This window comes from Eptesicus fuscus, chromosome 1, assembly GCF_027574615.1.
Source record: "Eptesicus fuscus isolate TK198812 chromosome 1, DD_ASM_mEF_20220401, whole genome shotgun sequence".
In the NCBI taxonomy this organism is placed as follows: domain Eukaryota; kingdom Metazoa; phylum Chordata; class Mammalia; order Chiroptera; family Vespertilionidae; genus Eptesicus; species Eptesicus fuscus.
Genome location: NC_072473.1, coordinates 71,623,590 through 71,695,678, shown reverse-complemented (window position 1 = coordinate 71,695,678; position 72,089 = coordinate 71,623,590). Strand labels below are relative to the sequence as shown.

Below are 72,089 nucleotides of genomic sequence, written 5' to 3'. Positions count from 1 at the left end.
TCGACGGCGGGGCGCGGGCGCCAGGAGAGCTGGCTGGGGGGCAGCCGGCGTGCTCGCCTCGGCAGACGCCCGGGGAGCCCCGCGGCCACCCTGCGCCTTGGGCCGGCCCGCGCCGCCTCCTCGCCAGGGTCCCCGGCGCTGCGCGCCTCTCGGGGACCGGCGCCGACAGCCCGGGCGGCCTCCTCCTCGCCAGGACGCCAGGGTCGGGGCGCGGGCTGCAAGCTGGTGGAGAGCGGGGGCCCCCCGCCGCCAGCCCCCACTTGCCTCACAGGCTCAGGGCCCGGGTGGTCGTCCTCCCCGCCTCTCACAGCTCCTCACTCAGATCCCCACCGCCTTCCGCGCGCCCCGAACCGCAGAGAGGCGTCCCGCCCCCGCGCCGCTGCACCAAAGCCGGCAGGGCAGGGGCTGCGCAGGATGCGACAGAAGCGCTGGCAGCGAGGGTGTCGGGAAGGGGGCGGAGGGATACGGCACGAATGGGCTCGACGCCCCCCCAGGCCCACCGTAGTTCCGACCCGAGGGGGCGGGGCCGGGCCAGAGGAGACCCAGCCGGGGGGGGGGGGGGGGGGGCAGGTTGGCGCCAGGCCGCCCCAGAGGACCAACGCGGCCCCCTGCCTGGCGACCACCCCCCCTGTAGTGCCCTTCCTGGCACTGCAATCTAGGGGGCAGACGGGCGGGGGTCTGGGCGCCGGATCGGGAGGTCCAACGGAGCTGCGCTGGACGCGGCAGCGGAAGGATACAAACCGCCCTTGTTCTGTGTGAATCCCCAGACTGCTCTGTCTGCCTGCCTCCCCCTCCATCCCACCAGCCGTCCTTCCTGACGCTGAGGGGAGAGGAGGGGCTGTGGGGACTGCAGGCTGAGAGGGGGAGAGGAGAGCCAAGGCCAGACCACCCCAGACATCCTGGGGTGGCCCCCAGGGTTTCTTTTATTGTTCACAAGGGAGGAGAGGGGAGGAAGGTGGGAGAGGGCTGACATGGAGGCCTCACCATTTGTTCCTCTTCTATAGGATGGCAGATCTAGACCTCTAACCCTGGCAAACAGTCCAGTGCTCTGCGCCCAGAGTCGTTCTTTCTGCCACACTGCTTTTTCTCTCATTCGAAATGATTATACGTGTTGCCATTTTGCGGTCCCCACAGTTGCCCAAGAGTTCACTTCCCTGCCAGGACCCACGATGGCCATGCAATCCCCCCTGCCTGTAGCCCCATAGCCAAGTGTCAAGCACCAGGTAGGGCAGGTCCTGGCTCCTCTTTCTCTGGTTCTGTCTGTCAAGTCTTCTGTGGCAGTCACATCCACGCTATCAGGATCTTTGGCAGTGTGGCAATGTGGCAGGGATTAGAACCAGCTTGGATCTCAGCCACTTCCCATCTACACCTGTCTAGTTTGCCCAGTCATTCTTTGGATAAGGCCCTCCTATGCATGTACCCAATTATCAAGACAGAACCTGGGCATTCCTTCACTCCTACATCCTTCCTCTAGTCTTGAGCCCCTCCTTTTTGTGCCACATCCAAACAGCAATAATGGTTAAGCACAATTCAGGTTGAACACAAACTTGCTGGCACTGATCCCCCTTTTTATTTTTTTAAAATATATTTTATTGATTTTTTTACAGAGAAGAAGAGAGAGGGATAGAGAGTTAGAAACATTGATCAGCTGCTTCATGCACGCCCCTACTGGGGATGTGCCCACAACCAAGGTACACACCCTTGACCAGAATCGAACCTGGGACCCTTCAGTCCGCAGGCTGATGCTCTAGCCACTGAGCCAAACCAGTCAGGGCATTGATCCCCTTTTGAAAACCGAATTAAATGGCACCCCTCACTGCAGTAGGTTGTATGAAGGTCCCCAAGCATGACATGTCTAATTCTCCCGAACCTATAAATGTGTGATGTTAAATGGCAAAGGAGAATTAAGGCTATTGATGGAATTAAGAATGCTAATCAGCTGAATTTAAAGATTAAAGATATGCTGCATTATCCTGGCCAATGTAATCTCAAAGGTACTTTAAATGTGTAAGAGCCAGGTAGAAGAATCAGTGTTACAGTGAAGTTGCACGACAAAGACTGGACATGCTGACAGGCCATTGCTAGTTTTGAAGATGAAAGGAAGACATGGGTCAAGGAATGCAGGCAGCCCCCAGAATCTGGAAAAGGCCAGGAGACAGATTTTTCCCTACAACCCCTTGGTGGAACGAATTCCTGCCATCGCTTTTATTTTAGATCAGTGAGACCTTTTAATGTTTCCAATCTCCAGACCTGTAAGATATTAAATTGTCATTATTTTAAGCCACCAAGGCTGTGGTAATTTGATACAGCTGTAGTAGGAACCACATTTACTGACCAGCCTGATAAAGTCCATTCCCCTTGACTTTTCTTTTTTGGGGGCTTGATCCCTGGGAGGATCAATTTTGGGGCTCATCTCTCACCACTATAACAACCCTCTCCAGCAATCCCCTTCTCTCTGTTTTCTAAAGAAGAGAGATTTTTGTAAGAATTTTTGAGGTTCATGTTGGAGAAAGATCCTATTTGCTGAAAATCACTGTTTCCCAGGATGAAAAGGGAAGCATATTCTTACCATGAAACTTCATAGCATTGTTTATTTGTTTTTAGATATTTTATTATAACTGTGCAATGTTTAGGTAATACCAAAAAAATGTTTGGGGATGACTGTATTTGGTATCTGGAGATAATGGATGCCAATTATCAGAGGACAGCCACTTTTACTATGCAGTTTAAATGGCGTTAGCTGAATTGTGGATTTTTTTTCTTTGTTCCACAGTATACTCTCTTGGGTAAATACTAGACTTGAAGAAGGGAATCTGAATGAGGCAGGTTAGTTAGAAGCTAGGAAAATTCCTTGGCAAGTGGAATAGGGAAACCGAGACATAGTTAAGTGGCCAAGCAATTTACAGCCAGATACTAAATCTTCAGTGCATGTCATTGTGAGTGGCCTTAGCATATCATTAGCATATTATGCTTTGATTGAACGGCCGACTGGTGGACAAGACACTTAGCATATTAGGCTTTTATTATATAGGATACCAGATAGGTGAAATGTCATCTTTAAAATCCAGAGAGCAAAGTAAAGATTGAAATAGGATGCTAGTGACTTATGTCTGTCTGACTGCTAATTAATATAATATTTAGTTCTTCCTAAAAATGATCCCAGTCTGACTGCAATATACATTGTTCCATTCCCCATTATCACTACTAGGCTCTACATCAGCAGGGTTGCCTAAGACCATCGGAAAACACAGATATTTACATTACGATTCATAACAGTAGCAAAATTACCGTTATGAAGTAGCAACGAAAATAATTTTATGGTTGGGGGTCACCACAACATGAGGAACTGTATTAAAGGGTCGCGGCACTAGAAAGGTTGAGAGCCACTGCTCTAAAGCATGCATGTGCATTCTCTCCATTCCCTCCTCAGGTGTGTATCTTTGTTGTTGTTTTTTTAATCCTAAACCCTAAAGGTTCCCAGGAGACTTGCAACCAGGGGAGCAGTAGGCAGTGGTAGCTTTTCCTGGGCTAACCCCCTGAACCTGTCTCCAAGGGCTCTCTTTTTGCCTAACTTTTCAGTGAGCCAAAAATCAGCTCTACCTAGGCTCACTCCTGTTGCTGTGATCTTGCCTCTTCTATTTAGAGCCCTTCCTTTGTCTTACTGTGCCCAGCTTTAATAAATGTACTCTCAAAATCACTTGGACTTGTATTGTGAAATCCTTCCTGCACAAAGTGAAGAACCCACATGTTCCAGACTGTGCAGGGCAGACCGCCTTGGTCCTGGTCTTTTCCAGCGACATGACTACTGCTGGGATCTGTGGGTGTGTGTGAATCTCTTTGACTCTAAATCTAAACTGCTCCTTCTCTTTCTTAAAGCTACTTGTGTCTTTCATTCATTCATTCAACAAGTATATAATGAGTACAGACTTCGTTCTAGGCACTAGGGATGCAGTGTAAACAACAACAAAAAAAGAATTTCCAGTTCTTATGGAGCTTACATTCACTTGTGGTTTCTATATTATTTAATTTCCTAACTAAAAGTTTATAATCATGCCAGCATAAGGTATCTGATAATACTCAAGGCGCTGGAATATTGATTCCAAGATATTTATTGACAGGGGAGTGGATCTGCAAAAGGTTGATTTTACTGTGAGATTTTGAAATATTCTTTTTGTGTAACTTGTTCTCAATTCATTGATAGAATAGGTGTTGCTGGTGGAAAATAGGGCTCTTCCAGGGAGTCAAGAGAAAAGCATTTTGGGGACCCACGTGTGGAAGGATGAGGTGTAGCGGTAAGATTTATTGGAGCTGGAGCAAACACAAAGGACTGTCCCCTAAGTGCCCAATGTCTCATCTATGATCAGATGGTTTAGCTCCATCCAGCTGTGTAAGAAGCCAAGCATTATCTTCACCAAGCCCAGAAAAAGGGCCAGAATCCAGAGATGTTATGCCATTACCTGGTATCAGCAGGGCATGTGAGGCTTTCGCAGTTCAGTTAAGACTATGCCAAAGCTTAGTCCAGCTCAGTCTCTATCTCCATTCAGCTAGCTTAGTCTGTTCCCTGCTGTGCTCCAGCTGGTGCAGTGCTACTTCACCAAACCTGCGCTTGGAGCGTTGCAGCTGCTATGGAGAGAGAACACACCCAAAGAGGTGAAGGAAGTGGCAAACGTGCTACCAAGAGGGGCCTTTGTTAGGCTTTGCTTATATTATCTTAGGCTTAGGAGAGGCTTTTCTTTCTTTCTTTTTAAAATCTTTATTGTTGAAAGTATTACAGATGTCTTCTTCGTGTTTTTTCCCTCTTCCACCCCATACCCGCCCCTCCCAGGCCTTCACCGCTCTATTGTCTGTGTCCATGGGTTATGCATATATGCATATAAGTTCCCTGGTTCATCACTCCCCTCCCACCTCCACCTTCTCTCTGAAATTCCTCAGTTTGTTCCATGCTTCCATGTCTCTGGTTCTATTTTATTCATTAGTTTATTTTGTTCATTAGACTTTACATATGAGTGAGATCATGTGGTACTTATCTTTCTTGGACTGGCTTATTTTGGTTAGCATAATACTCTCCAGGTCCATCCATGCTGTTGCAAGTGGTAAGAGTTCTTTCTTTTTTACAGTTGCATGGTATTCCATTGTGTAAATGTATCACAGTGTTTTTTTAATCCACTCATCTGCTGATGGGCACTTGGGCTGTTTCCAAATCTTAGCTATGGTGAACTGTGCTTCTATGAACATATGGGTGCATATATCCTTTCTGACTGGTGTTTCTGATTTCTTGGGATATATTCCTAGAAGTGGGATCACTGGGTCAAATGGGAGTTAATTTTTTAATTTTTTGAGGAAACTCCATACTGTTCTCCACAGTGGCTGCATCAGTCTGCATTCCCACCAGCAGTGTATTAGGGTTCCCTTTTCTCCACATCTTTGCCAACACTTGTCATTTGTTGATTTGTTTATGACAGCCATTCTGACAGGTTTGAGATGGTACCTCATTGTCATTTTGATGTGCATCTCTCGATGATCAGTGACTTTGAGCGTTTTTTCATATGTCTCTTGCACTTCTGTATGTCCACTTTGGAGAAGTGTCTATTTAGGTCTTTTGGCCATTTTAAAAATTGGATTGTTTGTTTACCTTTTGTTTAATTGTATGAGTTCCCTATATATTTTGAAAATTAATTCCCTATCAGATGTATCATTGCCAAATACATTCTCCCATGTAGTGGGCTCCCTTTTCATTTTGTTGACGGTTTCTTTTGCTGTGCAGAAGCTTTTTATTTTGATGTAGTCCTGTTTGTTTATTTTCTCCTGAGTTTCCTTTGTCCTAGATGTATCTGTAAACACACTGCTACGAAAGATGTCTGAGATTTTGCTGCCTACGGTTTTTTCTATGATTTTTATGATTCCACGACTTACATTTAAGTATTTTATCCACTTTGAGTTTATCCTTGTGTCTGGTGTAAGTTGGTGATCTAGTTTCATTTTTTTTTTTTTTTGGATGTATCTGTTCAATTTTCCCAGCACCATTTATGGAAGAGACTATCTTGACTCCATTGTATGCTCTTGGAGAGGCTTTTCTTTTAAACTAACCAATCTCTTGCCTGGCTTTTTGCAAGCTTGTGTTGGGTCCTCTTGTCTTTATTCCCAGGTTTTCCAGGCTAGACTCTGCTCCTTTATGGTGGCCATCTTGGTTCCTACTGCACATGTCTCAAAGTAGAAAGCCCACCCCTGCACCATCTTGGTTTCTACTGCACATGCCTCAGTAGAAAGACCTAACCCTGTGTCATGCAGGAATGGACAAGTGGTCCCCTTGGGAGATTGGAAAGCTGGTCCTTCCTCCCTACACGTGGGAAGGGGGGTGCAGAGAGATGTAATCCCCTTGACAGGATTCAGCTATCCTCTGGAGTGTCTGAAGCTATAACTTCCAGACCTATGTCTCATTAAGTATAACTTTCAGACTCAGCTAGGCCCAGCCAATCTAGCTCCCTTCTCTTTTGTTAACTCCCAGCTGCCTATGCTAACACAGGCACAATATGCAAATTAACATTTATTGAACTGAGGAAAGTCCTATTTTAAGCTCTTTATGTGTATACTAGAGGCCCGGTGCACGAATTTGTACACCAGTGGGGTCCCTCAGCCTGGCCTGCAGGATTGGGCCAAAACTGGCTCTCCGACATCCCCCAAGGGGTCCTGGATTGCGAGAGGGTGCAGGCCAGGCTGAGGGAACCCACTGGTGCACGATCAGGGCCAGGGAGGGACACAGGAGGGCTCCAGGACCCGTCTCGGTCAGTCCAGATTGGCCAGACCCCAGCAGCAAGCTAACCTACCAGTCGGAGCGTCTGCCCCCTGGTGGTCAGTGCACGTCATAGCGACTGGTCGACTGGTCAACTGTCTGCCCCCTGGCGGTCAGTACATGTTATTGTGAGTGGTTGAGTGGCCTTAGCATATCATTAGCATATTATGCTTTGATTGAACGGCCGACTGGTGGACAAGACACTTAGCATATTAGGCTTTTATTATATAGGATACCAGATAGGTGAAATGTCATCTTTAAAATCCAGAGAGCAAAGTAAAGATTGAAATAGGATGCTAGTGACTTATGTCTGTCTGACTGCTAATTAATATAATATTTAGTTCTTCCTAAAAATGATCCCAGTCTGACTGCAATATACATTGTTCCATTCCCCATTATCGCTACTAGTAGTTGTGTAAACTTGATTAGCCTCTGATACGTAAATTTCTTTAGTCTAAGTACCTGACATTAAGCTTTTGATTGCCAAGGTATCTATTTCAAAAGACATCCATAATGCATAATGACATTGCCAGCTGTATGACACAGCTACTAGGAAAACAACTGGATAATGAATGAGGCCACCCTCACCTATGAAGTTCTCTTTTTCAGAAAACCCTGGGTAACGTAGATAACTGAATCCTTAAATGACCCCACTTTATCCATTCCACAACCTATTTAAAGTTTTTATACTCTATGTATTTATTTAATCTTCATCCAAGGATATGATTTTATTGATTCTAGAGAGAGGAAGAGATAAAGACAGATAAAGAAAGAGACATCAATGTGAGAGAGAAACATCAATCTGCTGCCTCCCATATGTTTCCCAACTGGGGATAAAACCCACAACCTATGTATGTGCCCTAACCTTGAATTGAACCCACAACCTTCTGGTGTACGGGACTATGCTCCAACCGACTTAGCCACCTGGTCAGGACCCTGCTCTTAGACTTTAAATAAGCCAATGAAGAGTGAACCTATAGAACCCTAGGCTCCTCACCCTCAGATCTAATGAAAGCAGAGCCCCAGGTTTGTTGTATCATCCCCCTCGCCTGCCCCCACCCCCAACATTACTAGCTGAGGGAGCCACCATCAATAGGCTCATGATCTATGGAACAATTTCAGAACCAAACATTCTCCCAAGAATTAAGCCCAGGATACAGAAGGGCTGTGGAACAATTTCAGAACCAAGCATTAAGCCCAGGTTAGAGAAGCAGCTGTGATGCTTCATCATACCTACAACTCTGCCCACGCCTCCACCCTCACATCCCACATCCATGCAAGTAAACTTGCACACTAGAATATCCCTTGCCTGTGCAGCTCAAATGATCTCCAGTCTTTCTCAAACATTGTGGGCATGGACCTGGGTTTATGCCCACTTAGTTTAATTTGCCTCTGTTCTCTCCTTCATGTGCCTCAGACAAACTTTTTTTCTGGGATCTCCCTTTTGTCCAAGTTTGAGCTAAACCCTGTTCATTCTTAGAATGTATCTATTCGTCTATCCCTGATTTTCAAGAGCTTTGCATAAGAACTCAAGTCACTTGCAGTTGGGACCAAGCAGACCAGGTTGAATTCTTGTGATAAAATTGGCTTAACAGATGTCTACTTCCAATAGAGACTGAAGAGCCTTTGGGAAAGATCTCAACCTAACTTTTACTTCTTGAGACAAGGCATATCTGGAGAACTGGTGGGTAGACTTGACCCAAGAATATTTTCAGTTCATATTTGGTGTGAGTTCTGCTTTAAGAGAATTTATCCTGAGGGAAAACAGAACCAGGCACAATGACCTCAGCCCAGGAACACTACCTTGTCATTAGGGGAATACAGCTATTCTAATGGCAGCACGTGGATTAGGGTTCCTATTTTTTTCTGTTCTAACATATGCCCTCAACTATATGTCATAACAAAACGCAGGTTCATAAGTTATCCCAGAAAGCACTGTTTTAAAATAAACTCTGTTGTACTCTGGTGTGCAAATCCCATTTATAAAGTGCAACTTAAAGAGAGGAAAACATCCTTCTCTCTATTCTCTAGACTACTCAGCTCTGACATGATGAGGACTCTAGGTATGGGAAGTGGTTGGGAAAATTAGAAGGAGCAGTTGGAGGGATTTAAGTGTTTGACAGTAAAGCTTAGTGTGGCAACAACACTTGAAAAAAATCATGTGAAATCCACTGAAATTCAGGACATGGAAAATACTCCTTGAGGATTGCTAGATATAAAGGGGTTGATGAGGTGAGGTTATTTGATTTGCAGGGAGAGGAAATCCTGAATTTCCACAATGCCAGCAAATATTGACATTTAATTGAATGTCAAATTACTTTCAAAATGGAAAGAAAATGAGAAGTATACAGTACCTTTTGTTCTGTTTCAGAGTACCTAACCATCACTTACTTATTTTACTTATTTATTTATTTTAAAAAATTTGTTTGTTAATTGACTTTAGAGAGAGGAAAGGAAAGGGAGAGAAGGATAAAAACATCAATGATGAGAGAGAATCATTGACCGGCTGCCTCCTGCACACCCCCGGATTGAGCCTGCAACCCGGGCATGTGCCCTGACCGGGAATCGAACTATGACCTCCTGGTTCATGGGTCAACACTAAACCACTGAGCCACACTGGCTGGGTCATCACTTACTTATTGCATCACTACCATGGGACATCATCACAGCCTGTGTCCAGCCAGCAAAATAGAGGGAAAAAAGAGTAGAGGTAGTCCACCTGCCTCTTAAAATCCTCAGTCAAGAAATGCCCACATAATTTTCACTCATATTCCACTGACTGGAATTCAATCACCATTTTTTAAAAATCCTGTCTGTTTATAAGCAATGCTAAGACAATTAAATATCCACATGTAAAAGAATAAAGTTGGCTCAGCAAATCAGGGAGAGTGGAACTTCCTTGACCTGATAAAGAATATCTACAAAAACTCTATAGCTGATATCACACTTAATGGTTGAAACTAGAAGTTTTACCATTAAGATCAGGAAAAAGTCAAGTATGTTCCCTCACACTACTCCTTTACAACATTATACTGGAATTCATAGTAAATGCATTAAGACCAGAAAAAGAAATTAAAGGAATACAGATTGGAAGAAGAAATAACACTGTCTTTGTTCACAGATGACATGATTGTGTAATGTAGAAAATCTGAAAGAACAAACAAAAAACTCCTGGAACTAATAAGACATTTTAACAAGTTTAGAGGATAAGGTTAATAAACAAAAGTCACTTGTTTTAGTATGTACTAGTGGTGAACAAGTTAAGTCTGAAATGAATAACATAATACTTTTAGCACCCCCAAAAGAAAGTTGGAGAAGCTTTATTATTTTCATACAAAGCAGACTTCAGAGGAAGGTAAATTATCAGGAATAAAGATCCCACTACAAATGATAATGGATCAAATCAAAGACATAATAACTCTTAATGTAAGCATGTCAAACTCGTGGCCCACGGGCCGCATGTGGCCCACAACAAATATTTTTGTGGCCCAGCCAATATAATGGTATGTAAGAAATGTTTTAATAAAAATTTTGTGACTTAATTTTTACAATATCCTGTTATATATAACTAGAGGCCCATTGCACAAAATTCGTGCGGTGTGTGTGTGTGTGTGTGTGTGTCCCTCAACCCGGCCTGCACCATCTCCAATCTGAGATCCCCCTGACTGCCGGTTTAGGCCTAATCCTTCTCACAATCCGGGACTGCTGACTCCTAACCGTTCGCCTGCCTGCCTGATTGCCCCTAACTGCTTCTGCCTGCCAGCCTGATCACCCCCTAACCTCTTCCCTGCCGGCAGAGCTGCGGGACCCCCAGGCTTCACCACATGGAGCTACTGCTGGGCCCCTCCTCCACTGTGCACGCGGCCATCTTGTGATGATGTCGCGATGGCCATCTTGTGATAACGCCACGCAATGCCACGTAGGCATTTATTATATAAGACTAGAGGCACAGTGCATGAAAATTCATGCACTGGGGGGGGGGGTCCCTAAGTCCAGCCTATGCCCTCTCGCAGACTAGGGGCCCTCGGGGGATGTCCAACTGACAGCTTAGGCCCGTGTCCTGCGGGGAGCAGGCCTAAGCAGCAATCTGGTCTCCCTCTGCGGGAAGCGACCCGTGGGCTGATTGGAGGATAGCACCAGCCAGTGAGCAGCTGGCCCCGCCCCCCGACGGCCCCTCCACCACCACCCCCTGATCGCCTTCATGTCCCTCTGCCTGCTGGCAGCCGCTTTGGCTGGCCTGGCGCCACCCACTTGCCGGCCCTGCCCCTGGTCAACCAGTTGTTCCACTGTTTGGTTGAATTGCATATTAGGCTTTTATTAAATAGGACTAAAGACCCAGTGCATGAAATTCCCTCAGCCCAGCCTGTACCCTCTCCAATCTGGGACCCCTCGGGGGATGTCCGACTGCTGGTTCAGGCCCGATCCCTCACAATCCGGGACTGCTGGCTCCTAACCACTGGCCTGCCTACCTGCCTGATTCCTGATTGCCCTTAACCACTTCTGCTTGCCAGCCGGATTTCGCCCTAACCACTTCCCTGCTGGCCCGATTGATGCCTAACTGCTCCCCTGCCAGCCTGATTGCCCCCAACTGCCCTCCCCTGCTGGCCTGGTTGCCCCCAAATGCCCTCCCCTGTAGGCCTAGTCACCCCAACTGCCCTCCCCTGCAGGCCCAGTCACCCCCAACTGCCCTTCCCTGCAGAGCCGGTCGCCCCCAACTGCCCTCCCCTACTGGCCTGTTTGCCCCCAAATGCCCTCCCCTGCTGGCCTTATCGCCCTCAACTGCCCTCCCCTACCGGTCTGTTCGCCCCCAATTGCCCTCTCCCCTGCTGGCCTGATTGCCCACAACTGCCCTACCCTGCCAGCCACCTTGTGGCGGCCACATTGTGATGATGTCACATAAGGGTGTGATGCCACCTAGGCTTTTATTATATAGGATTATCAATAACAAACTACAATGTTCACTAATGACTGATTACTATAATCATGTTGCATTTATTTCTCTTATGCACCTTACACACAGGCGCACCATTTCTCTCCACTAATACTAGCAGCGAATATTTTAGCAGTCGATTGCCATGTCATTAGTCTTGTAATGACTTGTTTGGTGTGCACAACAGGAAATATTTCACTTTTGGAGAACAAGAAAAATAGGTTTATTTGCATTACGCTTATTAATTTGTGCAGTTATTCAATGTCTGGTAAGTTAATGTTCAAGAAAAAATATTATTTTTTATTAAAATGTTCTTTTTATGCTAACAACTACTCATTTATTTCAGCCCTTTATATTCAGCATGTCTCTATTGAAATAAACCTACGTTTCTATGAAAATTGAAGCTTTTGGGTTTTTACGGCCCACATAAACATAAACCTTGTTTATTTGGCCCATGTTAGCCTTTGAGTTTGACATGCTTGCCTTAGTGTGTATGCCTTAATGAAAGAGTATAAATATATATGAGGCATAAAATTATTATTTATGGAAAGCATATAAGTACATGCTATTGTCTCACTTCCTTAAGTAGTTTAGGTTCTATCATTGGATCAAGTCAGATTAGTATAACTCAATTATTTTGACCTCACAGCAGAGGGTTTAAAAGTTATATCATATAGGCTTCTTCAAGTTTGGATTAGGATAACAAAGAAATATTATAAACAACTTTATGCACATTAATTTTATAATCAAGTTGAAAAGGACCAATTCCTGGACACCATGTATCAAAAGTCACACAAAGGAAATAAATAATTCAAATAGATTCTATTTTATTAAAATATATTTTATTGATTTCTGAGAGGAAGGGAGAGGGAGAGAGAGAGATAGAAACATCAATGATGAGAGAGAATCATTGATTGGCTGCCCCCTGCACAACCCCTACTAGGGATCAAGCCTGCAACCCGGGCATGTGCCCTTGACTGGAATCGGTCCTAAACCCTTCAGTCCAAAGGCTGACACTCTATCTACTGAGCCAAACCGGCTAGGGCTAGATTCTATTATAAAAGTACACAATGGTTCCTTGTGGCAAAAAAATGTTGGACCCGAAAGCCAGAATTAACTGTAAGAAGAAAATTAATTCCTTAATGGCAAATAAGACCACTAATGGGAGCCAAATATCTTATGAGAGAGGTTAATAACCTCCAAATAGAGGGATGGGATGAATCTGGAAAGAGAGAAAGTTCTGAATAGAGTATTCTATAGATACTTGCTCCAAATGGGTTTTGAATAATAAAAGAAATGGTTTACTGACATTCTATAATTATTTACTTTGTGTTTTTATTATATTATTTGTTTTTATATTTATCTTGATTGTAGACTTTCCATTTTCCAAAATTATGAGAAATAAATATTTATTGTTTAAGCAAACAAACAAACAAACAAACAAAAAACACCCATATACAAGAAATAAAATCTGTGAGGCAAAAACTGATAGAATTGCATAAATAAATAGATGAATCCACTATGATATTTAAACGCCACACTCCTCTAAAGTAACTGACAGATCCATCAGGCAGAAAATCAGTAAAGACAAAGTTGAACTGAACAGCACAGTCAATCAATAACTGACATCTATAGACTATGCCATCCAACAACAACAGGATATAAATTCTCAAACTCACATGGAACACATCAAGATGGACCACATTCTGTATCTTAACAAATTTAAAAGAATAGAAATCATGCAATATATGTTCTCGGACTACAATGGAATAAAACTAGAAATCAATAATAGAAAAATAACTGAAAGCTCTCAAAATACTAGAAAATTAAACAACATGTTTATTAATTACATATGGGTGAAAGAACTCTAAATTTAAAGCAATATTTTAAAATGAACCAAGATACAACTTTCAAAATTTCAAGGATATAACAAAAGCAAAAATCAGTTGGATATTTATACATTTGAATGCATATATTAGTAAAGACAAAATATCGTACATTTAAAAGCTAACCTTTCACTTTAGAAAACTAGAAAAAGAAGAGCATATTGAATCTAAATTGAGCCAAAGAATAAAAATTAGAGCAGAATTCAGTGAAATTGAAAGCAGAAAATCAATAGAGAAATCAACTGAAATAAAGTTGGTTCTTTGGAAAGATTAGAAAAATGGATAAGCCTCTAACTTGACTAATTGAGAAAAAAGAGAGAAGACACAAATTATCAATATCAGAAATGAAAGAGGTGACAGCACAATTGAATCTATTAACATTAAAAGGGTAATAAAGAAATATTATAAACAACTCTATGCACATATTTGATAAACAAGTTGAAAAGGACAAGCTTTATTATTTTCCTGTTATTCCTGGACACCATGTACCAAAATTTACACAAAGGAAATAGGTAAGTTAAATAGATCTATAACTATTAAAGAAATTGAATCAATAATTGATAAACTTCCAAAATAGAGAGTGCAAGGCTCAGGTATTTTCACTGATGAATTCTATCAAGTATTTCAGTAAGAAATTATACTAACTCTCTACAAATGATAGCAGAGGTGATACTTCCTAATACCAAAATCGGATAACTATCCTATATAATAAAAGGCTAATACGCAAATCAACAGAACAGTGGAATGACTGGTTGCTATGAAGTGCACTGACCACCAGGGGGAAGACACTCAATGTAGGAGCTGCCTCCTGGTGGTCAGTGCACCAGAAGCTGGGCTCACGGCTGGCGAGCACAGTGGCAGTGGCAGGAGCCTCTCTTGCTTCCGTGGCAGCGCTAAGCCGTCAGTCGGACATCCCCTAAGGGCTCCCAGACTGCGAGAGGGTGCAGGCTGGGCTGAGAGACCACCCCCCCGACCCCAAGTCCACAAATTTTCTGCACTGGGCCTCTAGTATATCATAAAGCAAGATATAAAAAGCCTCAACAAATATTAATGAGTTAACTCTAAAATATATAGAATATATATCATAATTAATGGGATTTATCCCAGGTATATATGGCTCATTTCAGCATTTGAAAATCTATTAATGGAACAAATCACATCAACATGGTGAAGAAAAAAATCCACATAATCACATCAATACATGCAATAAAAGCATTTGACAAAATATAACACCTATTCATGATTTAAAAAAAAATCTCAGCAAATTAGAATGAGGGTAGCTTCTTCAACTTAATCAAGAGAAGCTAAAAAAAATTTCAGCAAACATCATACTTCATGGTGAGAAAGTAGGTGCTTTCACACTAATATCAAGAACTAGGTAAGGATGATCCCTCTTCACCTCTCCTAATCAACATCATACTGGAAATCCCAACTAAAGGAATAAGATAAGAAAATAAAAGGTACACAGATTAGAAAAGAAGAAATAAAGCTTTTTTGTTCTCAGATTGTGTATGTACAAATCTCAAAGAATCAACCAAAACACTCATAAAACTAGCGATTATAACAAGGTTTCAGGATACAAGTTTAACATACAAAAATCAATTTCTTCTCTACAGACCAGTAATAAAATTGAAATTTGAAATTAAAAGTGCAATAACATTTATGTCTGCATCCATAAATAAAATACTTAAGTATAAATTAGCAAAATATGCACAAAACCTACAAAATACAATATGAACTAAAAAACACTGATGAAAGAAATCAAAGATCAAAGTGAATGGAGAGGCACTCAATGTTTATAGATAAGTAGACTCAGTATTGTTAAGACATCAGTTCTTCTCAACTTTGCTTGGATTTCAAATCCAGGCAAATTACTTTGTGGATATTGAAAAATTATTCAAACGCTTATTAAAAAAAGGCAGAAAAACAAAAATTGCCAACACAATATTGAAATATAAGAATAGACTTCCAGTCAAGATGGCAGTGCAGGTAAATGTAGTACTTGCCTCCTTCCACAACCACAGCAAAATTACAACTAAACTACACAACAACCATCATTCAGAACCACCTGAAATCTGGCTAAAGGGAAGTACTAAAACTAGGGAAATAAAGAAGAAGCCATATCGAGACTCACAGAAGGGGCAGAGACACAGAATGAGCTAGTCCACACTCACATGTAGGCTATATCTCAGCTGCAGAGGTCCCCCCTGAGGAATCAGGGGGTTCCAGCACCACACCAGACCTCCAGCCCAGGATTCCAGTGCTAGAAAGAGAAGTCGCCATAACTTTTGACTTCATAAACCAGCAGGGATTGAGGCTGAGGAAGACAAAAGGATGCTGGAGTCCCAGACTGTTCCTGTTAAAGGGTCCATGCACTTACTAGGTGTACCAGTTAATAATGCGGATTTTTTTCAATAGATGGAGTTATACATATGTTGATATATATGCAATTTGATATGTATGCTATTTTGTTGTATTGACGGCAAGCTTCAAAACTTCATATGTCAAATTTGCTGAAGGTGTTAACATCATAGATATTTTACGCTTAAAAATGTCAAATTTTGTGCCAAAAAAAGAGCATTTGAGGGAAGTTTTAATTCATTACTTTATTTGAAGAAAAAGTTATCGTATACTTCGGGAAGCTTATAGTGAACATGCTCCATCTCAAGATACTTGTGAATGCTGGTTTAAACGCTTTAAAAGTGATGATTTCAATGTGAAAGGCAAAGAACTTCCAGGTCAATCGAAAAAGTTTGAAGACCAACAATTACAAGCATTATTGGATGAAGATACGTGTCAAACTCAAAAACAACTTGCAGAAAGATTCAACATTGCTCAGCAAACAATTTCCGATGGTTTACAAGCAATGGGAAAGATTTTAAAGGAAGGAAAATAGGTGCCACATCAACTGAATGAAAGACAAGTGGAAAACCGAAAAGTCATCAGTAAAATGTTGCTTCAACAGCACAAAAGAGTCTTTTTTTGCATTGAATTGTGGCTGGTGATGAAAAGTGGATTTATTTTGAGAATCTGAAATGCACAAAATCATGGGTTGATCCAGGTCAACCATCAACATCGACTGCAAGGCAAAATCGCTCTGGAAAGATGACAATGCTCTGGGTTTGGTGGGATCAGGAGGTGTGGTGTATTATGAGCTTCAAAAAGCCCTGAAACCGCTAATACTGATCGCTACCGACAACGAATAATCAATTTGAACAACGCTTTGATCATGAAACGACCAGAAGTGCCAGAAGACACGGCAAAGTAATTTTGTTTCATGATAACGCACCATCACACACTTCAAAACCAGTTAAAGACACGTTAAAAGATCTTGCCTGGGAAGTATTAACCCACCCGCTGTATTCACCAGACCTTGCTACTTCAGATTACCACTTGTTCTGATCGATGGCACATGCACTTTCTGAGAAGCACTTCAAAACGTATGAAGAAGTGGAAAATTGGGTCTCTGAATAGTTTGCCTCAAAACAAGAAAAGTTCTATTGGGACGGTATCCACAAATTACCTGAAAGATGGGGGAAATGTGTAGCTAGCGATGGACATTACTTTGAATAAAGTACTTTTGATGTTTCTCTTGAAATTATCGTGTTTTCTTTGATTACAAAACCCGCCATTATTAACCGTTACACCTAGTATTTGGACTCTCTTCTCTGAGCTCCAGCACTGGGGGAGCAGCTTGAAAGGCACCAGAGATGTAAAGGGAGAATTTGAACTGTCTGGCATCAGAGCGAGAGCTGGGGATGCAGCTTTCTCCCAGACAGGAAATTCCAATGACCACCTCCTTAGGTCTGATTAATTCGCTCTTGGCTCACAGAACTCAGAGAAACATTTTATTTACCAGATTAGTGGTTTATTATCAAAGGATATAACTCAGGAAAATCCAGATGAAAGAGATATGGCAAGGTTGGGGAAAAGGTGCAGAGCTTCCATGCTGTCTCCCAGTGCTCTACTATCCCAGAATCTACATGTGTTCACAAACCCAGAAGCTCTCCAAACCCTATCTTTTTTTTTTTATGGAGGTTTTATTACAGGATTGATTAAATCATTGGCCATTGGTAATTGATTCAACCTCCAGCCCTTCTCCTTTCCTAAGAGGTAGTGGTAGGGTGGTTGGATGAAAGTTTCAACCCTGTAATCACATAGTTGGTTCCTCCGCCAATCAGCTATCATCTTTAGGTGCTTTCCAAAAGTCACCTCATTAATATAAACCCAGTCATGGTAGAAAGGGGCTTGCTATAAATAACAACACACCCATTTTACTTCAGTGGCTCTGAAGTAAATTTCAGGAACTAAAGAGAGACAAAATAGAATCCTACCTAATAAAATAGTAATATGCAAATTGACCGCACCTTCACTACGCCCAAGCCACGCCCACCAGCCAATCAGGGTAAGTATGCAAATTAACCCAACCAAGATGGTAGTTAATTTGTATATGCTGAGGGAGGGAGTTTAGACTGAAGAAAGCAGAAAGCAAGGCAGCTGTGCAGGCGGGGCGGGCGGTGGCGGCAGCGGGTGGGGCGGATGGTTTATGGGGTGGGTGGTTGCCACAGTGGGCGGGGCGCACAGCGAAGGCTGAGGCATGTGCGGCCTCGGTGGCCTCGGTGGCCGCGGCAGCAGTGGCAGGCAGGGCAGGGCCGCTGCGGGTGCTGTGCGCAGTGGCGCACAGGGCCGCGTCAGCCATGGAGCTGGCGGAGGCAGCAGTGGGCGGGGTACACAGCAGCAGTTGAGGCGCACTCGGCCTTGGCAGCCTCGGAGGCAGTGGGGGTGGCGGGTGGCCTCCTAGGCTGCCAAGGCCATGTGCGCCTCAGCTGCTGCTGTGTGCCCCGCCCACTGCTGCTGCTGCCAGCTCCGCGGCTGACGCGGCCCCGTGGCCCGCCGCCCGCCCTGCCAGCCCCGCCAGCCCCGCGGAAGCCCTGTACTTGCAGGAATCTTCCTGCAATGGGCTCCTTGTGACAAAATAAGCCGCTATTACTCTTATCACTCAGGAAATTTCAACCATTTTGGGAGCTGTCAGCCAGGAACTATGGACAAATACAAACTATATATGAGAAGTATATTTTGGTCATTGGAATGACCAAATATATGCATATTTCTTACAAATCACAATATCACACAAAGCTTGTTACAACAACTTTGATAATCTAAGCAGTATGGTACAGTAAACGCTCAATTTTGTGGACCTCGATTTAGTGGATTTCATATTTAACAGACAAAATTTCCAGTCCGTATGTCATATGTGAAGATTAACACCCTGTTCATTTTAAAATGCTTTGAACTAAGATTTGCTTACAGTCAAATTAACAGCTTTTTTGGTTATTAATTCACTGTTACTTTTAACAAATTTTAGCTAACAGGTCATAAGTTTGAAAAACACTGCTGTAATTCTACCAACATAAGTAAATATTACATATCTACAACTATAGTGTACATATTTAAATCCAAGAGTCACCATTCGCAAACAATGTTCAGTGAATGATTAGCATGTGATCACAAAGCATCGAGCTTGGTAATTGGTTCTGTTGTCACCTGGTGTGACTTTCTACAGCAGTTTTAAAGCATGCTGGCCAATGTTCCCTTGTATGTTCAGCCATGCCCCAGCTGCATGCATTTGTTTACTTGAGGTGACTGGTGAATGTACACATTTACTAGAACTCTTCAGTATAAATTTAAAATTATAGTAATACATATAGAAAACTTTTCTGTGAGATTAATACTTAATTTTCATTACAGAAATGTGTCTTCATAAGTAAAAACAGGTCAACTAATTTGTACATTTTTTAACATACCCATTTGGAAAACCTACTTTATTATGTAACGGACTTTTGGCTTTAATGGACTCCCCTTGCTTGAATTAGTCTATTATATCGAAATTTTACTGTACTGACAAAAAGTTAGATAATGAACAAGTGAAACAGAATAGATAGCCCAGAAATAAACCCCTGCATACATGGCCAAATGGTTTTTGACAAGGGTACCAAGACCATTCAATGGGAAACAAACATTCCTTTAAAAAATGATGCTGGGAAAACTGAATATCCTCATGCAAAATAATGAATTTGGACCTTTGCCTTACATCATATACAAAAAATTAACTCAAAATGGATCCAAGACAAACTTAAGAGCTAAAACTTTGAGACTGTTAGAACATAGGGAAGAACTTCATGGCACTAGGTTTGGCAATGATTTATTAGATATGACAAAAAAAACATAAGATAAATAGATAAATTGGACTTCATCAAAATTAAAAACTTTTGTGTATCAAAAGACCATTTCAGGAAAGTGAAAAGGCAGTCCCACCGAATGGGAATAAATACTTGTAAATCATATGATAAAGGGTTAATATCAACAATACATGAAGAACTCCTAAAACTCAACAACAAAAGACCAATCAAACCCATTTTTAAAGTTTTCATTTTAAGGGCAAAGGTCATGAACAGACATTTCTTCAAAGAAGACATACAAATGGCCAATAAGCAAATCTATAATAATAAAAGCATAATATGCAAATCAACTGAATGGCTGAACAGTGGAAGGACCGTCTGGACAACCTTCCAGACGACCTTCCGGACGAGGCCGGGGCTGCGAGGGCCGAGCCCCTTGCATGAATTTCGTGCATTGGGCCTCTAGTGGAAATATATTCAACATCACCAGATATTAGGGAAATACAAAGCCCAACCACAAGATACCACTTCACACACATTCAAACTGGTCAAAACACAGAAAATAACAAATGTTGGCAAGGATGAGGATAAATTGAAACCCATGTGCACTGCTGGTGGGAATGTAAAATGCTGCTTCTTTGGAAAACAGTATGGAAATTCCTCAAAAAATTAAACATATGATAATTCTATTTTTAATAATTCTACTCTAGTTATATACCCAAAATAACCAAAAGCAGGGACTCAAACAGATATTTGTACAACCAGTGTTCTTAACATAATTATTCACAATAGCCAAAAGGTGGAAACAACCAAAATGTCCATTGACAGACAAAATATTGCTAAAATAAACTAAATATTTATATAAATTGAAAAGAATCCTTTGTTCATGGATTGGAAGACTTAATGTTATTGAGATGGCAATACTCCCAAAGCAATCTATAGATTGAATGCAATCCCTGTCAAAATCCAAATGGCTTTTTTTTGTATAAATGGAAAAGCTGATCCTAAAATCATATAGAATGGAAAGAGATAGATTAACAAAAACAATATTGAAAAAGAAGAAACTTTGGAGCACTTACACTTCCTGATTTCTAAAGTTATTACAAAGCTATAGTAATCAAAACCCCCTGTGGAGTAAAGATAGACATAGAAATGAATGGAATGAAATTAAGAGTCCAGAAATAAACCAATATGTCTAGGACCAATTGATTTTGACAAGGGTGCCAAGTCCATTCAATGGGAAAAGAATAGACTATTAAACAAACCCTTGAGTGGGAATGTAAAATGGTGCCATTGCTGTGAAAAACTGTTTGGCAGTTCTTCCAAAAGCTAAACATAGAATTACCATATAGCACAACAACTCTACTTCTAGGTATATTCAAAAGAATTGAAAGCAGGGACTCGAACAGTACACCAATGTTCACTGCAGTGTTATTCATAAAAGTGGAAACAATTTAAGTGTCCATCAACAGATGAATGGTAAACAAAATGTGGTGAACACACATAGGAATATTACTCTCTCCCTCCCTTCCTCTGTCTCTAAAATCAATAAATAACAATTTAAAAAAACTTAAAAAGGAATAAAGTTCTGATACATGCTACAACATGGATAAACTTTGAAAATGGCATACTAGGTGATATAAGCCAGACACAAAAGGACAAATGCTATATGATTCTACTTAAAAGTAGACTGGTGATTACCAGGGGCTAGAGGGAGGGGGGAATGAGAAATTATTACTTAATGGTTGCACAGCTTCTCTATCAGGTGATGAAAATGATTTGGAAATAGATTGTAGTGATGGTGTCAATTAATTGTACACTTAAAGTCATTAACATGCCAATTTTCATGTTATGTATTTTACCACAATAAAAAGGCAAATTTAATAACATGTTGAAAGTGATAAACCATAAATGCTTAGGTAGGAAATGAAGGTAAGGCAGAAGTGGTCTACACAAAGGTAAAAGATAAGGATCAGGTGTATCAACACACAAATTAAATTTGGGATGGGCAATGTACTTTACTAGGAGCTATGTGGGGGTACAGAGTTAAAAAGTGGTCACATATGCTAGCTCAAGATTCAGAATGCAAAGGTTTGAATCTCAAAAGGAACAAAATAGAGGAACAACAAAAACAAATTCAATGAGCTTGGTCAAGTTATTTAACCCAGTCAATATCTCAGCTTTCTCACATGTAAAATGTGGATAACAGTATCTACTCCATTGGACTGTTTTAGGAATTAAATGAGTTAATACAAGTAAAGCACATAGAACAGTATCTGGTACATAGTAGGCACTTCAATAAATGTATAAATGTTAATTATTATTACTGTACATAATAAAAAAAATCAGTCTTTGGAGTCAGACACTCTCAAACCCAAGTTTCCCCCTCTATACTAACTGTCCCTAAACACAAGTTCAAACTTAAAATTAAGATTCCAAGACATGATATAAAGACACAAATGCTAAAATAGAGGAACAAAACAAACAAACAAAAAAACACACCTCTGGAAATGCAGAAGGAGCTATTAATTTCAACGTGGGGGAAGGGAAGATAAGGGTGTCAGAGAAGACATCAAAAAGGACCTGGCATTTTCACTGAGCTCAAAATAATGAATTAGTTTCCCCATAGGCAGAAAAAGGTTATAAGGGCATTGCATCATAGTGAACAGCATGAGGAAATGCACAAAAGTGGGAAAAGTAAATGGAATAGTCAACAAATACTCCAGTGACTTGAATATAGGTCAATTAGTGGGATATAATGGGGAAAATGGAAAAGTGCTGAAGAATAAAGAGTTTTGAAAGCCTTGCTAGGGAACTCGGTGATATCTTATAGATAAATTTCCACTGAAAGTTCCTCTTTTAAAATTGAGGGCATAGTAGAGGGCCAGTGGGTGCCAATAGTCCAGCTGTGCTGGAGGAAGATTCCTTGCAAAGAGTCCAGGTCCTTTTTGACGTCTTCTCAGACACCCTTATCTTCCTTACCCCATGTTGTAATTAATAGCTCCTTCTGCATTTCCAGAGGTGTGTTTTTGTTGTTGTTCCTCTATTTTGTTCCTTTTGCAAGATGAGATATCCACACTAATTTTTACTCCTGGTCACAACACTTTAATATAATTAACATCTTGATTAGCCCTGATACTACATGGGCTTGCCTGAATTATTTTACCAGGAAAGGAGATGTAAGTTTTTGATCTCGAGGACACCCCAAGAATAATTTGGCAAATGATTCTGTCTCCCCTGATTCCCGCCCAAAAAGAGACCATCAGTTACTTGCTTTGATACAAATACTGACATACCCCACACTCACCCTTCTCTTTAGCTGATGGAAAAATCTATAGTCATCAACTGATTAAGTGTGTGCTCCATAGGGTGTTCGAGACACAGAATATTCCAAAGGGCGTGGTCCAATTGTATAGTGAAGGTTCTCAACTCTGAAAGCAGTACCCAGAGCTGGAATTCCAGGCTTTGGGAGTTCTGTGGATTAAAAAGCAAGTTATAAATAACTTAAAAAATCATATAAATTGCAATTGCACATTCCAAAAATCTTACCTGCTTTTTTTTCAGGTAAGCTTAATGCCCAAGTGTGATCAGTTGTCCTTCATTTTAACTCCTGGATGTATGAAATAGAAGTTCAGACTTTATCTTAATAGAACTTAAATCAGGGATAGCTGCTAAAACTAGGGGTACATGACACCTTGTTAAGATTTTTCAGTTTAGGCCTTCTGCCCAATACATAAAATGTTAAGAGAGAGAGGAAGTTCAATAGAAAGACTAATATTTGTACACTGATCCTAATATCTCTATCTCCCAATTCTGGGCAGTAAAGAGGATAACAGCAGCAAAGGAAGCAGAGGTTAGAAGAGACAGAGGTGACCCCACATCCCAATCTATACTCTGGCATTCTATGCCACAACCCCCAAGCCAGAATCTAACTTTAGTTAAGTTTAAATAGGAGGAGTTGAGATAGTATAGACAACATGGCTATACTAAATTGTACACCTGAACTCTGTAAATTGTACACCTGAACAAATAGGCTAGTGGGATAGGGGAATTAATTTCTTTCTAGCAACGTACTCCTAAAAGACCTCGGTATCCTATGACTGTCTCTTAGAGTTGAGCTCTGACCAAAAGGGATCAGTGAAAACTGACTGTGCCCTGGCTGGTTTGCTCAGTGGTTAAAGGGTCAGCCTGTGGACTGAAGGGTCTCAGGTTCGATTCAGGTCAAGGGCATATACCTCAGTTGCAGGCTTGATCCCCGGCCTCGGTCCAATCGATGTCTCTCTCACATAGATGTTTCTCTCTCTCTGTCTCTCCCCTTCTCTTCCACTCTCTCTAAAAATCAATGGGAAAAATATCCTGGGGTAAGGATTAACCAAAAAACAAAACAAAACAAAAAAACAAGGTTGCCATCAAGGATAGGCACAAATAAGTCCAAAGGATTGGCCAGCAAAAAAAAAAAGAAAAGCAAGGATGAGACTAAATAGTCACCAAGGCAGGATAAATGAAACTATACATGAAGCTGTTTCGTAGTTGGTACCCAGAAAGATCTTCCTCTGAGGCTCAGGACTACAGGGGGAGGGATCTCAGATGAAGCAGTAAATCTGGTACCTCTAGATGGGTTACCTGGATGTTGAGGGCAGGGTGGAGTTGTTGTATCACAACCACACTTCCATGGCTTTGCTGAATGAGTGTGAGAACTGGGAATCATTTTGGGGGTTAAAAAGTTAAAGGTATCCTGATGACATATCCTATGCGAAAGGCTGAACTCAGACTGGGATGAAACCATCTGTGTTCCCTTTCTCCTAAGTCTGTGTCTTCACCCATGTCCCCAGATTGGTCCAGATGTCAGCCAGTAGCAGTCATGTCTTCTTGCGTACAGAGTGATTCTACTCTTTGAACATGCAACTAAAGGATCTGTCAATGTGAACTTGTTGTGTTGGTATCCCTCTACACACACAAACAGTGCTTTTTAATATCTTTGTACTGGTTGTGCTTTATCCCTGACTATACTTCAACTGAAGAACTAGGACAATTTTTTCACCAGTTTTAGCATGCAACTTTATTATGTAAATGAAGTCTCAAATGAATACACTTATGTCGATATAAAGCACAGAAGTATAACTTACTCAGGATGAACAGTTTCAGTATCAGGTCATGTTACACAAATAATGAAAATATCTCAATTTATATAGCATAATAAAAATGAACAAATATTTAAGTTCTCAACATCATTTGGTATCCATAAAATTGCCTTCTTCAGACAACAGAGATAACATAAATACTGAACTTATAATATGCATTGGTTTCATATTACACCAAAAATTATTCAAGGCCTTGTGAGAACATTCAGCTATTCAGAGTTTGAGTATTAATCGTATAACTTTATCTCTCACCTCAGGATCACTGTGTTCTGCTAAGTCTTGGAGTTTCTGACCAAACTGTTTTGCTTCCTGGAATATGGAAATAAGTTCATATTTAGTGAACTCTTCCTTGGTAAATAACTTCACCTTCTTTTTGAATTGGAAATTTATATTCTCAAAAATTTCAATAATATTAAGAATATTGGCCTTTGACTCATTCTTGTTAAAGGGTGCAACCAATGATGACAGTACTTTGGCACTGATCAATTCTCTTGTATTGGCTTGATTTTTAGACAAGCGCGAAAACACTTTTAAAACATAAAACTTGGTTTTGACATTTCCCTTGTTTAACAAGGTGAGGAGATCTGGAATATAATTGGCAATCATATGGTGATTCTCAAATTTCACACTCAAGTGCTCCAATAATTTTAGTTCAGCAAGTTGCACAGGGGAGTTCAAAGGATAAGAGATTATGTCCTTACAGACTTCATTTACATATGACTCTCCTGTTTTTGCTTCTTCAGAAGATTCAGAGTTGTCATCCACTTTATTTAAAGCTCTCGGGTGTTCTTTAACATTGGGATTATTGACCAGGTTTTCAATCATAACAGTAATACCTACATCATGAACTATATCTTGGGTAAATGGATAAGCAGGACTGATGCCCATTATCATCCTTGCTATTCCATGAATGAAAGGATCCCTAGTTAACGTAAGTAGGGCAACAAGTTTATCAAACTCTTTAGGCTCTAAAGTGAAGACACGTGATTTGCAGCGGCAGGTTTTTGGATTGGGCCCATACTTTTCCCTATACCTAATCTGTTCTTTGATCTCAGCTAAGGTCTGGAAGTAAGGCCCATCATCAAAGGGTGGGATCTTGGTCAGAGGCCGAATACCCAGAGGAGTTTCAATCAAGGTTGCAACCAGAGTCCAATTCCCTTCTGGAGGCAAGGATGGTTCCCCTCCATCTATTGGGACTAGGACACTATACCTGGCCCTTGACCATGCTGCTGCTTTTTGCTTTATAGTAAGTTCAGGTTTGGGTGTGGGCTCGGGCTTTTCCTCGATCTTAGGTGGTGGAGGTTTATAAACTTGATAAGGGTTCTCTTCTTCAGGCCAGAACCAGGATCCTAAACTAGGCTCTTCTCCAGTCCAGAACCAGGAGCAGACATTTTCTTCATCCTCATCATTGGACTCGATTATACCAGCTCTGTCCCCATCCCTGAACTTGGTGCTGGCCTCTTTCCTTCTCAGGGGTCTGGATCCAATATCGGCCTTATTATCAGCCTTGGAAAAGGACCTGATATTGGCTTCACTTCCAGCATCAGCCTTGACTTCATACTTGTACACAGCACTGAACCTGGATGTAGGCATGGCTTTAGAATTGTTTTGGGGCACTACACCAAGTTCTGCCAGGGGTTTTGCCTTAGTTTCAGCCATGACTCTAGTCTTACTCTTTGCTTCCATCTTGCTCACTTCCTTTGCCATAGCCACGGCCATAGGTCACTTTCTGTGTCCTGGCCACTGCTCCATCCCCAGCCTTGGCCTGGGTCCTGTTTTCAGTTCTGCCTCAGCCACTGCCTTGGCCTGGATTTTAGCTTTGGCAGGGCCACTGATTATAGTTTTCAGGCCAGCCCAGGCCTCTCCTCTGTCCTTGCCTTGGCCTCAGAGCCAGTCATGATCAAAATTAAAGTTAAGGCCAATTTATACACCCCCACCCCTGTCACAGCCTTAACCAAAGGTCCATCCCAGGTTGGTGTTTTCATACAGAGTCCAGTAGTCACTCAGCCCCCTTTTCAACTACAGGCTCTGCCAGTGATATAAACAATGTGCAGAGAAAGCTCACTCAGAAGAATGGCTGTGTGCCTGAGCGCAACCCTGTGGAGGGTGGTGGTCTTCAGCCCCTCCAAGGCCACCAGATCTGCCACTGAAGTTGGACCTAGGAGTGGAGGAAGGAAATGGGGCTTTGAGTATCATCCAATGTTTTGCTCATTTTGACAGGAGAGGACGGAAACTCAGTGCTAAGTGGGAGAGGTAGATAATTAGCAATCTCCCCCTTAAATTCACACTCTTCAACTGCAGATGCTACTAATCTTCTTTCCAGACACAAAACAGGAGTATGGAGAGTGGGAAAGCTGGATGGGAGTGAGACAGAGAAATCCCTAGATCGGCTCTTTACCCCTGCTGGACCCAAGCACATCTCCACTACCTCATCCTACATGACTACTGAGGATGTCTCCATCCACATCCATACCAATCTGCACTGATTTGGAGTAATTGCTCTTCCTTTCCTTGCTTCCAATGATGATAAGCCCCACAAAAGATCTATGGACAGATAATCAAACAGGAGGTTATGGAAACTGATCTCTTGGTAGACAGACCTTGTACTTTCCCTATATTTGTACTTTTTCCAGTGTTTTCCTCCTTCTGGACCCTTCTCCCCATTGTCCTGCTTTAGGACTACTCCTCTCCTTCCTGCTGCCAACCATTTTCCTCTTCAGTGACTGCCCTAACATTTTCCTTGTTTAGAATTGGGCTAGGGTGAAGCATACGGATAGGAAAATCAGATGGGAAGTTAGAAAAGCAGATGTTACCCTTCTGTAACCCTAATGGTTATGGACTCCCAACTAAATCAGCAGTGGATCCAACAGGGCAAACAGAAGGGATATAATTCTCTAGTCCCTTTACCATCACGCCAATCTTAACAGACACAGGGCACTTTTCATCATTTCCTAGCTTCAAGTTGGGTTACCATGCATAAACCTTCACAACTGTGAGTTCTACAGACTTAGAGAACACACAGAGATTTACAAATGCAGAGATAAACAAACGGAGACACAGTGGAGACTGAGTCCTTGGTAGACAGCAGCATCTAGGACACCAATGCCTTCTTGATACAGATACTTTTTCGCCAAAATTTTCTACCTCCCCTTCTCCCAAATCTCCAATCTTCTCTGCTTCATTCCCCAAATCTGACAACACAAACATCCCTGCGTTATAGCGGTGGTGTCAATAGGGATGGAATCCTCAGCCATGGAAGTTCGCTGGGAAATCAATGAAAAGTATTATTTTCATATTTCATCTAAGTTCTTATGTTTTCATACTCTCCCCAAAACCTATCAGTTGCTTCAACACAATGAGAGCATTAAAGACTGTTCAGAAAGCTGGCAGATAGGAGATCTGGAGTTTCCCCTAGACCCCTACCTGCTCTAGTCTTAGCTATCTACCACCTTCAAAGCACTGCCCATTCAACAAAAATTAGGCTAATTTTCTTTTTCTTATCCCGTCCCTTCGAGGTCCTCTGCCCCCTACAGATTACAGAAGCATGGAGTACCGCAAACTTAGAAACAGACCTACACATATAAAATGCATTGATATGCATCCAGAAACCAAATTAAACGACGGTTGGGAGAGACTTGGTTATTACTGGTCAGACTAGTAACCAGGACATGAGACCCTTTTCTAGTTCAGGGCCTTGATTATCAAACACTTACAACCTGCATTTACCCTCTCTCCCTTCCTGGACTCTCCAGGCAACTTTTCTTAACCAATAGCTGCAGCCCTTCCTTCTATTATATAATCCGCCACTTCTCCACTAGAAGCTGCTATTACACTCCTTTCCCTTCCCAAACCCGGTCGGAGGTGGGGTGAGGGTCTGAAAAGTCAAACTAACAAGAGACGTATCATTTTAACTTTATCGCTGTGTGGCGCTCAAATTACCTCCGTCCCTCTATCACTCTCACCGCCCACGCCTCACGACCAGGTCGCGTATTCCACATTCATCTCTGATACCCATATCCACATTCCCAAACCACACCCGCCTTCTCACTGACCTGCTCTGCTTGGATCAGGGGCAGTTTTCTCATTTCCTTGCCTCAGGGGATGCCGTGCCCTACAGAAAGAGGGAAGGACAGTCAGATGGACACAAGGACACGAGACAATGGCGGCGACTGTGTTTGGGGATTGGCCCCGCGCCTGGGACGAGATACCTGCTTTATCAGATTAAGGGCCGTCATTGCCAAACAATAGTCACTTTTGGGCATTTCCCTTTCCTTCTCATCCCCAGGGTTCCTCAGAGACACGCTCCTAGTGACTAAATTAACAGCTACCTTTCCCTCCGCAGGCTCTGCCTGGTTTCGTCTCCAATATCAAACCCGACAGCGGGAGGAGCTAGTGTAGTTTAAGGTGGCCCGGCCACAGAAAGCGGATTGATACCGAGCTGTGCAGGACGCCACTTCTCTGTCACTGACTTCCGCCCCGCTACCACGGCTGTTTCCGGATTGGAATGTGCAGCAGCGGGAATCTGGAGATAGAGAAAGCAGCGCTGGATGGAGAGAAGCAGGCTTTTGTCAAAGGGCCTAGGTTTTAGTTCCCCTCTTTTAGGAGCTCCCCGCAGCAAGCCTACATTCCCCCGCCCTGTAATGTTCGCGGGTTTCGGGCGGTGACGTCAGTGAACCAGCTCCAGCCTGACTAGGCGGATGGATACCAAAGTGTCGTATTTACACATTCATGTCACCAAAGCGCCGTATTTACAGGTTCACATCACCAAGTCCCCCGGCCCACCGAAATGGGCAGGTTGAGGTAAGGTTGGGAGAGAGGCTCGAGACTGAGAGACGAGGATAAGTTCTAACCTATTTCAAAACTGTATGTCCCCTCTTTGAGAGAAGCCCTTCCACACGAAATGGGGCGCTGCTCTGGTCTGATTTGTTGATCTGGAAAGCTGCTCTGGTCTGATTTGTTGATCAATATCAAACACCATAGTCTTGTTTCTTCCTAAGTCTCTCGCCCTTGTTGCTTACCGTATTTCCTACAGGGAAATGGTCAAGTTAAAGGTGGGATAAGGATATAGGGAAAACAAATGGAAGAGAGAAGCATATGAATACCGAACTACCCTTGTGTGTACATGTCCCATTCTTGTGTTCTGCCTCCCCTCCTGATGCCAACGATGATATTTTTCACACCTAAATATGTGGGAGCTTGAGCGTGGGCATGAGGAAAAATAATTCTGTACTCATGGAAGAGGATTAATACTCAAATATCTTTGTGCCCACAACCCTTCCCTCCCAATCTCATAGTTTGCTTGTCACCTACAATGGAGGATGAAGTAGAACAGAGGTAAGCAGCTACTGAAGTGAGAACGGATTAAATGCTAAATTATCCCATTATCCCATTGTGCGCCCCTTCTAGGCCTGACCCACCACAGCTCCTGCACGAAAAGTCAGGTGGGTAGAGGACGTGTCAGGAAAGCAGGCTGAGAGAGGAAAGGCAATTTAAGGCCGGACTCTGGAGGTTCTGGGGTGGCCTTCCCAAGTTCCTCTTGCACTGTTCAGGGGGCCACAGAGGGGAAGAAAGTGGGAGGGAGCTGCCATGGAGGTCAACTATTTTTCTGTTGGTTTATTTGTAGTATTTTGCAAATTGCTTTAAAAATGTTTCAGAAGATTTTAGTAATATAGGGAAAATTCCAAAGAAATGATGCCAACTGAAAAAATATTCTGTAAAACGATGTTATCTAGATGATGTTATATGGGTAGAGTATGTATAAAGAAAAGCAAAAAACAGCAATGAAGATTGTGCTCGTGATTTGGATTGTGAGAGTTTTTCCCCCTTTGGTTTTTATAGTCTCTGTATTTTCAACTTTTCAATATAGTAAGTATATTATATTCTTGAAAAATTCAGTGCCATTTTTGAACTCCACTGTAGATTTTTAAAGATTATGACAAAATATAGATGAAAGATGAAACAGAGGGCCAGAGACCATGGGATACCAGGATACAGGCTTTATTGGAGAGAAGACCCCTGCCGGCTGCCTTCCAGAGGGAAAAAAAGAGGGCATGCCGGGGTGAAAGCGCCTTTTGAGGGGAGGAGAAGAGGGGATGGGGCTTAGGGCACTCAGCACACGCTGATTGGTAGTATCATGTAAGGCACATGATTAGGGACCTAGGGACTTAGGAATCAGGGGCTTAGGGTATTTGGCAGGTGCTGATTGGTGGTTCAATGGACAGTCCATATAAGGTGTTCAGGAATGTCCAGCTGCAGGTGGAGTTTACATCATACTCTGTCCATCAGTTGGGGGAAGGGAGGATCTATCATTCCAGGCTTTTGTTAATATTAAAAAAAAAATTGAGAGTCCGGGCAAGGTCAGGGGGTGGAGGTCCATCTTCCATAACTGCTTCCAGCTGAGAGGGGGCGTTGTTAGGGGCATCTACCCGGGGTCTCAAGGATTCTGGTGTTAGGTTCTGAATTCAGTGCCAGATAGATCTCTCCCACCTTCTGGTTGGTGAACGCCTGCATTCTGTTCTGCAAGAAACTAGTGAAACAACGCATGAGACATGGGCCAAAGAGCAAAATTAAGAGTATAGATACCAGTGGGCCTAATAGTGGGAGGTGCCATGGAGTAAGTGAGCCACAAACAAGTAATGTTTTCCATGCTGGATGAGGAGTGCAGCTCCAAGAGACTGGTTGGTGAAGTCTTGAGAGCAATCCTGTTGAGTCACTTGGGAGGTAAAAGCTGGTCCTGAGGCTGCCACAGCATCACTTGTCTGGTTTTGCTGCTTTTCTGGGCCTGAAATACAACTGAGACTTAGATGTTATTTTTAGGGGGAAAAGAGTAGGGGTCTCAGTTGCCTCACTAGTGATATGAAAGGGGAGAATAGGTTACCCTGGGGGTGAGGTTTTTGTTTTCCCAGGTTTGCCCCTTGCTGGGCATCCACATGTTTCTTGTAGGTCCTGAAACAGGGTTTCAAAGTAGGTAGAGCAGTGGTTAAGCTCCCTGTGGCAGTTCCAACTCCTGCTGTGATGCTGAAGGTTAGGAGGAGAGGGATTATCTGGACTCCTCTTTTGTGTCAGATATGATGGGTTACGGGGACAGGTAAAGACTGATTATTGGGGCTGCAGCTACATTGGGTGAGAGATAGATGAGAGTACAGGTTCCTGTCCAGCTGATGGGGAGACAGATGTATGTGTTTTCCTCACAGGGGAAGAAAAATCCCTGTCATGGAGTCAAGCTGAAAGGTGTAGGGAGAAGAGGTGGACTAAAGGGTATGAGATTCCTTTTTGAGGGTGGTCACCATGGCACTACCAATAAGGGGTGACAGATGAGTGGTTGAGATTGTATTGCAGTGAAAGTGGGAGGGAAAGGGAAGGAAAGGAGTAGTGAGAGCCAGGGACCTGGATGGTTGGATAAGAGGTTAGACACTGTGAATATTCTGGTTTAGCTTAAGAAGTATCCAGCAACCTTGTCCTGCCAGGCTTGGAGACTGAAGCCTCACTTTCTTGCTCAGAGTAACTTCTTTCTTTCTTTTTTTCTTTCTACTTTTCTCCATCTCATCACATGCACCAACCTTCACAAATTTCATTTTCAAATTAGCCTTCAAACCTTCTTTCTATGTCCTTCAAAAATGCATAACCATGCCTCAGACCTTCCATTAAGTATTTCTAAAAATGTCTAGCAATCTATGTTTCAGTACTGTATGCTAGAAAAGGCAGCGGGGAAGGGAGCAGGCTCCGTAGCCGGTTCCCAGGATAGCCAGGCCTCTAGCCCCTTCAGTCCCAAACCAGCACATTCTTCCTACAGATAATGATCATAGAGGAGATAAGGAGATAAGGCGTTTACAGTCCAAGGAATGGCTTGGCCTTTTGGGGTAAGAGAGTGAAACTGAGGTAGGTAACTGTGGTTTTGGGACAACTGGGTTTTATTGAGGGGATGCATGGTAGCCCTGGCTGGGCACCGAGGTAGAATGAGAAAAGAGTGAATGGGGGAATTTAGTAAGATGCAGTGTAGAGGTGAAGTGGCTAATGGCTGTGAGACTAATCCGTCAACTCCCATAATAGAGACTGAGGAGGGGACAAGGGTCCCAGCGAATTCAGAGAGGGCAGATTAAGTGGCCTAGTGTCAATTAAAAAGGAGATCGGCTTACCTGCCACCACAGTCATTACCCGAGGCTCTGTCCTGGTGATGTAAGTCTGTGGGGTCCTGTCAGGGCCTGGGCAGCTTCTTCGGTGGCCAGTCCCAGGAGGTCTGGGAGCTCCAAACCGGATCCAGAGGGCGGCCTGCTGGACTGGCTGAGGCCAGACCGGAGGGCCAGACTACAGTTTGATTTCCAGTGGCCTTCCTTCTGCACCTTGGGCGGGGCCCAGGCAGGGATCTCGGGTTTGAGCAGGACTTGGCTCAGTGTCCTTCCTTGCTGCATGTGAAGCATGGGCCCGGAGGAGGCTTAGCCCCTGACTTACCCGCGGTTGGAGGACTGGCACTTAGTTTGGAGTTCGTGAGAGCGGTGGCTAGGAGCTGGAAGGCCTCATAATGGGCCTCAGCCTTGGCTGATCTCGCCTTTGATTTTGGATTTGGGTCTCCTTGTCTCTATTATTAAAGACCTTAAAGGTCAGGTTAAGAGATCTTTTGAGGGGTTTGTGGACCTGCAGTTGCAGGGAGTAAAGGTGGTCAGGTCAGTGGAAAAAGAAACCTGAGATGCTTCTCAATCTGTGAGGCTGGACATAGAGAATGGGACATGGACTCAAAGAGTGTGCCCTCAGTTCCTGCTGCCTCCCTCAGGGGTAGAGTGGACCCAGGAATAGAAGAGGCTGTTGAGGAAGGCAGTCTTTGGGCCTGAGAATGAGTGTTAGATGGAAAAGGCTGTTTTGGAGCTCAGGTTCTCAGGATTTGGGCTCAGGGACTGGGGAGAAGGCGGCTGCTGGCTAAGAGGGTCTGAAGAGAAAGAGCCTAGGCATTTTTCAATTTGAGAAAGATCAGAGAGTGAGAAGGGAAATGGCCAGCCACCTGTGAATTCATTTGCTGGAGGCCACAGGAGTGGAGATTAGGTGGACAGCACAGGGGAAGGTGGTGGTGGGGTTAGAATTCTCAGAGGTAGAAATGCCCCATCCTGCCTCCCATAATGAGGGCGGGACCAGGAGGGGCTGCGCAGGGAGGGGCGTGCAAGCACTGCTGCAGCTGCTGCTGCTGGTCAGTGGGCGGGGCCAGTGTGTGTAAAGGGAAAAAAAAAAAAGGCTAAATGTACTCCCAGAGTTCGCCAAGGACTTCTGCACTCCAGCGTTGACCTGGGAAAAAAAAGTGCTTAGTCAGAGAGGGACAGGTTTAGGGTTGTAAGGAGGTGGTGGAAGTGAGACACATGGAGAGAAATGATCCGCTGGGTTGAAAGAGTCAGAAGACAGAGAAAGGGGTTTGAGAGGGCAAAGAGGACTTCCAGAAGAGTAAAGCAAGCGGGGAGAGCGAGGGTGGGGGGGAGAGAGGAAGCCTGTTCGTAGGAATCTCTGATGCTTCCTTGTCTGGTGGCAAAAATTATCTAGATCTCAGAGGATATTGGAATCAAAAGTGCTGTTTCGAGTTTATATTGTGGCCAGGTAGAGCTTTTCAGGCCACAGAGAGACATTGCTTTGGTTTGATGTCAAGCAAGGAGTTTGGATTGAGAGGTTCCCATGACTGGAGGGAAAGGGCTACCGAGAAGTTGGGGAAGGAATAAGAAGCATCCTTCTTTTCCCCTAGCCAACCCGTAGAAAGAAAAAGACGAGAGAAGGTTGCCAGGTCGTCACCCTGAGACCTTTCCCGTGGAGTAGAGCAGAGTTTTCCCGGCCAGGTACCTGGGCTTTCGTAGAATGTAGAACCTGTAGCCGAGTAGTCGGGAAAACTCTGAGGCCCTTTCAGGTCAAGGGAACCTGCGGGGGGGGAATCCCTGAAGCCTACCGGTTAGAAGGAAGCGACGAGATTCCCACGTGTCCTGGCAAGGCAGGGTTTGAGAAGTGTTCTGAACAGGCCAATCAACCCAAAACCATGCCTCAGAGCAGAGCCAGAGCAGGAGTCAGAAGCTCGGGGGCTAGGTCTGGGGATTGTCCACGTTCACCCAGGTTCTTCGGCACCAAGATGAAAGATGAAACATGTGGCCCCAGAAACATGTGAATGCCCAGCAAGGGGCAAAACTAGGAAAACAAGAACCTCACCCCCAGGGTAACCTCTTCTCCCCTTTCATATTACTAGTGAGGCAATTGAGACCCCTACTCTTTTCCCCCTAAAAATAACATCTAGGTCTCAGTTGTATTTCAGTTCCAGGCCCAGAAAAGCAGCAAAACCAGACAAGTGATGCTGTGGCAGCCTCAGGAGCAGCTTTTACCTCCCAAGTGACTCAACAGGATCACTCTCAAGACTTCACCAACCAGTCTCTTGGGGAAATCATGCTGCTGCACCCCTTGTCCAGCATGGAAAACACTACCTGTTTTTTGCTCACTTACCCCATGGCTCCCCCGACTACTAGACCCACTCTTAATTTTGCTCTTTGGCCCATGTCTCATGCGTTGTTTCACTAGTTTCTTGCACAACAGAATGCAGGCGTTCGCCAACCAGAAGGTGGGAAAGATCTATCTGGCACTGAATTCAGAACCTAACACCATAATCCTTGAGACCCCGGGTAGACGCCCCTAACGACGCCCCCTCTCAGCTGGAAGCAGTTATGGAAGATGGACCTCCACCCCATGACCTTGCCCGGACTCTCAATTTTTTTTTTTAAATATTAACAAAAGCCTGGAATGATAGATCCTCCCTTCCCCCAACTGATGGACAGAGTATGATGTAAACTCCACCTGCAGCCGGACATTCCTGAACACCTTATATGGACTGTACATTGAACCACCATTCAGCACCAGCCAAATACCCTAAGCCTCCGATTCCTAAGTCCCTAGGTGCCTAATCATGTGCCTTACATGATACTACCAATCAGCGTGTGCTGAGTGCCCTAAGCCCCATCCCCTCTTTTCCTCCCCTCAAAAGGCATGTTCACCCTGGCATGCCCTCTCTTTTTCCCTCTGGAAGGGAGCCAGCAGGAGTCTTCTCTCCAATAAAGCCTGTATCCTGGTATCCCATGGTCTCTGGCCCTCTGTTTCATCTTTCAATAGACAGCATAAAATTTACCACTTTAATCATTTTAAAGTGTACAATGCAGTAGCATTACGTATGTTCACAATGTTGTATAACCATCATTATCTAGTTACACAAATTATTTACAAACCCCATATTATTAAGCACTTACGCTCATTCTCCCTCCACCCAGGCCCTGGCAACCATGTATCTGCTTTCTGTCACTGTGGTTTACCTATTCTAGATATTTCATATAAATGGCTTTTTTCACTTAACAAAGTATTTTCAGGGTTCATCCACATTTTAGTGTATGTTTTTTTAATTGTGGAAAAAAATTACATAACAAACTTACATTTTTAACCATTTTAAAGTCAACAATTCAGTGGCATTTAGTACAAATTTTGTACAACCATCATCACGATATAGTTCCAGAACATTTCATCACCCTAAAAGGAGATCCTATGTCCATTAAGATGTCATGTTCCATTTCCCTTTGGCTCCTGAGCCTGGCACACACTAATCTACTTTATTTTATTTATTTTTTATTTATTTATTTATTTATTTATTTATTTATTTAAATTTCTTTATTAAGGTGTCACATATTTGTCCTCATCCCCCCATTCCCATCCCCCACCCCTCCCCACGGATGGCCCTACCCCCCTGTTGTCCCCAACCATTGGTTAGGCTTGTATGCATGCACACAAGTCCTTTGATCTCTCCCCCCTACCCCCACCCTCCCCTATCCTTTCTCTGAAGCCCGACAGTCCGATCGATGCCTCCTTGTTTCTGGGTCTGTTCTTGTTCATCAGTCTATGTTGTTCATCATTTCCCCTAGATGAGTGAGATCATGTGTTACTAGAAATATTCTTATAAGAACCGAATGTGAGACGAGCAATAATAGTTATGCTGACAGGCAAATGAATCAGTCTGTAGTGAGTTTCTTTCTGGACCAACAGTTCTTTTGAGACCCAATTTCAATGTCCACCAGTTCCTTATGTGTACATGTCGGCACTGACTTTTCAGCTCTGGATGGTGGACAAATGGTGGTAATGCAGGTCCGACTCCCTCTGGTTTGGCCACGCCTGGACCCAGGGGCGCGGCTTCACCCGGACTCAGGAGCGTGCGGCCTCACCCGGACCTGGGACCCAGCATTACCCAGGCCCTGGGGTGTGTGGCCTCACCTGGACCCAGGACCCAGCCTCACCCAGATCCAGGGGCGCATGGCCTCACCCAGACCCGGGATCCAGCTTCACCCGGACCCAGGGGCGCGTGGCCTCACCCGGACCCCGGGGCGCGTGGCCTCTCCCGGACCCAGGGGCACGGCCTCACCCGGACCCGGGACCCAGCCTCACCCGGATCCAGGGGCGCATGGCCTCACCTGGACCCGGGATCCAGCTTCACCCGGACCCAGGGGCGCGTGGCCTCACCCAGACCCCGGGGCGCATGGCCTCACCCAGACCCAGGGGCGTGTGGCCTCCCCCGGACCCGGGATCCAGCATTAATCTACTTTATATCTATGGATTTTCATACTTTGAATGTTTCATATAAGTGGAATAATACATTATATGGTCCTTTGTAACTTATTTCTTTCAGTTAGCGTAATGGTTCATACATGTTGTATTAGGCATTCCTTGCAAAATCCCTTTGTGCCAGGACCCGTGCCTGCTTCTGTGGGCAACTAGGTAAAGCATATGACTAAGTCACACTGTCTCCAAAGGCCAATCTCTGGAAGCACTATGTGTCCATTCTCATTAGTATCTATTGAGAAACTGCCTATGTAGTCAAGCCTGATGTGTCTGCTAGAGACTGCCAGAGTGAATGGGGGAGCTGGGGATGGAGAGGGAAGGGCCTTTCAGTCCTGGACCCATTGCTCATGGTTGGGCACAGGAAGAGAGATCCAAGACACATAACATACAATGTGTAACATCACTCTTTATTATGAAAAAGAAAAAAACACACACAACCACAGTGATCATGAATGGGAAGAATAAATAGAACAAATGGCAGTTCAGGTGGTTAGGTAACTTTGGCTTCTTGGTCAGCCAGGCCTCCAGCCCAAGTCATATGTATGGCTTTAGGCAGCAGAAAAGAGAAATAATGTGGATGAAGACAAAGATGACACCAAGAGGTCTTTTTAAGGGATTTGTTTGAAGACCTCCTCTGGGATCTTGCCCTGAGTCTGGAGAGGAGGAGTCAGGGTGTCAGAAGAGCCAGCTCCCTGTAAATCTATGCTGGTGCCCTGAGTTTTAGTCCAGGGCACCAGCCTCCACCTTCTTGGACTCCCCCGAGGCCCAGAAACATCTATCTTTAACCCACTTGATACCCAGACCTCACCTTGAGCGTAGCGAAGACCTGAGCAGCTTTGATGTAGTCCCACTCATTGTCCTGAAGGCACCTGGAGTGGGAGAAGATCGAGTGATCTCCATCAGTACCACAGTACAGACACACCGACCATGCAATGCCACCACTAAACCTATGCCAGTAAATCTATGCTGGGATACATGTACCAGAATGAGCACTATGTGTAATGAGGAAGAAAGACCTAGTGAAAACCAAAACGTCTGTCACTAGCATTCGTTCCCACTAGAATGAAAAACAGAGATGTTCAAAAGATCAAGGGAGCTTACTATACAGTATATTGATAAAGAAAGATGTTCAAGAAAATAACAAATGTAAATTTTAAAATACAAATTTCCAAATCATTTTAAATTAGTTTATAATGTACACACTGTAGTGTTCATCATTTTAAGGTGAAACATCCACAATTCAGTAATTTTCTAGTATAGTCACAATATTTTGCAATAATCAGAACTCTGAATCTAACACCAAGGCATTCTTATCGCCGTAAATAAAACTCCTTACCCACTAGCAGTCACTCTCTAGTCCCCCATTTCCCCAGACCCTAGTAACCATTAATCTGCTACCTGACTACATGCATTTTCTTATTTGGGTATTTCATGTAAATGGGCTTACCATATATAATACATGGTCTTTTGTGTCTGCCTCTTTCACTTAACATAATAGTATCAAGGTTCATCCATGTTATGACAGGTATCAGAACTTCATTCTATTTTATTATTGAACAATATTCCATTGTGTAGATATACCACATTTTATTTATCCTTTACTAAATTGATGGACATTTAGGTTGTTTCCACATTTTGGCTGTTAAGAATAATGCTGCTGTGAGCCTGGCCAGCATGGCTCAGTGGTTGAGTGTTGACCTCTGAACCAGGTCACAGTTGGATTCCCGAGCACATGCCTGGGTTGTGGGCTCCATCCCTGGTGTGGGGCATGCAGGAGGCAGCCAATCCATGATTCTCTCTCATAATTGATGTTTCTGTCTCTCTCTCCCTCTCCCATCCTCTCTGAAATCAATAAAAATATATTTTGAAAAAAGAAGAATGCTGCTGTGAATATTTGCATACAATTTTTGTGTGAACGTATGTTTTCAATTATCTTGATATATATTCACTAGAGGCCCGATGCATGAAATTCATGCAGAGGTAGGGTCCCTAGGCCTGGCCAGGGATCAGGGCCAATTGGAGCCTTCCAGCTGCTGGCCAGGGCCTCCCTTCCCCAGCTGCCAGATGCCAGCTGGGGCTTTCCTTCATTCTGCACCACCCCCTGGTGGTCAGTGCACATCATAGCAAGCGATAGGTCTCCCAGTTGAACTCCAGTGGGAACAATTTGCATATTAGGCTTTTATATATACTGTATACCAGAGGCCCGGTGCACGAAATTCGTGCACTGTGTGTGTGGGGGTGTCCCTCAGCCCAGTCTGCACCCTCTCTAATCTGGGACATCCCTCTCATAATCCAGGAATGCTGGCTCCCAACTGCTCGCCTGCCTGCCTGCCTGATTGCCCCTAACCATTCCCCTGCCAGCCTGATTGAAGCCTAACTGCTCCCCTGCAGGCCTGGTTATCCCCAACTGCCCTCCCCTGCAGGCCTGGTTGCCCCCAACTGCCCTCCCCTGACGGCCTGATTGCCCACAACTGCCCTCCCCTACCGGCCATCTTGTGGTGGCCATCTTATGACCATATGGGGATGGCCATCTTATGCAAAGGTGTGATGGTCAATTTGCATATTACCTCTTTATTATATAAGATAGATGAGTGGAATTGCTGACTCATAGGGTAAATGCATGTTTAACATTTTAAAAAAATATATTCTATTGATTTTTTTTTTTTTTTTACAGAGAGGAAGGGAGAAGGATAGAGAGTTAGAAACATCAATGAGAAACATTGATCAGCTGCCTCCTGCACACCCCCAACTGGGGATGTGCCCGGAACCAAAGTACATGCCCTTGACTGAAATCGAACTGGGGACCCTTCAGTCTGAAGGCCAATGTTCTATCCACTGGGCCAAACCAGTTAGGGTCATGTTTAACATTTTGAGGACCTTTCAAACTGTTTTCCTTAGTGGCTATAACATTTTCCATTCCCACCAACAAAATATGAGGGTTCCAGTTTTTCCACATTTTTGCCAACATTTATAGCCATCCTAATATGTGTTAAATAGTATCTCATTATATTTTTGTTTTGCATTTTGCAAATGACTAATGATGTTAAGTATCTTTTCATTTGCCTTTTGGTCAGTTTTGGATAAATGTCTATTGAGATCTTTGTTCATTTTATTTTATTTTTGAGATCTTTGTTCATTTTAATTGAGTTATTTGCCTTTTCATTTTTGAATTCTAAGAGGCTTTTTAAATATATATCCTGGATACACATCCCTTGTCAGGTATATGATTTGAAAATATCATCTCTGATTCTGTGTGTTGTCTTTTCATTTTGTTAGTGTCCTTTGATGCAAAATTTTAAGTTTTGATGAAGTACAATTGATTTAATTTTAATTTTTTTGTTTGTGCTTTTAGCATCAGATGTCAGAATCTGTTGCCTAATTCAAGATAAAAAAGAACTTAACCCAATATTTTCTTCTAAGATTTTTATAGTGTTAGCTATAACTTTTGATTTGTATTTGTATATGAGATAGAGGTACAAATTAATTCTTTTGTGAGTGTGTATCCTGTTGTCCCTGAATCAGTTACTGAAAGAACTATTCATTATTCATTGAATATTTTTGCCACCCTGGCTGAAAATCAATTATCCATAATGGTGAGGTGTGTGTGTGTGTGTGTGTGTGTGTGTGTGTGTGTAGATTCTAATTCTATTCCATTGGTCTATATGTCTATCCTTAGCCAGTACCACATGGTATTGATTGCTGTAGCTTTGTACTGTTTCGAAATAGGGAAGTTATGAGTCATCTTTATTCTTTTTGAAGATTATTGTGTCTATTCTGGGTCTACTGCATTTTCCTATGAATTTTAGAATTAACTTATCAGTTGTACAAAGAAACCAGCTGGGATTTTGACATAATTGCATTGAATGTGTATATAAATTTGGGGAGTATTGCAATCTTACTATTAATTCTTCTGATCCAGAAACATGGAATATCTTTCTACTTATTTAGGTCTTTTAAAATTTATTTCAACAATGTTTTGCAAATTTTGTAGTATACATTTTTTGTTAAATTTGTTCTTTAATATGTTATTTTTGATGTTATTATAAATGAAAATGTTTTCCTTTTTTTACTCTTTGTTGTTATATTACATATGTTTCCTTTTTCCTCCCATTGACCACCTCTAGCCCACCCCTTGTCTTCACCATCCTATTGTCTGTGTCCATGGGTAATGCATATATGCATACAAGTTCTTTGGTTGATCTCTTCCTACCTACCCACCCTCCCCTGCCTTCCCTCTGGGGTTTGATAGTCTGTTTCATGCTTCTCAATCTCTGGATCTATTTTGTTCTTCAGTTTATTTTGTTCACTAGATTCTACATATGAGTGAGATCATGTGATACTTATCTTTCTCTGACTGGCTTATTTTGCTTAGCATAATACTCCCGATCCATCCACGCTGTTGCAAATGGTAAGAGTTCTTTCTTTTCTACAGCAGCCTAGTATTCCATTGTGAAAATGTACCACAACTTTTTTTATCCACTCATTTGCTGATGGGCACTTGGGCTGTTTTCAAATCTTACCTATTGTAAATTGTGCTGGTATGAACATAGCATGCATATATTCTGATTGGTGTTTCTGATTTCTTAGGATATATTCCTAGAAGTGGGTCACTGGGTCAAATGGGAGTTCCATTTTAAAATTTTCAAAGAAACTCCATACTGTTTTCCACAGTGTCTGCATCAGTCTGCATTCCCACCTTTTCTCTACATCTTGCCAACACTTGTTGTTTGTTGATGATAACCATTCTGACAGGTGTGAGGTGATAGCACATTGTCATTTTAATTTGCATCTGTGATTAGTGACTTAGAGTATTTTTTCATATGTCTCTTGGCCTTCTGTCTGTCCACTTTAGAGAAGTATATATTTAGGTCCTTTGCCCATTTTAAAATAGGATTGTTTTCCTTTTGTTAAGTTGTATGAGTACTCTATATATTTTGGAGATTAACCCCTTATCGGATTGTTCATTACTGGTGTACAGAAATATAACTGATTTTTATGTATTGATCTTCTATCCTGAAATCATGCTGAACTTGCTTATTAATTATAAAATTTTAATGTTTTCCTTAGGATTATATACTGTATATACAAGTTCATGTCATCTGAACAATATATTTTTAAAAATAATTTACATACTAGAGGCCCGGTGCATGAAACCTGGTGGGGAGGGATTCCTCAGCCCAGCCTAAACCCTCTTGCAGTCCAGGAGCCCTTGGGGGATGTCCCTGGGGGTAGTGGGCCTAAGATGGCAGTTGGACATCCTTAGCACTGCCACGGAAGTGGGAGAGGCTCCCGCCACCACTATTGTACTCACCAGTCGTGAGCCTGGCTTCTGGCTGAGTGGGGCTCCCCCTGTGAGATCAGGCTGAAACCAGCTCTCCGACATCCCCCGAGGTGTCTCGGATTGCGAGAGGGTGCAGGCCAGGCTGAGGGACCACAGCAGTGCAAGATCGGGGCCAGGGAGAGACACGGGAGGTTGGCCAGCTGGGGAGGGACCACAGGAGGGCTCCAGGGAGTATCCGGCCCTTCTCGCTCAGCCGGCCGCTCTCACTCAGCCGGCCCATCTGGCTCATTGGGCTGGACCCCAGCAGCAAGCTAACCTACTGGTCAGAGCGTCTGCCCCCTGGTGGTCAGTGCACATCATAGCAAATGGTTGAGCGGCCTTAGAGTATCATTAGCATATTACACTTTGATTGGTTGAACTGCTGGCTGGTCAACTGGACACTTAGCATATTAAGCTTTTATTATATAGGATATCAAAATAAAATTAATATACATGCTTTATGAGCTCTTTTTGAAAGCACATCCAAATAATTATTTTTACAAATTAACAAGTTACCATTATCCATTCCTTTGCCCTCCCAGCTCTCTCTTATTCCCATAGATTCCCAGCACTCACTTCTGAGACCACTGGAGGCTTATCCCAGACTGGGTGGAGAAAACCTGCACCATTTCTTGCTGTTCCTGGGACAGGGTAGACAGGGAGCTAAAGGTGGGTGTAGGTACTGGAATGGAGAGTGCACTTTGGGTTTCTTCTATCCTGGCATTCCCCACAGTCAATATATCGTTCACGATGCACATACTGGAAGAAAGATGGGCCCTCAGACTCCCAAAAATGATCCTGCCCCCACTGCCACTCAGAAACCAGTTTCCTTCTATACCCCAACTGTGCCTGCCCCCCAGATTCCTTGCCTGGTACCTCTGCCTCTCCTACTAACTCACCTTTGAATAGATTGATTTATGATTCTGAGGACCAGTTTCACTCAGTTTTTAGATTTAGTACTAATGCATTTACCCTTTACAGCAGCCCAAGGAATGGATGCTCTAATTCCCATTTTCAGAAGGGGACAATGAGTCACTAAGGTCTTACATCTTCACCAAAGTCACTCTAGTCTGCTATTGAGTATTGAGATCAGAAAAGAATATGGTATTCTGATTCCAGAGCTCACAGTCTTAACCACTAACCTATACCTTTCTTTGGATCTACCTGTTGGCTTTCCACAATACTGAGAAAAGTTCCAGGCTGCACCACCATATTCCTACACCACGGGAATTAGGCTGGGATGGGTGTTCATTCCCATGTTGTACCCACAACACAGCACTTACCTGGAATTGCTGCCAGAAGACAAGATGAAGGTCCGGGTGAAGGCATGGACAGACCCTTGAGACTTTCCTTCCACTTCAATAACAACAAAAAAGTAACCCCTCTTAGAGTTGTACATACTTTTCACACAAGCAGCATTCCCCAATCAGGGACTTAACCGATACTCTTGCAGCACCCTGATGGGAACCAGATCAGGACAGTATTTCACTGTGACTCAGGAGGGAGTTTCAAGGACTGAGAAGACAACAATAGAGATAATCAACTCCCAGTAATAGGACCCCTAACGTGTCACATCTTCTGAAAAACACATGTTCACTTGATTCACTTTTTAAAGCATTCCTAGAAAAGGATATTACTAGCCCATTTTGCAAATGAGAAAATGGAACCGTCTGATATTGGGTCCTATGTCACAGAGTAAAGAACTGAGATGAAAGCTATAAAACTCTACAGGTTGAGTCTCTAATATCTAAGCTGTGTTGAGATAAAAAGGCATGGATGCATGTCAGAACACAATAGGTTGGGGGCAAGGTAGGTGTGGGAGAAAGGGAAGGGAAGGGGAGGGGGAAAGAAAGGAAAGGGGAAGGAAGGGAAGGGAAGAGAAGGAAAGAGAAGGGAAGGGAAGAGAAGGAAAGAGAAGGGAAGGGAAGGGAGTAACCTGGGAAGCAGGGGAAAGTTTGGGAGTAAGTCCAGTTAGGGAAAGAGAGTAGTGGGGGATCTGGGGAGTGAACTCTACATACACTCACCTTCCTTAAAAACCCCACTGACAGAAAAACAGAGCATAATTTCCTGAAAGGAGAGAATAGTTATTAGGGCTCTCAGTATCCTTCTAAACCTCCTACCCACCTCTGACTTTCTTGGTCTGCAGGAGAGAGAAAACAGGTGCTCACCGTGTGGGCCCACAGGTCTACCACATAGGAGTTAAGGTCATGCTGAGTTTTGGGGAACACACAGAGGGAGTTCACAATCTCACACTTTGTATGTTTCAGTAGCTGAACCCGCAGGTCTGTGGAGGAACGAGAAGGGAGGGTTGGGCCCTTGGCTACTATGATTGCCCCCTTTACACCCCCTTTCCTATACTGATTTCATATCATGCAATTACCAGAATCCTTGACTTCCTTCATATTCCTGTTATCCTTTAAGTACTTGCACAAGCTGCTTCTAGGGGAAAAAGAGAAACAGGAAGTGGTGGTCCAGACAGGGTAGGTGTTTCCAAGAGCTGGTCTATGTCTGCTGGGGAGCAACATGGCCCAGGATCAGAGTCTGAGCTGTGATACTCACAGGGCTGGGTCTTCGGAGTTGAAGGCAACAGTCAGGGAGAAGCAGGCCTCCTCGTGGTAAGCGCTGAGGAGACTCTCTCGGTCTTCAGAATCATAAATCAAGTAATATCTGTGGGGGAAAGGGGAACAGGCTCTCTCTCAGATTTGGGCTCACCAAGGGGCCTTGAAAGCTTCTATTAACCCACGAGCAGACCTGTGTTGTGTAGCCTTTCCTGTCCCAGTCCTCCTTTGCTTCATGATCCCAGGGATACTTACTGAAGCAGGAATTGAAAGACTAGATTCTTTAGGGTCTGAGGTCCTTTAAAGCTTTCCTGGAATCAAAAGACGACTTCAAAATATGTAGGTAGACAAAGCATCCCTTGTTACACCCCAATCATGCTTGATCTGTTCTCACCTTACAGGGTTTTATTATGTCCATGTCTACAATGTCAATTACAGTTGGTGGAGGTAAATCCTGGCCATCCTGAAGAAGGGAGGAATAAGTTAGCAGTATAGGGAGGTGGTCCTGGGTGATTAAGGGAAAGGATGGACGCAGGAAATGGTGAAGATCAGAGGTCAAGGGTGAAAAGGACCTGGAAATTCCATGGGCAAGATTCCAGTGGGTGTCTGCATCATGAGGTTCTGGAAGTCTCTACTGTTTTATTCAACGTGTGTGTGTGTGTGTGTGTGTGTGTGTGTGTGTGTGTGTTTCTCCCTCTTTCACTTTTCCTCCCTCCTGCCCTCGTTCCCTCTCTCCCTGGCTCTCTTTCTCTCTGTGTGTGTATACAGTTTTGCAGAGATATTCATGTCTTTTTTAGAAATCCATGTCCCCCACAATGGAGAAGGCTCTGATGCAAACATGTAATCTAAGCAAGACACAAAGGGCTTGAGGGCAGGTGTGGAGGTTGTCAATGTAAGTAAGAGATGATGAATGTAGGCACTTACCAAGCGTAACAACTTGGGGAAGTATTTCCTGATGGCGCTGTCCAAATGCAAAAAGAAAGAAGTGGTTGATAGTTTGGGTTGCAATGCTTCCATTTACTTAAAACACTGATGTAATGAACAGAGACGGGTGTTCTGCCCACCCAGAATCCCCTTTGCCCGCCTCAGCCTCACATTTCAAGGCTTCTGGGTCTACTTCCCTGCCGAGCACTGACCATCTGCCATATGGAATCTCTGAAACACAGTCTCCTCACCTCTCTCCACACCTTCACATTCATATTACCTCCCTTCTTTCCTGCATCCCTCACCTTTTCCCTCTATCCCTCCCTCCCTCTCCATCCTCCTGGTTAACTCCTGCCTAGAAGGCCCTGCCTCCTTCCTCAGTGCCACAACCCTCAGCATTTGGATTCCAGACTCCAGAGCTCCTTCTCCCTCCCTGCCTCCCTTTCCTTCTTCCAGGCCACCACTGATGGCTCCAGAGAGAAGAGGGAATGGAGTGGGGGCCCAGGGCTCTGCCACCTCACTGGGGATCCAGCATCCTGCCATGAACAGGACATGCCCCAGGGATGGCCCAGGACCCTAGGGCAAGGGGGTGATGGAGGGAGGGATTAGGAGACAGGGAGTGGAAGGGAGAAGGATGAAGACAGAAAGAGTGAAAATAGGAGCAGAGATTGGGAAGACACAGAAGAGTAGAGGCACAGGATAAAGAGAAAAGTAAAGGGAAGGGAAAGAAGCTCTGCCCTGGCAGTGGGGGTGGGTCAGGGAAGAAGAGAGAAGAAAAGGGACATGGCTCCCCTGCAGCAGCCCTTTCCTTCATCTGCCCCTGGCTGGCCCTGGGTCTCCAGGTAGGAATGGAAAACATGCACCTGTTGGCCTGAGGGCCAGAAGATGCTGGCTGAGCCTTTGTCACCTATGAGAGATTAATATGAACTGGGCATGGGAAACACAGCAGCCATGGGATCAGGAGACCTTTCCAGAAGGGTCAGGCCCCAGCTGAACTTAGGGTTGGGGGTCTGTGGCCCCATCTTGTGATCACCACCTTCTCTCCTCATGGCCCCTGTGCACCTGTACCTGTCTTAGTTGGTTCCCTGCCTAAGGAATCCTATTCATATCATATTACCCAGGGCTCCTCTGAATGATTAGGCAGGAAGTGTGGAGGAAGGGGTCGTGTCCTTGAGAGGACTTTCTTTCTCAACCCTCTCTGCCCTCAGCTTTCCACTGCTTCTTCAAGAGGCCCTCTGCTAATTTCTGGCCCTTTATCTAGGGAACTCTGGATTCTCCCAAGGAGAGCCCAGCTCCTGGCATTGGGCCAGAGGAATGGATGCCATGACAGCAGCCCTCTGTGGGAATTGGCAACAGCATGGGGTGGGAAAGTCCTCATGTCAGTGTGGGATTGTAGAAGGTTCTTCCCAGAATAGGATAGGGATACTCTATATCATCTAAGAAGCAAGAAGCCCTGTCTGAACATGAGGCCCTGGGCTAGAAGATCCTTCTTAATGCAAGGAACCAGCATCTGTCTCAAGACTGGACACCCTTGGTTCTTGTGATGAAGGAGAGTCCTGTTTCCTGGAGCACACTCTTGGGAGGGCATGCTAGAGAATGGTGGGTGCAGAGAAGTGGAAAACAAACTCCACATGAGGTGATCAGGTCAGAGAAAGGAAAGGAGACTTTTTAAAATATATATATTTTATTGATTTTTTTTTACAGAGAGGAAGGGAGAGGGATAGAGAGTTAGAAACATCGATCAGCTGCCTCCTGCACACTCCCTACTGGGTATGTGCCCGCAACCAAGGTACATGCCCTTGACCGGAATCGAACCCGGGACCCTTCAGTCCACAGGCCGACGCTCTATCCACTGAGCCGAACCGGTTATGGCAGGAAAGGAGACTTCCAAGCTCAGGTGAGAGTTGCATACAATGAGAAATAAGAGGGCAGGGCCTGTGGTCCTCCCAGAGGACTAGAGGTTCTATGTCTTGCAGAGGGACAGAGTCAGGGATAATTTGGTTCTTAGGGGGTGGAGGAAAGATCTCTCCGAAAAAGGGTAACAATGGTTTCACCAACCTTATGTAAGTGGGCTGGTTTGGGAAGGTACTGCACAAGGGGTTCCCTTCCAGCCACAGCTCTTCGAGCTTCAGCCCTTTTATCTTGTCCAACTCCCAGGCTGACTTTAGCTGAGAAATATGGGGGAAATTGGAAAAGAAATATCAGGAAAAGAGTACATCTGGGCTCCTGCACCCACAACCCCCTCTCTCTCCCACAGGTACTTTTGCATCCCTCCTGTCATCACTCTGATGACCACTACCACCCATTCTCAACCCAACTTTGACCTGGCTCCCTCTTCTCACCTGATTTTTTGCAAGGTTCAGGATCTTGATTGTGGGGGCAATCTGCATAATCTCAGACAGGCCATCCAGCTGGCACAGTTTGTTCTTACATAAATTCAGGGACAACAGCTTTGGGGAAGAAGAGTTAGAGTGATGTTTACCATCTAGGACCTGAGAGACAAATCTGCCCACTGTCCCATCTGTTCCACCCCCTACTGTAACACCAGCACTGGGTCTAAGGCCTCACCTCAGGGAAATCCTTTTTGATGATCTGCAAGGTGGCAGCCATGCAGTTTCTTCGATTTAGGATTATAATAATATCATGGCCCAGTAAGTCTTCAGGGAACCAAGAGTAGGGAATCAGAAGGTTGAGGGTTCCAGGACCAGCACCTCCCTCATTACCATTTCTAGGTCTCCCTCTCAGGCAGATTCCTCTGTCTTCACCTCCCCTAGAATTACTAATATTAGCTGTACCTGGGTCAAAGCGGAGCTTATGAAGGTCAAGAGCTTTCTGAGAAACATCATAACGTTTGCTTATGGTCAGCTGCAGAGGGAGATGAAGAGAGCTGCTATGAGGTTATTGTGGTGATAGGGAAATTGGGGACTGAAGGAGGAAGACGTGGGTCTGAGTGTGGGCACACAACATGCCTTATGTCTACATTACCTTTAGCTGCTCCATTTTTTCTGGCTCCAACTTATTGCACACAGAGTAGGGTACAGAAGAACTATTAACAAAGACAAATATCTGCAAGAAGAAGAGGTGGGATAAGCACCCGAAACTCTAATACCAAAGAAGGTTAGTAGCCTCTGGCCTGTGTTCAGAGAGTATCTTCAACATATACCTTTTGGTTCTCCTCATCACAAATCTTGCAGTTTATATCCTTCAATGCAGAGGCAGCACTAGCATCCTGGACAAAGAAGTGGGCCAGGTGTTTAACATAGTGGAACTACATGGATTAAAAGCAACAGCAATAATGTCAGTGGCCTCTGGCCCTAGCTGATCCACATCTCTCCCCCCTTCCCTGAGCCTCCTCATCTGGCTTTACCATCCCTCTTACATCCACTGGAGTGAAGGGGACACTGCAATGGCTCTGGATTGAATTCATTAGCCATGTCCTGTCATATTTTATCCCATAAGGGACCTAAGGATGAGACAAGGGGAAGGGGTGGGAGAGAGGAGAGACAACATGGAAATAAGGCTAGAGAATAGCCCAACATAGTGTTTCATTCTGACCTCCTACCAAACTTTAAAAGACTTTAAAGTAGGGACCATTAACATGACTTCAACGTGTTTTTATTTATTTATTTATTTTTTGTTGTTGTTTTTTTTTGCCAGATGGATTTTCTAATTATCCTTTTTCTCTATTCCAATATTTACCTTCCAAATAATCAAATTTAGATGCTTAAAATGAGCTTCCTTTAATAAGGCTCCAGGGAAGATCCTACCTATTAAAGACCCTACCTGTCTCTCTGATAAAACACACACACACACACACACACACACACACACACACACACAACAAAAAAAAAAAAAAAAAAACCTTTAGAAAATCAAATGGAGACATCTAGTGAGGAGTTGCTCCATCTCCTTGGCAGTAGTTTCTACCTTTGCCTGTAGTTGACCTTCCTTCAGTCACTCTGTTCCCTTTTTACTGCTTCTCTGAACCTGACCTTTGGATAATCAAAGATGTTAATTCCTCCTGATCTTAAAGTTCCTAGCATCTTTATATGAGATCAACACAACTCCCCTTGATCTGCCTCTTACACATTTCTTGCATTTTGTCAGGATACTCACTGTGACCTTGAACCAGTCCCCCAGGGTTCCATCCTGTGTGTTTTCCATTTGTCTTTCTGGAGTTCTATCTTGGTATGCTTTAATCCACTTCACACCAATATTGTTAGGGTGGAAGTTAGAGAGGGTTCTGTAGGGAAGTATATAGAAGTAAGTGTTCAGATATGTATAGAAATGCTAAAAAGTTTCCTATATGTGCTCACCTCAATTATAACAGGTCTACAATTGGGAATGTTCAACCATTATTCCAGTTTTATCACTCTTCACTTTTACAGCAAGAAAAGAAAAAGAAGAGAGAGAAACCAAGATGGCGGCATAGGTAAACAACTGAACTTGCTGCCTTGCACAACCACTTCAAAACTACAACTAAAAGACAAAATGGATATCATCCAGAACCACGGGAAGGCTGGCTGAGTGGAAATTATACAACTAGAAGAAAAGAGAAAAGCGCACTGAGACTCGGAGGGGGTGCAAAGGAGCAGAAGTGAAGTGTGGAGGTACGGAGGCTCGCATGGAAAAGGGCTGGCAACTGAGTACGCTGTTGTCTTTTTCAATCGGGCAGGAGACACAAGCTCCTGACTGCTCTGAACTCCAGTTCCGGGCAGGACTCTGGGTACCCAGACTCATACAGGGAGAAACTGGACTGTCTGGCATTGGGCCGGAACACAAGGGCGGCTTTTTCTCAGAGGTGCTTGCAGCAATCATTGTTCCTGCACGGTGCTGTGGGACACAGAGAGCCAGGGACCTCATCGGGGCAGGGCTGATGGTCAGCCATTGCTGTTTGCTCCGCCCTGGTGATTCCCTGAGACCCCGCCCCACCCAATTTACAAACCCACCCAAGCTGTGCGCAGAGGCTTTTGCATATGAATGGCCTGGCCCTTTGCAATCTAAAACCTAACATACTGCAGCTGGGTCAGAGATCCTCAGAGCCCCCAAAAGAAGGCCCAAAGCTGGACAGCAGCTTGCATTGCTTCACAGCTGGGCCTCATCTGGGCACCTTCAAACCCAAAACAAAGAGGAGGAATCTGAAGATCTCTCTGTAGCTCCTGCTGGGTGGCCTCAGGCAGTGGCTGACTTTGCACCTCCTTGGAGATCTAAGAGCCAGAGTACCCAGTGGTCAGAGTGAGACCATCCAGATTACAACTCTTCACATCCATAGGAGGCACACTCAGGGGGAAGACTCAGTGAGTGTCAAAGCCCCACTGAAGCAAGTCTTGCCCCATAAGGGTGTCTCCAGCAAAGAAGTTCTCCCATCGTAGACACAACTGATCCTCAGAGCCAATTGGCCTGGAGGTCAATTCCTCCCAGTGATACCAATAACAATCAAGGCGTAACGACAACAAGACTGTGCACACAGCCCACAAAGGAGTGCATCAAGGGACTCCACCTCAGGTAATTGGGGAGGCTGAGCCACTGGGCCCTATAGGACACCTAGCACACAAAGCCACGCTATCAACACAGGGAAGCAGCCAAAATGCGGAGACAAAGAAACAGGTCACAAATGACAGAAATGGAGGAAAGCAAACTACTGGATATAAAGTTCAAAGCCACTGTTATATAGTTACTCAAGAATCTTCTAGAAACCTCTGAGAAATTTAGTGAGACCCTTAAGGATATGAAAAAGGACCAACTAGAAATTAAGCATACACTGACTGAAATAAAGAATAATATACAGAGATCCAACAGCAGACTAGAGGATCCCAAGAATCAAGTCAAATATTTGAAATACGAAGAAGCAAATAACACCCAACCAGAAACAAAAAAAGAATCCAAAAATATGAAGATAGTGTAAGGAGCCTCTGGGACAACTTCAAGTGTACCAACATCCAAATTATGGGGGTGCCAGAAGAAGAAATAGAGCAAGATATTGAAAACCTATTTGAAGAAATAATGACAGAAAACTTCCCCTACCTGGTGAAAGAACTAGACTTACAAGTCCAGGAAGTGCAGAGAACCCCAAATAAAAGAAATCCAAAGAGCACCACACCAAGACACATCATAATTAAAATGCCAAGGGCAAAAGACAGAATCTTAAAAGCAGCAAGGGAAAAACAGTTACCTACAAGGGAGTACCCATATGACTATCAGATGATTTCTCAACAGAAACTATGCAGGCCAGACGGGAGTGGCAAGAAATATTCAAAGTAATGAATAGCAAGAACCTACAACCAAGATTACTCTACCTAGCAAAGCTATCATTTAGAATTGAAGGTCAGATAAAGAGCTTCACAGATAAGAAAAAGCTAAAAGAGTTCATCACCGCCAAACCAGTATTATATGAAATGCTGAAAGGTATTCTTTAAGAAGAGGAAGAAGAAGGTATAGATAAAAATTATGAATAACAAAGTGACAACAAATACGTATCTATCAACAAGTGAATCTAAAAATCAAGTGAATAAAAAATCTGATGAACAGAATAAACTGGTGAATATAATAGAATCAGGGGCATAGAAAAGGAGTGGACTGACAATTCATGGGGGGAAGGGGGTGTGGGGGGAAGAGACTAGACAAAAATCATACACCTATGGATGAGGACAGTGGGGGGGGAGGGTAAGGACAGAGGGTGGGGTGGGAACTGGGTGGAGGGGAGCTATGGGGGGAAAAATAGGAATAACTGTAATAATCTGAACAATAAAGATTTATTTAAAAAAAAGAAAATAAAAAGAAGACCATGGAGAGTGAAAGAGTTGCATAGTCCTAGGTGCTGCTACATGCAAACCAGGCTATCTGAATAGTTACTGTCATATTTGAGGGTCCTTCTGGGAACCCCTCATTGCCTTGTTTCCATCATCCTCCTGAAGGTGAAAGGCTGATGCTCATACCTACCATATTCATAATGAAGTTTCCCCAAAATTATGGAAAAATACCAACCTTTATTTTTCCTTGCAGAGAACTACTGCTATTATTGTAATTTGAAATTGAGAACAAAAATAAATTTGAAGACACATCAGTGGTCACGTACCGTGTACTACATCTTGGCCTAACATTATCGTAGGGAGGCCAAGTGTCAACCTGCCTGAGTGGAATAATCACACAAACCCCAGAAAGAAAATGCCTCTACCCCTCTAGATTTGAAAGTCTTACTCAAAAGATGGTATAATCAGAAAAGAAATCTTCAAGTAGGGAGTAACTGTAGAACCGTTTAGAAAACGAGACAGGATTTATAAAGAATAAAAGTATTAACATACATGGGCTATACACTAGGAAGGCATATGAACTTTGCCTTCTATCAGGACTCTCTAATCTATTAACCCTGCCACAACCTGGGAAGCAAACTCATACCTTCAAAATATAATCAGATACAAAATTTATTTCATGACTAATTAGCAAGCTGTACATTCTTTTTCAGTACAGTCCAAACTTCAATGTCAGATGAGACTGATGTAACAGCTTCCTAAACTGTCCCCCTCCGTCCAGCCTTGCTCTCAAAAATACTTTGAAATATCATAAGTAAGCTTCCTTTTTGTTCATCTGGAAATAGATATAGATAGCAATATGGTTAGAGAACACACTCTGGAGAGATCCAAGATGGCTGCTGATGGGACTGCAAGCTGCAAGATAGTGTGTGAGTGAAAGAACGAAAGGAGAGTGTGTGGATGTGTGGTAGTGTCTGTATTTGTTAGTGAGGGACAGTTATATTCCAAGGAATTGTTGGGGACTGCCAGACCAGGCTCACCTGGCCAGGCAGCCTCTACTGCTGCTGAAATCTCTCCGAGAGCAGCTAGCTCTGCCACGGAAACCGTGCCATCTTGAAGGGGAGAGTGGCAGTGATCTGAAGCCCAGCCTTACCTTCAACAGGGAACCTCGGATATCTCCCAGGATCCTACAACCACAACCCCCAGGGATGAGCTTCCCCAGCTACGAATCCAGGAACACCAAAACTCCAGCCTCTCCGACCCCGGGGGCCTAGAAAGTCTGTCCAGAAGGAGACAAAGAAGCGCAAATACGTGGACAAGCCCTGCGCCTTATCACAGAGCGGAGAGAAGGAACAGCTGAATCGATTAATATCCACCTGGAACTGGCAAATTAAACACAGGTCAGATATCGCCTAGGGCAGTGGTCGGCAAACTCATTAGTCAACAGAGCCAAATATCAACAGTACAACGATTGAAAAATTTTTTTAATGTATTTTATTGATTTTTTACAGAGAGGAAAGGAGGGAGATAGAGTTAGAAACATCGATGAGAGAGCAACATCGATCAGCTGCCTCCTGCACACCCCCCACTGGGGATGTGCCCACAACCAACGTACATGCCCTTGACCGGAATCGAACCCGGTACCTTTCAGTCCTTAGGCTGACGCTCTATCCACTGAACCAAACCTGTTTCGGCCTATTGAAATTTCTTTTGAGAGCCAAATTTTTTAAACTTAAACCTCTTCTAATGCCACTTCTTCAAAATAGACTCGCTCAGGCCATGGTATTTTGTGGAAGAGCCACACTCAAGGGGCCAAAGAGCCGCAGTTTGCCGACCAGGGGCCTAGGGAAAGGTGTGATCTGGGATCCAGGCTGGAGGGAGAAACGTGAGCAAAATGCACGTGAAATGTGCGCAGCTGGAACTAAAGTCTCAGAGGAAGACTGAGCCCCACAAAATCTGTGGCTGCTGGGGCCAGTGAAGCCCTCGAATGTGGAAGGGAGTCCACAGGGATGCTGGCAGAAAGGCACTACAGCAATTAACCCATATCAGGGCTGGGCCCAGAAAAGCAGCCTGAAATTCTACCAGTATATAAGCTGTGGAGTGCCAGGGAGAAAAGATGCGAATCTGTGTGTGTCCAGTGGCTTTTTCTTTTTAAATCCTTGCTTTTGATTGCTAAGTCCAGTATATAGGATCTTCCAATTAAAAAACACTCGCCAAGACTGCAGGGGAAAGCTGTTTTTGTGGAACCTGGGGTTCAGAGTGGGGAAAGACTAGCAGAAAACCAGCTCTAGGGCAGTCTATCCCCCCAACCCGATATTGAGTGCTGCAGGGAAAGCAATCTAATCATTGGGTAGGGGAGGGGCCTTTTAGCACCGGATATCAATACAGAAACACTGCCAACCAGGGGTTGTATCAGAAATTGACTCTTGTGTACATACAACTAAAGGCAAGCTGAGAAACAAAGAGCTCTTGACTGCTTGAAAACAGGGTTGTGGTTTATGACACAGAGGAGCGGTGGAGTGCAGGGAACTTCAATAATGTGCTGTCTACCTGACAGGAAACAGACCTGCCAAGCAGAACAGTAGAGGAAGTGAATGACCTTCACTACTTCACATTTTTATTTTTTATCTTTTACTTGAGAAATTGTTTTTCTCACTTGATTTTACTTTTATATTTTTAATTATTATTACTACTACTATTATTTTACCTTTTTTAAGTTTTCTTTTATTTTTTATTTATTTAATTTTATTTTGGGATTAGTGTTCTACATTCTATTTTTATTTTTCCTTTAGCATTATTTTACTCTATCTCAATTTTTCCTTTATGCCAATGCTCTCTTCCTCACATTCCCCTTTTTTCCTGTTTCTCTTACCCTGTTTCTGCTTTAGTTTTTCTCTATCCTCTTTACTCACTGTTAAAAATTGATCTTACTCATATACCTAATTTCTGCTCCCCTGCTCCAAGTCCATACACACTTCTCTCTTCTCTTTCCTCACTATCCAAAATTTTTTTCTTCCTTTTTAAATTTTTTTTTTTGCCTTTTTCTTTCTATCTGTCTTGTTGTTTGACTTTTGATTAGTTTGGTTTTTATTGCTTGTTTGTTTTTGTTCTTTTTTTTTTTTTTTTTACTTCTGTTTCTCCTCTCCTCACTTGTTCTCTTCTCCTAATAGCTTACCTAATTCCAATTACAAACTCAGGCCTATCTACTCTCTATTCTCCATTTTCAATAGTAAATGAATACATTGATTAAAGAAGGATAAAAGATTTTTTTATGTGTGTGTGTGTATCTTAATAATAAAAGGCTTGTGGCCGTAATGCCATAATGACCAACAACTGCATGGGGAAATACAGAGAACTGGCTGAATGGCAGCAGTGGCCGGAGTGAAGCAGCCCAGGTCCCAGGTGCTTGGCAACAGCGGACAGAGAGAAGCAGCCCAGGTCCCGGGTGCCTGGTGGCCAGTGGGTGGGCAAGTGGGCTCCGTGAGGTGGGCACGATGAGGCATGCACGGTTCGGCAGGGCCACACGATTTCGCGTGCTGGGCTTCTAGTATGTACATGTATATGTATATGTATATGTATAAATTTTCTTTTGTATATATACTTTAATATATAAATTCATATACATACTTTTCTTTTTTGTTTATAGTTTTTTATTTTTCTTATACACTCATTCTCTATCTACATCCTCTATATTGAATTGTGGCTATCTCCCCATTCATCCAATTACTTGACCTTACCTTCTGGAAATAAGCTCTGCTTCCTCAGATTCATCTGGGTGTTTGTTGTTTGGGGGTTTGTAGTTTATATATGTTGGATTAGTTGTTGTTTGTAGTTTGCATTCACCTCTGGGTGTTTGTTGTTTGCATTTTTTTAAACCATTTATTATTTTGAAAAATTAAAATGTTCAGGAAATAGTATGATACATTTATGTATATATTCTTCACTTAAATTCACCAATTAACATTTTGTGACATTTATTTCCATTCTCTGTCTCTCTGTCTCTCTTTGTTTTTGTGGGTTTTTTTTAAGTTTCTTTTTTTATTGTTTAAAGAATTACATATAGTAGCACATATATCTCCTTTTTCCCCATTGACCTTCCCCCAGCATCCCCGACCCCCTGTCGCATGCCCTCATCCCACCTCCCCAGTGTCTTGTGTCCATTGGTTGCGCTTATATGCGTGCATACATGTCCTTTGTTTGATCTCTTTCCCCCCTCCACAACACTTCCCTGCTTTCCCGCTTTACTTTGACACTCTGTTCGGTGCTTTACTGCCTCTGTATCTATCTTTTGGTTCATCAGGTTATAATGTTCTTTATTTTCCATAAATGAGTGAGATCATGTGGTATTTTGCTTTCATTGCCTAGCTTATTTCACTTAACATAATGCTCTCCAGGTCCATCCATTCTGCTGCAAATGTTAAGAATTCCTTCTTTTTTTATAGCAGCGTAGTATTCCATTGTGTAGATGAACCATAGTTTTCTAATCCACTCATCTGCTGATGGGCATTTGGGCTGTTTCCAAATCTTAGATATGGTGAATTGTGCTGCTATGAACATAGGAGTGCATATATCCTTTCTGATTGGTGTTTCTAGTTTCTTGGGATATATTCCTAGAAGTGGGATCACTGGGTCAAATGGGAGTTCCATTTTTAGTTTTTTGAGGAAACTCCATACTGCTCTCCACAGTGGCTGCAACAGTCTGCATTCCCACCAGCAGTGCACGAGGGTTCCTTTTCTCCGCATCCTCACTAACACTTGTCGTTTGTTGATTTGTTCATGATTGCCATTCTGACAGGTGTGAGATGGTACTGCATTGTTGTATTGATTTGCATCCCTCGGATAATTAGTGACTTTGAGCATGTTTTCATATGTCTCTTGGCCTTCCTTCTGTCTTCTTTCAAAAAGATTCTATTTAGGTCCGTTGCCCATTTTTTTTATTGGATCATTTATCTTCTTTTTATTAAGTTGTATAAGTTCCCTGTAGATGTTGGAGATTAAACCTTTATAAGTGATAACATTTGCAAATATGTTCTCCCATACAGTGGGATTTCTTGTTGTTTTGTTGATGGTTTCTTTTGCTGTACAAAAGCTTTTCATTTTGATGCAATCCCATTTGTTTATTTTCTCTTTAGTTTCCATTGACCTAGGAGCGGTATCGGTGAAGAAATTGCTTTGACATATGTCTGAGATTTCTCTGTCTGTAGATTGCTCTAGTATTTTTATGGTTTCCCATCTTATGATTAAGTCCTTTATCTAATTTGCGTTTATTTTTGTGTATGGTGTAAGTTGGTGGCCTAGTTCATTTTTGTTGCATGTATCTGTCCAATTTTCTCAACACCACTTATTGAAGAGACTGTCTTGACTCCATTGTATGTTCATGCCTCCTTTGTCAAATATTAATTGAGCATAGTGGTTTGGGTCGATATCTGGTTTATCTATTCTATTCCATTGGTCTATATGTCTGTTCTTGTGCCAGTACCAGGCTGTTTTGAGAACAGTGGCTTTGTAATACAGCTTGAAATCTAGTATTGAGATCCCACCTACTTTGTTCATCTTTCTCAGGATTGCTGTGGCTATTCGGGGTCTTTTTTTTTTTATTCCAGATCCATTTTTGGAGAGTTCTTTGTAGGTCTGTAAAATATGCCATTGGTATTTTAATGGGGAGTGCATTGAATCTATAGATTGCTTTGGGTAGTATGGACATTTTAATGATGTTGATTCTACCAATCCATGAACATGGTATGTTCTTCTATCTGTTTATGTCTTCCTCTAGCTCTTTTTCAGTGTCCTGTAGTTTTCCACGTATAGGTTTTTACCTTCTTAGTTAAGTTTATTCCTAGGTATCTTAATTTTTTTGGTGCGATCGTAAATGGGATTGCCTTTTTAGTCTCTCTTTCTCTAAGTTCACTATTGGTGTAGAGAAATTCCATAGATTTCTTGGTGTTAATTTTGTATCTTGCTACATTGTCTAATTAATTTATTAAGTCTAATAGTTTTTTGATGGGAGTCCTTCGGGTTTTTTACGTACAATATCATGTCATTAGCAAATAAGGACAGCTTTACTTCTTCTTTTCTAATTTGGATGCCTTTTATTTCTTCTTCTTGTCTAATTGGAATGGCTAATACTTCCAGTACTGTGTCAAACAGGACTGGTGTTTGTGGGCATCCCTGTCTTGTTCCTGTTCTTAGGGGAAATCGTTTTAGTTTTTGCCCATTGAGTATGATATTGGCTGTGGGTTTATCATATATGGCTTTTATTATGCTAAGGTATGATACTTCTATTCCTACCTTGCTGAGAGTTTTTATCAACAAAGGGTGTTGGATTTTTAAAAAATATATATTTTATTGATTTTTTACAGAGAAGAAGAGAGAGGGATAGAGAGTTAGAAACATCGATGAGAGAGAAACATTGATCAGCTGCCTCTTGCACACCCCCTAATGGGGATGTGCCCGCAACCAAGGTACATGCCCTTGACTGGAATAGAACCTGGCAAACATCAATGACAAAGTAAGAATCTTAAAAGTGGCCAGAGAGAAACAGAAAGTTACATACAAAGGAACCCCCATTAGACTAGCGACTGATTTCTCAACAGAAACACATCAGACCAGAAGAGCATGGAATGAAATATACAAAATCATGCAAAGAAAGGGTCTGAATCCAAGAATACTGTACCCAGCAAGGCTATCAATCAAAATTGAGGGTGAAATCAGGAGCTTCACAGACAAAAAAGGACTAAGGGAGTTTATTACCACCAACCCATCAATGCAAGAAATGATAAAGGGTCTGCGGTAAAAAGAAGAAATATGAATGGAAGAAGTAACACAGGCATAAAGAATAAAAATGGCAACTAAGAAGTACTTATCAACAATAACTTTGAATGTAAATGGATTAAATGCCCCCAATCAAAAGACATAGGGTGGCTGAGTGGATAAGAAAACATGACCCATATATCTGCTGTCTACACGAGACCCACTTCAGAACAAAGGACTCACACAGACTGATGGTGAAAGGATGGAAAAAGGTTTTTCAGGAGAATGGAAATGAAAAAAAAGCTGGGGTATCAACACTTATATCTGACATATTAGACCTCAAAGTGAAGGCCATAACAAGAGATAAGGAAGGCCACTTCATAATATTAAAGGGAGCAATTCAACAAAAAGATGTAACTCTGGTAAACATATATGCACCCAATACAGGAGCACCCAAATATATAAAAAAAACTTCTGCAGCCTATCAAGGGAGAGATTGACAACAATACAATCATAGTAGGGGACTTTAATACCCCACAATCACCATTGGACAAATCCTCTAAACAAAAAATCAGCAAAGAAACCTCAATCCTAAATGACTCACTAGATCAGATAGAATTAATTGACATTTTCAGAACATTTCACCCCAAAGCCACAGAATATACATTCTTCTCAAGTACACATAGATCTTTTTCAAAGATAGATCATATGTTGGGACACAGGCAAAGTCTCTTCAAATTCAAGAAGATAGAAATCATATCAAGCATCTTCGCAGATCACAATGGCATAAAACTAGAAATGTACTACAATAAAAAAGAATAGAAAAATCAAACACCTGGGGACTAAATAGCATGCTACTAAACAATGACTGGGTTACCAGAGAGATCAAAGAAGAAATAAAAAGCATCATGGCAACAAATTACAATGAAAATACAACAATAAAAAATGTATGGGACACAGTGTAAGCAGTCTTGAGAGGAAAATTCATAGCTCTACAGGCCTATCTCAAAAAACAAGAAACAATGGTAATAAATTATCTAACCCATTGGTCGGCAAACTCATTAGTCAACAGAGCCAAATATCAACAGTACAATGATTGAAATTGCTTTTGAGAGCTGAAAACTGACTTCTGTGCATGGGCCACGAAGTTTCAATTGCACTGTATGTGCGCACTTGCACGTGGTATTTTGTGGAAGAGCCACACTCAAAGGGCCAAAGAGTGGCATGTGGCTCGCGATCCGTGGTTTGCCAACCACTGATCTAACCCTACAGCTCAAAGTGTTAGAAAGAGAGCAACAAGAAAAGCCCAGCATAAGCAGAAGGAAGGAAATAATAAAGATCGGAGCCGAGATAAATGACATAGAGACCAAAAATTAAAAAAAATTAAAAAAGATAAACAAAACCAATAGCTGGTTCTCTGAAAGGAAAAGCAAGATTGATGAACCTCTAGCCAGGCTTAACAAGAAGCAAAGAGAGCCGAAACCGGTTTGGCTCAGTGGATAGAGCGTCGGTCTGAGGACTGGGGGGTCCCGAGTTCGATTCCGGTCAAGGGCATGTACATTGGTTGCGGGCACATCCCCAGTGGGGGGTGTGCAGGAGGCAGCTGGTCGATGTATCTCTCTCATCGATGTTTCTAGCTCTCTATCCCTCTCCCTTTCTCTCTGTGAAAAATCAATAAAATATATATTTTAAAAAAAAGAAGCAAAGAGAGAGGACCCAAATAAACAAAATCAGAATGAGGTGCAGTAACAACCGATCCCACAGAAATACAAACAATTATGAAAAAATACTATGAACAACTCTATTCCAACAAAATGGACAATCTAGATGAAATGGACAGATTTTTAGAAAAATACAAGGTCCCAAAACTATATCAAGAAGAATAAAAAAACCTGAATAGACCAAAAACTATCGAAGAAATTGAAGCAGTCATCAAAAATCTTCCAGCAAACAAAAGCCTTGCTCTGGATGGCTTTACAGGGGAGTTCTACCAAGCATTCAAAGAAGAACTAAAACCTGTCCTCCTCAGACTATTCCAAAAAATGCAAGAGGGAGGCACACTTACAAGTTCTTTCTATGAAGCCAGCATTACCCTAATCCCAAAACCAGATAAAGACACCACAATAAAAGAGAACTACAGGCCAATATCCTTGATGAACATAGATGCTAAAGTCCTCAACAAAATTCTAGCAAGTTGAATTCAGCATTACATTAGAAAGTTCATATACCATGACCAAGTGGGATTTATTCCAGGGATGCAAGGATGGTACAATATCCGCAAATCAATAAATGTGATACATCACGTAAACAAACTGAGAGACAAAAATCACATAATCATATCAGTTGATGCAGAAAAAGCATTTGACAAAATCCAACACCCTTTCTTGATAAAATCTCTCAGCAAAGTGGGAATAGAGGGAGCATACCTCAACATAATAAAAGCCTTATATGACAAACCTAAAGCCAACATCATACTCAATAGGCAAAAACTAAACTCATTTCCCCTAAGAACAGGAACAAGACAGGGTGCTCACTATCACCACTCCTGCTCATTATAGTACTGGAAGTGCTAGCCATAGTGATCAAGAAGAAGAAGAAATAAAAGGCATCCAAATTGGAAAAGAAGTAGTAGAACTCTCCTTGTTCGCAGATGACATGATACTATACATAGACGACCCCAAAGACTCCATCAAAAAACTACTAGACCTAATAAATGAATTTGGCAATGTAGCAGGATACAAAATTAACACCCAGAAATCTATGGCCTTTTTATACACCAATAATGAACTCATAGAAAGAGAAATGAAAAGAACAATCCCATTTACCATTGCACAAAACAACAACAACAAAAAACTAAGATACCTAGGAATAAACTTAACTAAGGATGTAAAAGACCTGTACTTGGAAAACTTTAGGGCATTGAAAAAAGAGATGGAGGAAGACATAAACAAATGGAAGAACATACCAGGTTCATGGATTGGTAGAATCAACATCATTAAAATATCCATATTATCCAAAGCAATTTACAGATTAAATGCAATCCCCATTAAAATACCAATGGCATATTTCAAAGATCTAGAACAAACTCTCCAAAAATTCATGTGGAATAAAAAAAAAAACAAAAAACCCGAATAGCCACAGCAATCCTGAGAAACAAGAACAAAGTTGGTGGGATCACAATACCAGATATCAAGTCATATTGCCAAGCCACGGTTTTCAAAACTGCCTGGTACTGGCACAATAACAGACATATAGACCAGTGGAACAGAACAGAGAACCCAGAAATTGACAAAAGCCATTATGCTCAATTAATATTTGACAAAGGAGGCAAGAGCATACAATGAAGTCAAAACAGTCTCTTTAATAAATGGTGCTGGGAAATTTGAACAGATACATGCAAAAAAATGAAACTGTATCACCAACTTACACCATACACAAAAACAACTCAAAATGGCTAAAGGACTTGAATGTAAGACAGGAAATCATAAAAATCCTACAAGACTCCATTGGCAGCAAAATAGCAGACGTATGTCACAGCAATATCTTTCCAGACACAGTTCCTAGGGCAATGGAGACTAAGGAGAAAATAAACAAATGGGACTACATCAAAATAAAAAGCTTCTGCACAGCAAAAGAAACCATCAACAAAACAACAAGAAAGCCCACTGCCTGGGAGAACATATTTGCCAATGATATTTCCGATCAGAGCTTAATCTCCAAAGTCTACAGAGAACTCATACAGCTTAACAAAAGGAAGACAAACAATCCAATCAAAAATGGTCAAAGGATGTAAATAGACACTTTTCGAATGAGGACATACAGAAGGCCGAGAGACATATGAAAACATGTTCAAAGTCACTAATCATCCAAGAAATGCAAATCAAAATTATAATGAGATACCACACCTGTCAGAATGGCTATCATCAACAAATCAACAAATGACAAGTGCTGGAGAGGATGTGGAGAAAAAAGAACCCACCTGCACTGCTGGTGGGAGTGCAGACTGGTGCAGCCACTGTGGAAGACAGTATGGAGTTTCCTCAAAAAAACTAAAAATGGAACTGCCATTTGACCCAGTGATCCCACTTCTAGGAATATATCCCAAGAAACTAGAAACAGGAATTAGAAAGGATATATGCACCCCTATGTTCATAGCAGCACAATTCACCATATCTAAGATTTGGAAACAGCCTAAGTGGCCATCAGCAGATGAGTGGATTAAAAAACTGTGGTACATCTACACAATAGAATACTATGCCGCTATAAAAAAGAAGGAACTGTTAACATTTGCAACAACATGGATAGAACTGGAGAACATTATGCTAAGTGAAATAAGCCAGAGAAAAATATCACATGATATCACTTATTTGTGGGATATAATGATCAACATAATTTGTTGAACAAGAATAGATCCATCTAGAGATAAATGGTAGGGGACGGGGCTTAGAGAGCAACCAAAGGACTTGTATGCATACATATTAGCATAACCATTGGACACAGACACTGGGACGGTGGGGGCTTGCCCGGGTGGGAATGGCTGCGGAGGGGTCAACTGGGAAAAAAGGAGACATATGTAAAACTTTAGACAATAAAAAAGAGAACATACTCTGTATGATTTCAATTCTTTTTATTTTTTATTGAAGTTATTGGTGTGACATCAGTTAATAAAATTATACCTTTTAGGCATATAATTCTACAATACATCATCCCAAGTCTCCTTCTATCACAATTTATCCCTCCTTTACCCTCTGCTACCTCCCCCACCCCCTTCCCCCTTCCAATCACCTTACTGTTGTCTGTGTCCATGAGTCTTATTTTTTTTTCTTAATTTGTTCATCCTTCTCACCCATCCCCCAAGCCCCTCCCCTCTTGAAAGTTGTCTGTCTATTCTTTGTATCCATGAGCTTGTCTCCACTCTGTAAGTTTATTAGATTCCTCATATAAATGAAATCATATGGTACTTGTCTTTCTCTGACTGGCTTATTTAACTTAGCGTAACACTCTCCAGGTCCATCCATACAGTCACAAAAGGTAAGGTTACCTTCTTTTTTACGGCCAAGTAGTATTCCATTGTGCAAATATATCATAGCTTTTTGATCCACTCATCTACTGTTAAAAGATTTGGGCTGCTTCCAAATGCTGGCTATTGTAAATAACACTGCAATGAACATAGGGTGCATATATTTTTTTCAAATTAGTGTTTTGGATTTTTTTGGATATATTCCCAGAAGTAGAATTGCTGAGTTATAAAGGCAGTTCCACTTTCAATTTTTTTGAGGTAATTCCATACTGCTGCATCAATATGCATTCCCACCAACAGTGTAGGGTTGCCTTTTCTCCAATATCCTTACCAGTATTTGTTCACTGAGTTATTGATAGTAGCCATTCTGACAGGGGTGAGAAGATATTTCATTGTAGTTTTAATTTGCATTTATCTGTTGATTAGTGGTGTTGAACATCTTTTCATATGTCCATTGCCCATCTGTATTTCCCCTTTGGAGAAGTGTCTATTCAGGTCTTTGTCAATTTCTTAATTGGATTGTTTGTTTTTTTGGGGTGTATTTTTCATAAGTTCCTTATAAATTTTGGATAATAAGCCCTTACCAACTATATTGGTGGATATGTTCTCCCACTCAGTAGGTTGTCTTTTCATTTTGTTGATGTTCCTTTGCTGTGCAATACCTTTTTGATGTAGTTGCATTTATTTATTTTTCCCCTTGCCTTAAGAAATATATCAGAAAAATATTGCTACAAGAAATGTCCAAGATTTTACTGCCTATGCTTTCTTCCAGGATTTTTATGGTTTCAAGTCTTTAATCCATTTTGAGTTTATTTTTGTGTATGGTGTAAGAAGGTGGTCTAGTTTTCCAATTTTCCCAACATCATTTATTGAATAGACTCTCTTTACAACACTGTATATTCTTGCCTTCTTTATCAAATATTAATTGACTATAAAGGTCTGGGTTTATTTCTGGGCTTTCTGTTCTGTTCAATTGATCTATCTGTTTGTTCTTATGCCAGTATCAGATGGTTTTCATTACAATGACATTGTAGTATAGGTTGATATCAAGTAGTGTGATATTTCCAACACTGTTCTTCTTTCTCAAGATTACTAAAGCTATTTGGGGTCTTTGTGGTTCCATATAAATTTTTGAAATATTTGTTCTAAATCTGTGAAATATGCCTTTGGTATTTTAATAGGAATTGCATTGAATCTATAGATTGCTTTGTGTAATATGGACATTTTAATGATGTTAATTATCCCTATCCATGAGCATGGTATATATTTCCACTTATTTGTGTCTTCCTCATTTTCTTTCTTCAATATCAAATACTTTTTCAAGTATAGGTCTTTTATCTCCTTGGTTAAATTTATTCATATGTACCTATTTTCTTTTGCTACGATAGAAAATGGGATTGTTTTCTTATTTTTCTTTTCTGGTAGTAAATTATTGCTGTATACAAATACCACCAATTTCTGAATATTAATTTTTTATCCTGCTACTTTGCTGAATTCATTTATCAGTTCTAGTAGTTTTTTTTGGCCGAGTCTTTAGGGTTTCCTATGTACAGTCTCATGCCATCTGGGAATAATGACATTTTTGCTTCTTCTTTTCCAATTCAGATGCCTTTTATTTCTTCTTCTTTTCCACTTGCTGTGGCTAGAACTTCTAGTACTATATTGAATAACGTGGTGAAAGTGGACATCCCTGTCTTGTCCCTGATCTTAGCACAAATGCTTTGTTTTTGTCCATTGAGTATGATGTTAGCAGTGGGTTTGTCATATGTGGCATTTATTATTCTGAGGTATGATCTCTCTATTCCCACTTTGCTGAGAGTTTTTATCATAAACTAGAGGCCCGGTGCACGAAATTCGTGCATGGGGGTGTGTGTCCCTCAGCCTGGCCTGCACCCTCTCCAATCTGGGACCCCTCGGGAGATGTCTGACTGCTGATTTAGGGGCATTAACTCCAGCCATTAGGAAAATCACACAGAATGTCCTTGACATATAAACAGTGTGGTTTTATGAGTTGTTTTAATAATAATGGCCATTCCTTTAAATAATATCTTTTTACATACAACACAGCTGGTACTATGTGAATTCAGAATATTAATATCACAAAATCATAATAGGTTGTAGAGGAAATAACCTTGAATTGTCTAGTCCAAACTTTTATAAATATTGGAATTCCCTTTTCAAAGATTTTGAATGCTTTTTGTCCTAAGAAGCTTAACCAACTTTTGAGGCAACCCATTTTCTGTGAAAGGACTGAGGGACTCTGGCCGGACCCACCCTCAGGTGCCTGCCACCCCCCAGTGGGACTGAAAGGACGGGGGACTCTGGCAGCAAACGTGTGACTCCGGCGGCAAGCAAGCGGCGGGGCTGCCACCCCCTGGGACTGGGGGACTCCGGCAGGGCTGAGGGGACTGGGCACCACCATCTTTGTGATGGTGTGATGGTCAATTTGCATATTCCCTCTTTATTAGGTAGGATGGGTGTAGGATATTATCAAATGTTTTTCTGCATATATTGATATTATGTGCTTTTTATCCTTCAGTGTATGTGATGTATCACATTTATTGATTTGTGAATATGATACCAACCTGCATCTCTAGAATAAATCTCACTTGATTATGGTATATGATCTTTTTGATGTATTTCTGGATTCTGTTTGCTAATATTTTGTTGAGAATTTTAGCATTTATACTCATCAGGGATATTGGCCAGTAATTTTCTTTTTTTGTAGTGTCTTTATCTGCCTTTGGAATTAGGATAATGTTGGCCTCGTAAAAAGAGCTTGGAAGTTTTCCCTCATCTTGAATATTTTGGGAGAGTTTGAGAAAGACAGGTGTTAGTTCTTTGACTGTTTGGTCAAATTTGCCTGTGAAGCCTTCTGGTCTTGGACTTTTGTTAGGAGGTTCTTTGTTTTTGTTTTTTTTGCTCTTCGATTTCATTAGTTATAATTGGTCTATTCAGGTTTTCTGATTCTTCCTTATTCAGTTTTGGAAGATTGTATGTTTCTAGGAATTTGTCAATTTCACTCAGTTTGTCCAATTCATTGGCATATCATTGTTCATAGTATTTCCTTACAACCTTTCATATTTCTCTCATGTCAGTTGTTACTTCTCTTTCATTTCTGATTTTATTTGGATTCTCTTTTTTTTTCTTCATGAGTCTGGTTAAAGGTTTGTCAATCTTGTTTATCTTTTCAAAGAACTAGCTCTTGGTTTCATTGATCTTTTGTATTGTATTTTTTCTTTTCTATGTCATTTATTTCCACTCTAATCTTTATTATTCCCTTCCTTCTACATACTGTGGGCTTTGTTTATTGTTCTTTATCTAATTTTTACTTTTAGGTGTAGGATTAGATTGTTTACTTGAGATTTTTCTTGTTTATGGAGGTAGCTCTGTAATGCTATGAATTTTCATTTTAGGAGTGCTTTCTCTGTGTCCCATAGATTTTGGGTTTTTGGGTTGCTGTGTATTCATTTTCATTTGTTTCTAGGTAACTTAATTTCTTCTTTGATCTCATTGTTAACCCATTCATTGTTTAATCACATGTTATTTAGCCTTCATGTGTTTGAATGTTTTTCAGATTTTTTATTGTAATTAATTTCTATTTTCATACCATTGTGATAAGAGAAGATGCTTGATATGGTTTCAATCATCTTGAAGTTGTTGAGACTTATTTTATCTTATGTAGTCTACCTTTGAGAATGTTCCATGTGCCCTTGAGAAGAATGCATATATTAATGCTTTGAAATACAATGTTCTGTAAATATCAATAAATCCATCTGATCCAGTGTGTTGTTTAAGTTTTCTGTTTTTTTTTTTCAATCCATTTTATTGATTTTTTACAGAGAGAAAGGGAGAGGGATAGAGAGCTAGAAACGTCGATGAGAGAGAAACATCGACCAGCTGCCTCCTGCACACCCCCCACCGGGGATGTGCCCGCAACCAATGTACATGCCCTTGACCGGAATCGAACCTGGGACCATTCAGTCCGCAGACTGACGCTCTATCCACTGAGCCAAACCGGTTTTGGCATTGTTTAAGTTTTCTGTTGCCTTGTTGATTTTTTTGTCTGGAAGATGTCAGTGGGGTGTTAAAATTCCCTACCATGACTATATTGCTATTGATATCACCCTTAATGTCCACCAAGATTTTTTTGATATATTTAGGTGCTCCTGTGTTTGATGCAGATATGTTTATCAGGGTTATATCCTTTTGTTGGATTGGTCCTTTTAGTATTATGCAATGACCTTCTTTGTCTCTGTTATGGCCTTTGTTTTGAAGTCTATTTTGTCTGATGTAAGTATTGCTACCTCAGCTTCTTTTTGGTTTCCATTTGTATGTAGTATTTTCCCATCCCTTTACTTTCAGTCTCTGTGTATCTTTTGTTGTGAAGTGGGTCTCTTGTAGACAGCATATATTTGGGCCATGTTTTCTTATCCATTCAGCTACCCTCTGTCTTTTGATTGGAGTACTTAATCCATTTACATTTAAGGTTACTACTGATAGGTAATATTTATTGCCATTTTCCTTAATACCTATGTTCCTCTCTATATATATTTCTCCTTCTTATTAAAGCAGTCCCTTTAACATTTATCACAATACTCGTTTAGTGGTAATGAACTCATTTAGCCTTGTGTTTTGTTTTTTGTCTGGGAAGCTTTTCATTTTGCTTTCAATTTCAAATGATAGACTTGTTGGATAGAGTAGTCTTGGTTGCAGGTTCTTGTTTTTCATCACTTTAATATTTCATGCCAATCCTTTCTGGCCTGAAGTGTTTCTGTTGAGAAATCAGCTGAGAGCTTTATAGGAACTCCTTTGTAGGCACTGTCTCTCTCTAACTACCTTTAAGATTATATCTTTGTCTTTAACCTTTGCCATTTTAATTATAATGTGTCTTGGTGTGGGGGTTCATCTTGATTGGGATTCTCTGTACTTCTTTAACTTGTGTGACATTTTGCTTCACTAAGTTAGAGAAATTTTCTCCCATTATTTCTTCTAACAGGTTCTCTATCCCTTGCTCACTCTCTTATCCTTCTGGTACCCCAGGACGTGGATTTGTTATACTTGATGTTGTCCCAAAGGTCCCTTAGACTTTCTTAATTTCTCTTAATTCACTTTTTTTTAATGCTCTGCTTGGGTGCTTACTGTTATCTTGTTCTCTAATTCACTGACGTGATTCTCTGTTTCATTTAACCTGCTGTTGATTCTTTTTAGTGTATTCTTCATTTCAGATACTGTATTCTTCATTTTTGACTGGCCCCTTTTTATTGTTTCTATGTCCTTTTCCCTGCTTTCTATCTCTTTGTTTAAGTTCTAACTGAGACCAGCAATTCTCCCCCTAAGAATGGAAAGAAATTTACAAAGTGATGCAAAGCAAGGGACTGAATCCAAGAATACTCTCTCCAGTAGGTCTATCATTCAAAATTGAAGGGGAAATAAGGAGCTTCACAGACAAAAAAAAAAGGCTAAGGGAGTTTATCACTACCAAGCCAGCAATGCAAGAAATGCTAAAGGGACTGGTGTAAAAAGAAGAAATAAAAAGGGAAGAAGGAACACAGGCACAAAAAATAAACAAACAAGTACCTATCAATAATAACTTTAAATGTAAATGGACTAAATGCTCCAATCAAAAGACATCGGGTGGCTGAATGGATAAAAAAACAAAACAAAACAAAACACCATGACCCATATATATGCTGTCTACAAGAGACTCACCTCAGAACAAGTGACTCACACAGACTGAAAGTGAAGGGATGGAAAAGTATCTTTCAGGCAAATGGAAGTGGAAAAAAAAAAACAACCTGGGGAAGCAATACTTATATCTGATAAAATAGACTTCCAAGTTAAGGCCATAACAAGAGATAAAGAAGTCCACTTCATAATACTAAAGGGATCTATACAACAACAGGATATAACCCTGATAAACATATATGCACCCAATGCAGGAGCACCCAAATACCTAAAAAAAAACCTCTTGGAAGATATCAAGAGGGAGATCAACAACAATACAATCACAGTAGGGTACTTTAATATAACACTGACATCATTGGATAAATCCTCTAGACAAGAAATCAGCAAAGAAACAGCAATCCTAAATGACTCACTAGATCAGATGGACCTAATTGACATCTTTAGAACATTTCTCCCCAAAGCCACGAAATGTACATTCTCCTCAAGTGCACATGGGACATTGTCAAAGATAGACAACATACTGGGTCACAAGCAAAGTCTCTTCAATTCAAGAAGATGGAAATCATATCAAGCATCTTCTCAAACCACAATGGCATAATATTAGAAATAAACTACAATAAAAACAATCCAAAAAACTCAAACACTTGGAAGCTGAATAGCATGCTATTAAACAATGATTGGCTTACCAAAGAGATCAAAGAAGAAATTAAAAACATCCTGGAAACGAATGGCAATGAAGATACAACCCTCCAAAATCTATGGGACACAATGAAAGCAGTCCTGAGATGGAAGTTTATGGCTCTACAGGCCTACCTCAAAAAACAAGAAAAAATGGTAGTAAATCATCTAACTCTACAACTTAAAGAATTAGAAAGAGAGCAACAAGAAAGGCCCGGAGCGAGCAGAAGGAAGGAGCTAATAGATCAGAGCAGAAATAAATGACATAGAGACCAAAAAATAATACAAAAGATCAATGAAACCAAGAGCTAGTTCTTTGAAAGGATAAACAAGATTAATGAACCTCTAGCCAGGCTTACCAAGAAGAAAAGAGAGAGGACCCAAATAAACAAAATCAGAATGAAAAGAGTGAAAGAACAACAGACCCTACAGAAATACAAACGATTGTTAAAAAATACTATGAACAACTCTATTCCAACAAACAGGACAACCTGGAGGAAATGGACATATTCCTAGAAAAATACAACCTTCCAAAACTCAATCATGAAGAATCTAAACATCTCAATAGGCCAATAACTATGGAAGAAATTGAAGCAGTCATCAAAAGCCTTCCAGCAAACAAAAGCCAGGAGCCAAACAGCTTCACAGGGGAGTTTTACCAAACATTCAAGGAAGAACTAAAACCTATCCTCCTCAGACTATTCCAAAAAATTCCTGAGGAAGGAACACTTCCAAGCTGATTCTATGAAGCCAGCATCACCCTAATACCAAAACCAGATAAAGACAACACAATGAAAGAGAATTACAGGCCAATATCCCTCATGAACATAGATGCCAAAATTCTAACAAATCGAATCCAGCAGTACATCAGAA

The 72,089-nt window shown here is 42.1% G+C and overlaps 2 protein-coding genes across 2 annotated transcripts; both read right to left on the bottom strand.

Moving 5' to 3' along the window:
- Positions 1-23,342: 23,342 nt before the first annotated feature.
- On the bottom strand, positions 23,343-26,645 carry ARMCX5 (armadillo repeat containing X-linked 5). Its single transcript, XM_054719167.1, has 3 exons — positions 25,179-26,645; positions 24,021-24,117; positions 23,343-23,395 (listed from the first exon to the last, which is right to left on the bottom strand). Exons 1-2 carry the CDS (start codon positions 26,643-26,645, stop codon positions 24,022-24,024), a joined length of 1,563 nt encoding a protein of 520 aa, XP_054575142.1. The 3' UTR covers positions 23,343-23,395; position 24,021.
- Positions 26,646-38,137: 11,492 nt separating this feature from the next.
- Positions 38,138-53,431, bottom strand: LOC103302189 (nuclear RNA export factor 2-like). Its single transcript, XM_054719158.1, is given in 22 exon segments — positions 38,138-38,182; positions 38,338-38,398; positions 43,426-43,608; positions 44,133-44,205; positions 44,874-44,916; positions 45,018-45,133; positions 45,230-45,288; positions 45,409-45,516; positions 45,663-45,718; positions 45,802-45,870; positions 46,332-46,368; positions 48,390-48,499; positions 48,674-48,781; positions 48,900-48,988; positions 49,127-49,196; positions 49,317-49,397; positions 49,495-49,599; positions 49,711-49,794; positions 50,448-50,534; positions 53,222-53,250; positions 53,253-53,315; positions 53,407-53,431. Coding segments are annotated over 22 exon segments (1,701 nt in total).
- Between the last annotated feature and the right edge of the window lie 18,658 nt (positions 53,432-72,089).

Bases quoted from the DNA above. Each gene is read 5' to 3' on its own strand.
- ARMCX5 (XM_054719167.1), bottom strand. From the start codon at position 26,645: ATGGCCGTGGCTATGGCAAAGGAAGTGAGCAAGATGGAAGCAAAGAGT. The intron at 24,118-25,178 runs GTGAGAGATAAA...ATTGATTTTTAG, and splicing joins CAGAACACAGTGATCCTGAG to AGAGAGTGGAAGAGAAGGGG.